Source organism: Thamnophis elegans, chromosome Z (genome assembly GCF_009769535.1).
Source record: "Thamnophis elegans isolate rThaEle1 chromosome Z, rThaEle1.pri, whole genome shotgun sequence".
NCBI classification, from domain to species: domain Eukaryota; kingdom Metazoa; phylum Chordata; class Lepidosauria; order Squamata; family Colubridae; genus Thamnophis; species Thamnophis elegans.
In genome coordinates, this window is record NC_045558.1 from 128,881,527 (window position 1) to 128,953,615 (window position 72,089).

At 38.6% G+C, this 72,089-nt stretch overlaps 2 protein-coding genes and 1 pseudogene across 2 annotated transcripts; all 3 read right to left on the reverse strand.

Annotated features, from left to right (window-relative positions):
• Positions 1–6,242: 6,242 nt before the first annotated feature.
• LOC116521756 (vomeronasal type-2 receptor 26-like) lies at positions 6,243–34,975 on the reverse strand. The gene is made up of 9 exons (XM_032236416.1): positions 34,596–34,975; positions 31,785–31,840; positions 31,396–31,628; positions 23,585–23,883; positions 22,771–23,056; positions 21,513–22,364; positions 7,845–8,072; positions 7,227–7,353; positions 6,243–7,141 (listed from the first exon to the last, which is right to left on the reverse strand). Exons 1-9 carry the CDS (start codon positions 34,973–34,975, stop codon positions 6,243–6,245), a joined length of 3,360 nt encoding a protein of 1,119 aa, XP_032092307.1.
• Positions 34,976–47,509: 12,534 nt separating this feature from the next.
• Positions 47,510–50,737, reverse strand: LOC116521757. Its single transcript, XM_032236417.1, has 2 exons — positions 48,317–50,737; positions 47,510–48,076 (listed from the first exon to the last, which is right to left on the reverse strand). The coding sequence occupies exons 1-2, from the start codon at positions 50,735–50,737 to the stop codon at positions 47,510–47,512; spliced, it is 2,988 nt and encodes a 995-aa protein (XP_032092308.1).
• A 16,633-nt stretch (positions 50,738–67,370) lies between these two features.
• Positions 67,371–72,089, reverse strand: part of LOC116521758 — a 16,261-nt pseudogene continuing 11,542 nt past the window's right edge.

A 72,089-nucleotide genomic window follows, 5' to 3' on the forward strand; every position in this document is an offset into this window, starting at 1 on the left:
AAGTTTATTTGTGATCGACTGATACACTTTCTATAGCATGTAAAGAAGGATGTTGTACTTGTTTTAAATTAAAATTTTAAAAAAAATTAATAATAATAAAAAAGATGTCCTTGACTCACAGAGAAAGAAATGTTATTTTGACTATATCTACCCCACTCCATTCAATCCACACTCCCATTTTCCCACAGCAATAAATTTCCCAGGTCTGAAGGCCTAATGCAAAAGATGGCTTCCAAACCTGACAACTGGCTTGTAAGACCATCTGGGCCTGGGGCTCTGCCTGGCTTCATTTTTTTAAAGGCTTCTGATACCTCAACAACAGTTATCGAGTCATTGATGCCATTCCCAGCCTCGCTGAGACTCCCACTTAAGCAGTGGACAAAGAGGACGTGGGTGGGGAGCTTGCTCCGCACCTTCCTCCAATCGACATTAACTCCCTATCGCTCCAGACTTTTGGACTTTGCCCTCTCTGCGGGACTCCCCAGAGGAGAAGACCAGGAATACTAGGACTCCTTCTTCCATATTAGCATAAGCTTTCTACGAACTTCTTGCACCACTGGGCAATTTTTAACTTGTATGGGGAGTGCATGTGATATGGGTGTTATTGTATGATTGCATGAATGAGCCCACTTTTTATTAATCCATTATTGTTGTATTTTTGTGTTTTTAATTGCTACGTGGGGATTGCTTGGGTGAATGGATGTATTGTGTGTCTGAGTAGGCTGGGACCACAACTGGGTAGCTTCTGCACTGAGTGCACTGCAGAAGTATCAGAGGGGCCTAGGCCCAATCTCAGCCTAGGATATTTGATTCGAAGGGCCTGTCGAAGAATGCGGTAGCCAGAGGGAGGGATGGGGTGACCACGGACCCGGGAGTGGGCCGGAACATTACGGTCATAACAGGGAGGGGCAGATATGGTGGGAACTTTAGGGCGAGCCATTACCAGGGAAGGAGGGTTCGCTACATTTTAGAGATCCCTCCTTCTGGCCCTATTAGTTCCACTCCAAGGCCAGATGGCGTGAGTAGTCAGGGCCCTGGTCTCAGGCTGCTGTAGCTAAATGCCAGGTCTGTGGTTCACAAGGCTCCCCTCGTCCGGAACCTAATTTTAGATGAGGGGGAAGACCTGGCATGTATTACTGAAACCTGGCTGGGCCCGGAGGGAGGAGTCCCCCTGAGATGTGCCCAGAGGGTTTTCATCAGCCGCGACCCCAGTAAGGGGTGGGGGAGTGGCTATTGTTGTCCGAAGGTCTCTAGTTCCTGGTAGGATCCCTGTTCTGGAGCTTGTTGGGTGTCAGTCCTTACTGGTAAAGTTGGACCTTGGGGGTCAAGTGGGCTTGTTGTTAACGTACCTGCCTCCCAACAGTGTTACAACAGCCCTCCCCTCGCTCCTCGAGTCAGTAGCCAAGCTGGCAGTTGAGTTCCCCAGGCTTATGGTGCTAGGGGATTTCATTTTGCCTTCGCTCGGCGAGCACTCTGATGGGGTGCAGGGGTTCATGGCTACCATGACAGCCTTGGACTTGACCCAAGTAATTCAGGGTCCGACTCACTCAGCGGGTCACACACTCGACCTCGTATTTCTCTCGGAGCAGTGGAGTCGTGATCTTGGTTTGAGGGGTATTGAGATCCTGCCCCTGTCATGGTCAGACCACTTCCTACTGAGGCTCGACTTTCGGAGGCCAATCCCCCACTGTCAGGAGGAGGAACCGATTAGGTGGTTCCACCCCAGGCTCCTAATGGACCCTCTGGGTTTTCAGACAGCTCTTGGTGTTATACCTGATACTCTCGTCCACAGTCCGGTGGAGACCTTGATCACTGCTTGGAACTCAGCGGCGGTGAAGGCTCTTAACCGGATTGCGCCTTTATGGCCTCTCCGAGGTAGCAGATCCAGGAGGGCCCCTTGGTTTACCGAGGAACTCCGGGAGATGAAATGCCAAAAGAGATGCCTAGAGCGCCGCTGGAGGGCCAGTAAGTCTGAGTCAGACCGAGCACTAATGAGAGCTTGCACCAGAGCCTACCTCCTGGCAATACAGGCATCAAAAAGAACATATTTTGCCGCTCTGATTGCATCTGCTGAATCGCGCCCAGCTGCCTTGTTTAGAATAACCCGCTCCCTCCTGAAAGGGAGGGATGCGGTTGACGCTTTACAAGGCAGAGCTGAGGAATTTGCCCAGTTCTTAGCGGATAAAGTTGCTCGGATTCGGACAGACCTGGATTCCAATTGCTCAGAGCCAGTCGAGGTACCGGGGGAGGGTCTTGAGTGGAATTTATGGATTGATTTTCAACTGGTCACGCCTGAGGAAGTGGACAAGGCCATCGGAGGGGTGAGTGCCTCCACTTGTGTGCTGGACCCGTGCCCCTCCTGGCTGGTTGTGAACAGCAGGGAGGTGATACATAGCTGGATCCAGACGATAGTTGCCACCTCTCTTCAGGAGGGATCCTTCCCGCCCCTCCTAAAGGCGGCGATGGTGAGACCCCTCCTGACGAAGTCGTCTTTGGATCCAGCCATTTTGAGTAACTACCGTCCAGTCTCCAACCTCCCTTTCGTTGGGAAGGTTGTTGAGAAAGTGGTGGCCTCTCAGCTCCGGTGGTCCTTGGATGAAACTGATTATCTGGATTCCTTTCAGTCTGGATTCAGGCCTGGCTACAGCATGGAAACTGCTTTTGTCGCACTGATCGATGATCTCTGGAGATCCAGGGATGGGGGTCATGCCTCCATCCTATTTCTCCTTGACCTCTCAGTGGCCTTCGATACCATCAACCATGGTATCCTTCTGCGGTGGTTGCGGGAGGTGGGAGTGGGAGGCACTGTTCTTTGGTGGTTCTCCTCCTACCTCTCGGACAGGTCGCAGTCGGTGTTGGTGGGAGGGCAGAGGTCGACCCCTAGGCCCCTTAAGTATGGGGTGCCGCTGGGTTCGGTCCTGTCCCCCCTCCTGTTTAACATCTACATGAAGCCACTGGGCGAGATCATTTGGCGGCAAGGGATAAAATACCATCAATATGCGGACGATACACAGTTGTATCTGTCTGCCCCGTGCCAACTCAGTGAAGCGGTTGACGTGATGTGTCAGTGCCTGGAGGCTGTTAGGGTCTGGATGGGTGTGAACAAGCTTGCACTCAATCCCGACAAGACCGAGTGGCTTGTGTTTTTCCCTCCCAGAGATTGGCCTTGTTTTCCACTTCTCAGGCTGGGGGTGAAATTATATGCCCCTCAGACAGGGTTCGCAATTTGGGAGTCCTCCTGGACCCACAGCTGACTCTAGAACACCATTTGTTGGCTGTGACCAGGGGGACATTTGCCCAGGTTCGCCTTGTGCACCAATTGCGGCCCTTCCTTAACTGGGAGGCTCTCAGGACAGTCACTCACACCCTTGTGACCTCAAGACTGGACTACTGTAATGCACTCTACATGGGGCAGCCCTTGAAGAGCATTCGGAGACTTCAGCTTGTCCAGAATGCAGCCGCGTGAGTGATTGTGGGTGCACCTCGGTACACCTACGTTACACCTATCCTCTGTGAGCTGCACTGGCTGCCTATTGGACTCCAGATGCGTTTCAAGGTGCTAGTTGTTACTTTTAAAGCCCTACATGGTATCAGACCTGGGTACTTGAGAGACCGCCTCCTTCCAATTACCTCCCTATGACCAATTAGATCCCATAGATTAGGCCTCCTCCGGATACCATCAACTAGCCAGTGTCGACTGTCGACCACCCAGCCTTCTTTGTGGCTGCTCCAGCCCTCTGGAACAATCTCCCCGTGGAGATTCGGACCCTCACCACCCTTCAGGCTTTCCGCATAGCCGTCAAGACCTGGCTGTTCCGGCAGGCCTGGGGCTGTTGAGTTCCCGGCCCCACTTGAATTGCTGCATTTATTGTAGTTTTAATCTGCCTCTGTATTCTGTTTGTCTTGTTTGTTTTTGTATTGCTTCTTCCCCATGTGTTTGTTCGCCGCCCTGAGTCCCCCTTGGAATAGGGCGGCATACAACTTTAATAAATACTAATACTAATCAGTTTAGGCAGCTGTTGCCTTCAAAGATATTCATCTATTTTTGACATATCTATCTCCTGTGTTTTGTATAAATTTGAATAGAAATTATGAAAGGGCTTTTTAATAAATTCATTGTATCTTATTACATTACAGCCTTCAAATTTTTTTCCAAACATTGTCTTTTGCTTTTCCTTTCTTAATTTATATGCCAACCATCTCCCTAGTTTATTTGCAAACTTGAAGTTTCTTTGTTATGCCTAGTTCAATTTTGTTTCTATTTCCTGTACTGTTAACATAGACAATAGTTTTTGTAAGAATTTGATATAGTGTAAAACTATAAGATCCATGGGTGTCTTTTGCAGTTGAATTTATTTTGGTCTCATTGGATCCAATATCCTTTGTGTCATTTCCTGAGATTTTTTGTTTCCTAAATGATTGTGCTGTATAAAATGGCCCTTCATAACCTCTTTATTGGCATCCCATACTGTCATTAAGCTTCTCCTTTTACCTAAATTATTCTCAAAGGCCTTTTGCAGTTTCCTTTTGGTCTTTTATAATCCTTTTGTAGAATAGCTTCATTTAATCTCCATCTAAAAATCGAGCTCTTTCCTCTTAAAACCAGAAGCACAGGATAATGATCAGAAAAAGATTTAGGCAGAATGTCCACTTTCAGAATTTTATTTGAGAGATTTTTAGATATCCATATCATGTCAATCCTTGAAAAAGATTAATGTCTTTCAGAAAAAAAGGTATATTCTCTGGTGTCTCCATTTTTATTTCTCCATGATTCTATTAATATTCGATTTTCCATCATCTCAAAGGAAGACTTTTATAATTTACTGTGAGGGTTTAATCCCGTTGATCGATACCCAAAGCTTGTGTAGTCATTCCATTCCAATCCCCCAGTTTCCACATGAAAAGTGCAGTAACTGGTCCATTAATTTTTTTAAAAAAATGCTTCTATCGTCATTTGGCCTATACACATTTTTTATTTTATTCCATTGAGTTCAATTTCAACTACTGCAAATTTACCATATTCATCTGCTATAGGTAGCTTGGGTTTAAATTGAGGTTTATATATAAAATAATTCAATTGATCTTTTTTATACCAGCTGATAAAATGGCAATCCAGAACCTGATCCCTTGTTATTCTTCTTACAAAATGAATTATAACATCCCATGGTAACTTTATCATGATGACAAATCTGGAATTTATTTTGGAAATCTTGCACAAATCATCTCCTATTTCTTTTTCCTCTTTATTTATTAACTGAGCCAAGGCCTTCACTGTCCTTAATCTGATATGTTCTCCTGGTTGGTCAGGTATTCCACAAAATCTTAATTGGAATTCTTTAATCTGAACTTCCAGAATTATTATCTCTTTCAATTCAGCTTCACATAAAGAATTTGTCTTCCCCAATTTATGCTCCATACAATCTACTCGGGCTTTCACCTGTTTCCTATATCATTTCAGACATTAGATTTCTTCCCAGAGTTCCCTTGCTAGTGAATCAAACTTTGCCTCAAACTTCTTCTGACATTTTTAATTTGGTTATGTGTTTTTAACATATACTCAGCCATAAAAGACTGCTGATCATCTGCCTAATTTTTCTGTCTTCTTTTGCATAATTATGCAAAAGCTATGTTTTGCATAGTTATGTTGGGTTTAAAATGACAATATTTAATTTTAAAGTTTCAGATTTATAAATTATATTCCAGTGCGTTTAAGACTAATGGAACCTTAAAGAGAGTTGGCAATACTATAGTCTTTGGCTTCCTCTATTGATGAATCAGCACTATTATATAAAAGCCTCTAAACTTAGGCTTTGCCACAAATAGCGATTCAGGAGATGTTAAAAATGAAATTGTTCACCCCCACCTCATAGCAGTCTCAGAAGTTTGTACAGAGAGTTTTTATTTATACTCCCCCCCCCAAAAAAAACCAGATCTATAGAGTCAGATAATTATATAAAGTTCTCTGAAAGATTTAAGCCAAAAATTGCAAAAGTATTTTCAGGATTAATTTCCACAATGCTTTAGTTTCATGTTATTTCCAGCTTCTTTGTTTGGCTTGGATATCTCAGCTCCTACCTAACATCACCATAACATACTAAAATATGTCAATAAATCAATAATGTCAATAAATACGTCAATCTATTAATTTGTGCTGCAATTTATGTTTTTATAGACCCCTGTTATTTGTTCTCCAACATGCAGATATGCAGATATAAAACATATCAGTCAAAGATAAAGATTTCTTAAAACTTTCTCTTCATGAGCTGGTGTTTATCGTTCAGTTCAGGTCTCATCACAATAATAAAACACTTGGGAAGAAAGATGCAAACCAATAAGCCAGCACTGGAGGAGATCATGGAGAAGATCTCCACAGCCAATGTATATTTTCCCCTTGTGCTTAGATAGGTTGGAATAAAACACAACCAAACACTGCAGAAGACCAACATGCTGAAGGTGATGAATTTGGCTTCATTGAAACTGTCAGGTAAATTCCTAGCTAGAAAAGCAGCAGAGAAACTAAGGAGAGCAAGAAAACCCATAAAGCCCAAAACGCAGTAGAACATGACAGAGTCTTCATTGCACTCCAAGATGACTTCTTCAGACATTGTCTCTGCATCAATATCTGGATATGGTGGGGATGTTATCAGCCATGCAGCACAAATACATATTTGAACAAGGGAACAGGATAATAGAATGAAACTGACCATCTTTCCCCCCACCCATTTCCTCAGTCTGGAACCAGGTTTGGTAGCCATGAATGCTAGAACCACAAGAAAGGTTTTGGCCAATACACATGAAACTGCCACAGAAAAAATGAGGCCAAAAGCTGGTTGTCGAAAGAGACACACAATCGTATTGGGCCTCCCAACAAATAGAAAGACACAAAGGAAAGAGAGGAGAAGACAAACTAGGAGTGTGTAAGTGAGATTCCGGTTATTGGCTTTGACGATGGGAGTTTCTTTGTGTTTCATGAAGATTGTGATTACCAATGTTGTCATTAATGAAAAGCAAAGAGAAAGAACAGTCAGACTGATCCCCAAAGGTTCTTCATAGGATAAAAAGATGATCCGCTTTGGAATGCACATATTTTTCCCAGGATTTGGATATTGATCTTGTGGACATGGAGAGCAGTCATCTATGTCTGAAATAAGAATGCAGGTGAATTAATAGGAATTATAGTGCTGTGCCATCATGGCTTAGTCCTATTATTTTTGGAATTTTCCTACCTTTCTCCCTTGATATTTTCCCCTCTGGACACCGATGGCAATCATAGCAACAAAACAGCTTTCCTTCTTTCTTGGCCTTGCTGTATCCTGTCTCACAAGGATCATTACACAAAGATATAGGTAACTCCTATCAATGAATGTAGAATAATATTTTAAGATACGGAGAGGAAAGGAAGTGCTTGGAGAGTTACTGGGGAATCAACAGATTAAAAATGAAGTAGCAGCATGACATAATTTTAAATATAATTGCCCTGAAATTATAATTAAATAAATATATGTAGCCTTCATTAGCCATCATCTCTTTTCAAATACAGTTTCTGTACTAGTTAGTTAAAATTGGTTTTCTCAATTTCTGAATTTTGATGTCAGCAAACTTATGAGATCTAAAGTGCTGGCCTTCAGCTTTTACTTCAAAACTCTGAAAACCATTGCCCATAACTAACAGGGAGCCAGGATAGTATATTTCCTAATTAGCAAGAAGTTTTTAAAAAAAGTCTTACTGGTATCATTCCTTTTCCAGGAAATTTGTACCTAGGTTAGTCAGAGATGATACTGTGAGACTTTCTTCAATAAAGTTATTTAAATGAAGGCAGAGAAATCTAGATTCAAAAAACTAACCTCGTTAAAGCTTACTGGCCATGTGATGGAATTTACAGAAATATTGAAGAACTTGTCTGCTGGCGCTGTGGGATCTACCGTTCCAACTTTGACCCTAGCAAAGGATTGGTTTGGGAATGTGATCCAGTTGATAATATCAAATCCACCAATGAACTCTCCATTTTTATCAAAGGAGATCTTTTCACCAACACTGTTGTTGAATCTGACACTTCTCAGAAAAGAATGAACCTAAAATGCAATCAGAGAGCAATAAACAGAGGGAGGGAGAAATAATTCATATATTCAAAGCATGCATATGTTAATTAAAGATTTTTCTTTAAACAATTACAATTAAAAACTTTTTTGTAGGCCACTATCAAATAAATAACATAACAATCATTCTAATATGGTGGTAGAGATTACATATCTGATTTCTAAAATAAAATAACAACTAGCAAAAAATAAAATTAAGCTGTGTACTTTAATTGCAAAAGATACTTAAGCCAGATCACTTCTAGTAAATATATGATAAATACTAGGATGTATAAAAGTACCATATAATTGCACTCATTTCACATGCTAGCAAGGTAATATTCAAAGTTCTACAAGTTAGGCTTCAGCATTACATGAACCAAGAACTAAAACTACAAATGATTTTTTGAAAAGGCAGAGGAACCGGAGATTAAATTTCCTGCATTTGCTAGATTATGAGAAAACAACATAGTTCCAGAAAGCCATCTACTCCTGCTTCATTGACCATGCTAAAGTATTTGATTATGTGGATCACAACAAACTGTGGCAAGTTCTTAAAGTGTTGGGAGTACCCGACCACCATAACTGTGACCTGAGAAGTCTAATGTCACCACTGCCTTATTCAGCTTGGAACATCAAAGGCTTCCTGGTGTCAAAAGCAGGAAGAGGTGGAGAGTATGAAAGGGCAATAAAGCTGTGTTTGTAGTTGATTGGAAATTGGGAGGGGGAATGACAGGTGATAAAGGCCAGAGCAGCCAGATCTTGTTTGTACCAGCATCCCAAGGTGAAGTCTGCGAAATATGTGTATTATCTGCAAATAATTCAGCATTATCAAAACATCTTGGTGAGATCTGTTTGGCTAGAAACAGACTGGTCACAGAGATGGAGGAAGAATGGGCTGTGGGTGCACCTTTTTTGTACCTTGCAAGCACAGAAGAATTCAGAGCTGGCTTCACACTTCTGCAACCAATACCTTTAATAAAAGAACCCTTTGCTTTAACAAAATGGAGTGGACGGTCATTCTTTCCTAAAGGTTCAGATTAGGGCAGGTCTGGCACCTGCCAGAAAAGGTGCAACAGTTAGAACCTGACATGGAAGAATTGATTGCTTCTAAATAGAAAAAGTGCAAAAAGGCTAAACATTGTCACCTTGCTTATTTAAATTACATGGAAAGAACATCTTGTGAAATGCCAAACTGGATGAATTACAACCCAGAACTAGGATTGCTCGGAGAAGTATCATCAACCTCAGATATGCAGACGATACCACTCTAAGGGCAGAAAGGGAAAAGGAAGTAAAGAACCTCTTGATGAATTAAAAGAATAGAGTGCAAAAATTGGCTTGAAATGCAATATTTTTTTAAAAAAAACTAAGAATATGTTATCCCATCACTTCATACCAAATAAAAGTGGAAGAAATTAAAACAGGAATATATTTTATTTTCTTTTTTTTTTGGAAAAGTTTTTTTTATTTTAATTGAACAAAAATACACACAAAAAAAGAATCATCCTTCATTACATCTTGTAGAAAGTGTGTTGATTGGTTACAGATAACTTTCGTGCATTTCTTCCACAGTCATTACTTCTAGTTCATATTAGATTATACACTTTAAATCAAAAAATTTTGTATTTCTTACTATCAATGTACCACAATTCTCATTTCACTACAATTATTTGAACATGCTTTTACCTCAAATCATTCATACTTAAAGACACAACCACATAATGGCATTCATTAGCTATTTCAAAAAAATCCTCCAATAACATTACACCTTTATGACATGTTTTAAGTAAAAGTCAATTAATAAAGTTTCTAAACCTTCCCCCCTTTTCCCCCCAACTCACTGTTTAGAATTTATATCCAAGTTACTTTTGCCAATACCATAGCATGTATATATTGTTAAACAATGTCCATTGACATTTCCTTCTTGTTATTATAATTGGCTAAAAATCATTTACTAGCCAAAATATTTTGGAATTTTAAGGTTTCCTCATCTGAATATTGATTCATGTCTCCAAAACAGAAGAAAGAAGGGGAAAAAAACTAATAGCTACTGCCACTCTAGCCTTCCAGATCTCTTTTATTTTTCTATTTTAGTTTGACTTGAACAGAAGTTCTTTTATGCTCTTCAAAGGAGAAGGGTTCTGTTCCCTCCCTTTCTTTCCCCTGCCAAAATAGTTCTCAAAGGCACCTGTGAAAACAATTCATGCCCTTGGCTCTTTATTAGTTTCTGTAAACAAGTTGCAAACCCTTCAGCTACAAAGTCAGTGAAGTCAAAGAAGAAAAGAAAAGAGAAACATTGTTTCAAAAACCCCAGCCTCTGAACTCCAAGTGGCAGTGTGCTACTTTTCACTTTCTAATATTTATCTCTGGCTTATAGGAAACAAAGTTCTTTAGATTTCTTTTAGTGAAATTTAATTATAAGTAATAGGAAGAATTGTTAAAATAAGAAAGAAGGTTTTAATCCAGAAATCAAAAAATAAAGCAACAAAAAGCAGAAGAAAAAACCCCCAGTCTGTTCACTTTAAGAGGACAAACGTTACAAGCACTTCAAACCACAAAGAATAGTTACAAAAAAAAAACTTTCCACAGCAATCCAATTAGGGTTAATTTTGCTGATCAATTCTTTTGCTTAAGGATCTAATTTGGCTTTAAAGAAAAAATTCTTTGCACAGTCTTTTGCAAAATAGAAAAAATACCTCACCAGATGGACTCACTTTCTCTTTTCACTTCCTTCCTTTTGGAGCATCCTGATTTCATCAGCCTGGGGGCTGCCTGTTTAATGACAGCTTGAAGCGCTTCCCTTGGGTCAATCAGGGACTTTGTGATGTCCCTGAGACCAGCAAGGCTTCGTCTTCCTGGTCACTGTCTCTACAGGACAGTTTAGGTAACAATGGATCATCCAGCAGCAGAAGTGTCAATGGTGGTCTCGGCGTATCGAGACTGCACGTTGTGACATCGTGACTTGGCTCCTCCTTCCTGAGGAACAGAAATTATTTTCTTTTTTTCCCCCGAAAAAGGTTTTTATTTTCCATTTTTTCATTTTCATACACTCACATATATACTGTGCATAGCCGGAGCCATACAACATTAAACAATAATCGCAGAAATTCCTCTTGTCAACAATACCCCAAAAAATAGAAACCCAATATATCTTCCACTCTCCGTAAACCTCTTTCTTCCACCCCCCTCCAACTTTCTATCTTCCCTCCATCATCCCCCTCTACCCTACTTCCCCTCCCCCTCTACCACTCCTCTCTCCCGATCCACTCCCTCCCTTCCTTCTCACCCTCCCTCCCATCCTCTCTCCCGCCCTCTCTACCCATCTTTCTTCTATCCCACTCCTCCTCCCCTTGGTGTATTTCCACTATATGTCAATGTACTTAACTTATTCTATTTTTACAGAGAAATTAAAGAAAAACAGTATACATGTGAAGTCGCATTACATTGAAATCTAACACATCGTATCTAACCTAGTATATATCCCTCCCTCCCCCACCCTCCCCCCAACACCCCACCTCCCTCCCCCCCAACTTCCCAGAGCCCATACATGGTATAGATTTTTAACAAACACAGTCTAAAATATATTGAGAAAAAAGAAATAAAAAAGGGGGTTAATAACATCTCTACATTGATCTTAGCTTCTTCTTGCTACGCTAACTTTGAACAGTTTAAATCATTCCTGATCAAGGAGGGAAGGAGAGAAGGAGAGAAGAAAGGAGGGAGGCAAGGGGGAAGGAGGGAGGGAAGGAAGGAGGGAAGGAAGGAGAGTAGGAGAGAAGAAATGAGGGAAGGAAAGAGGGAGGGAGGGAAGAAGAAGTAGGACCGTTGTAAGATCAGATGGATCTATGGGATGGTAAGAAAGCAAATTCTTGAGTTGTAGGCAAGTCTTCCTTCTTCCAGTATTGCGCCACCAACAGTCTTGCCGCCGTTATTAGGTGCAGAATCAAGTTAGTCTCTACCATTGTAAAGTCAGTACTTATACCTAGTAAAAATAACTGAGGAGTAAACTTTATCCTTCTTTTAAAGATATTTTGCATAATCCACCATATTTTTATCCAAAATGCCTTAACCTTTTGGCAGGTCCACCATATATGAAAATATGTAGCATCGAGAGAGCCACATCTCCAACATTTAGGCTGTAAATTCAGATACATAGAAGCCAGCTTTTTAGGATCTAAATGCCATCTATAGAACATCTTATAAAAATTTTCTCTCAGGTTTTGAGCTTGTGTACATTTCACATTTCTTACCCAGATTCTTTCCCATGTATCCAACATTATTGGTTCTTCAATATTTTGAGCCCACTTAATCATACAATCTTTAACTAATTCTGTTTCCGAATCCATCTGTATTAATACATTATATATCCTCTTTATATGCATTAAGCTTTGAGCTCTTATTTGTTTAAACAGATTATCCTCAACTTGGATAAAACCAATTTTTTGATCTATTTTCCACCTGGCCTGTAATTGCCCATACTGGAACCATGTTTGAACTACCTTCTCCTCTTTTAATACCTCTAAAGATTTTAGTTGTAGTACCCCCCTTTCCAAAATGAGAAGTTGTCTGTAGGTAATTGTATCCTGTTTTTGTGCTATATTCATATTTTCTTTTTTTAAATGTTTTTTAATTTTTAATTTAAAACAAATACAACATCCTTCTTTACATCCTATAGAAAATGTATCAGTTGGTTACAAAAAGACTTTTGTGCATCTCTTCCACAGTCAACAAACATAATTCAAGTTAACTCGAGAATTTTAACTCAAATATTCATACATGTAACCATCATCATATATCCATTTTCATTTGACTACAATTATTATTTAAAAAATAATAATAATAATTTTTGTTACTTAAACAACACATGCCCACACCAGTGGGAAAGGAAAAAATCAAAACACAGAGAAGACAAAAAGAACAAAAAACAAGGCAGGGGGGGGGAGAAAAACAAAAGAAAAACAAACAAACAAACAAAAAACAGGTATATATTATAAAAAAGTATATCAGCTGGTTACAACATGTTTTGGTGCATCTCTTCCATTAATTCATATTAATTCAAATATCTTAACTCAAATGTTTACCATATTGACATCATTATACCTCCACTTTTAGTTGACTACAGTTATTTAAACATCCTTCATCCTTAACTATACCAAAGATTTAATCCATAACCACATGCTAGCATTTCATTTACTTGTTTATAAAATCCTCTATTAACATCAAATCCTCATATCCTGTTTTAGCTGAACATCCATAATATTTAATACCAAAAATTCCATCTTCCATGCATATAGTTTATTATCATTCTACCTTCTTTATGTAATTATATCGTATATTGTAACATTTTCCCCATATTAGTTAACATTTAACTGTATATAGTTTTATTTTGTTTTTTAATAGTGATAATTATTGTGATTAATAACCTTTGTATATGGTCCAAAAATATTTCCAACCTTCCCTTCTCATATCCAATTATTATTTATCATATCAACTCCACATTATATACATTACTATCAATATTAATTATTATTCAGCTATGTCTATTACAAATAAGAGTAATTAGGTTTAGCTAATTTTGAATTGTATTCTCCCATCTATCAGCCAGTGTCTCTCCAATAACAGAACCTCCTTAGTGCTATTGCCATTTGTGGAACAAGTTCACCAAACGTCTTTATAAGCAAGTCCAAACAGGAATATCTTCGCACCGTTTTGCTTAGGATGCCTCTGATATAATAACGTTGTCCTACGCTTGTCTTTAATTCTCAAGGGTGGTATCGGAAATTCTGCAAGTGATGTTTCATAAAGTATAGATTCTTTAATGCTTGTCATTCCTCCTGCACTCTGTCTTTTGAAATAAATCTTCTGTATGGCTGCCCCCCTTTCAAGTGTTGCATCTCTTTCTCCCTCCGAAATAAACCAGACGCCCGGCGTGTCAGCAAGTTGAGAATCTTCATTTCTGACATTCTTCATTTGTATTTCAGGAACATTCAAACATTCAATGTTCTCACTTTTTTCTTCATATTTTGATGTTAAAAACAACAAATAGTCCAGCTTTTTTTCAAATCTGTCATATGTATCAGACAACTTTTGAAATGCGGAGAAAATCATTTGAAATGAATCATTTGAAGCTTGTATAGACGCCATATTCATGACGCAGCTAATATTCCTTTAGAGGCTTTAAGGTATTCGCAAGTAAAAACAATCTGGGAACTGTGCAATCTTATCTGATCTTAGACCAACACAGCCAAGCAATAAAAGTGTCAAATTGTGAGGAGCCAAATTATAGTAAATTGGTTTACAGCCCATTTAAAGAGAGTCAGAGGAGATGTTGAAGTAAACTTTCCTTTATCCATGTAAATAGCGTTTAAAGCATTTAAGAAATAGGGTAACCACCGGCCATAAACCCATAAAAAAAACCAATTAGCCGCTAGATTCTTCTGTTCTTTGGTTTCAATTAGCTTAAATTTTTATGTGGATCATATCTCGTAATAAAATCAGCTTATCAGATGAAAACACTCACACCATTCTTAGGGACAACATGCAGTTTCGGTTAGCTTACAGCTAATCCAGAAGGAACTGGCAAAGGAGGTTAAATTCCAAGCCCCCAGGGACTTTGCAAACGTCTCTGGGATCACTGGATCTCCTCCTACCTTTCACTGTCTCTCTGGGACAGCTTGGGTCCAAAACAAACCGTCCAATTTCCTTCGGAATAGGGGAATTTCAGGAATAGCCTGAAACTCTGTCTTCTCACTGCTAAGCCCCGCCTTCTTTCCTTATATTCATATTTTCAATTTCATGTCTAGGAATTGCCCACATGGGTATCTTGTCATTTAATTTATATTGGTATTTTTTCCAGACCCGCAATAAAGCATTTCTTAAAATATGACTTTTAAAATTCTTGTCCAATTTTTTGTTGAATAACAGGTAAGCATGCCAACCATATACCAGATCGTGTCCCTCAATATTCAATATTCTATCATTAGTTAAATGAGTCCAATCACTAATTACAGATAGTGCCATTGCATCATAATATAGTTTTAGATTAGGTAATTTCAAGCCTCTTCTCTTGCATACATCTTGCATAATTTTCATCTTTCCCCTCGGCTTCTTTCCTGCCCATACAAATTTATTGATACTCTTCTGCCATTCTAAAAGATTCGCATCTTTTTAAAGTATAGGTAACATTTGGAAGAGAAATAAAAATTTTGGTAAGATGTTCATTTTCACTGCCGCTATCCTACCCAGCAAAGATAAGTGCAATTTCTCCCATTTTTTCATCTCTATCTGTATACTATGCCAAAGTGGTTTAATTATGCTTATATAGTTTCCCATTTGAGGTTAAAATATTAACTCCAAGATATTTGACTTTTTTGATTACCTCACATCCTAGCATCCCTCCTAGTTCTTCCTTTTGTTTAGTATTCATATTTATAGCTAATATTTTGGTATTTCCTAAATTTATTTTAAAGCCAGACACTTGACCATATTGATTAATCGTATTCATTAAAACCATACTGGATTCCTGCGGTTGTTCCAATATTATGACCAAATCATGCGCAAAAGCATGCACTCTGTATTTTTGCTGCCTAATCTTGATCCATCCAAGCCCCGTATTTTATTCAACAATACTTCCAGAGTTATAATAAACAATAGTGGGGACAAAGGACAGCCCTGTCTTCTACCTTTTCCAATTTGAAAAGAGTCTGTTAAACTTCCATTGACTATGATTTGTCCTGTTTGCTGTTGGTATATTGCTTTAATTGACTGTAAAAAATTATCTCCTATCTGCATTTTTTGCAATATTTTCAACAGAAATTCCCCAACCAGAAATTATTTTCATGGGTTCCAAGTACACTTCGGATCATGATTGCAGCCATGAAATTAAGATGCTTGCTCTTGGAAAACCTAGATGGCATATTAAAAAGCAGAGGTCTGTATAGCTATGTCCTGTAAAGTACAACCAAAGGGCAAGAAACCTGGTGAAAAAAGGATAAGGATAACACTTATGGACATGGAGGAAAGGGATAAACTTTCAAGGCAGGGATTAGAGAGTGAAGAGGTGGATTAAACACAAGAAAACCTTTGAAGATGAGTACAAAAATAACAACTGTTGGCTCCACAACAGCAACTCCCTCCTCTTCACCTGCAGGAGGACAAAGATCAATACAGACAATGCTTCAACAGAAAAAAGACAAGGGAGTAACATTAAAGGCGATTATGCAAGGTATACAAAAACTACAAGTAAGAGGAGAAAGCATTGAAAAGAGAACAGAAACCATTGAAAAAAGAACATGGAAAAGAGAATTGTGTCAATAGAACAATAAACATAAAATATAGAACAAAAGACAGGTAAAACAGGAAAAAATTGAAAATATTCAACAATTGATGATGAAATATGAGGACAGACTACAAAAAAATTGAAGAAAAGGATGAACAAAGAGAGAAGAAAATTGAGGACATTGACAGCAGATTGAGTACGGTGGAAAAAGATAACAGCGGAATATTGGGATGTGAGATGGATCGGTCAGAATTCTTAAGATTTCAAAATATAGAAGAAAAAGGAGAGAACTTGGCACAAATAATATCAGACATTCTGACAGATGTGTTAGAGATAATCCGAGAGAGGATGATGGATGCTATAGACGAGACGTTTTGAGTCTACACAAGATATGCAGTGAGAAATGCTCTCCCAAGGGAAGTCCATGTAAGATTTATTAAGAAAATAATGTAGTCACAAATACTACAGAGAACAAGCGATAGAAAATTGGAATATGAAGGTAAGGAGATTGTTGTTCTGAAACAAATTTCAAGAAGTGAGAGAGATGAGAAGAGAATATCAATTCCTAAATAAGATTTTACTTAAAAAATGTGTTAATTATAATTGGCTTATACCAAAAGGCTTAAAATTTGCATGGCAAGAACAAAGATACAGAATAGATACAATTGAAAAAGCAGAAGCATTCTTCATAAAACATCTGAGAGTTAAAGCTGAGTAGGCTGCAAAAGAAGAATTGTTGATAGAACTCTAAGAGGCATCCACAGCCGAGACTGAGAAAGTAGAAGGTGCTGTAGGCAGATTTGAAATAAACGAAAGTGCTGTAGGCGGCATTGATATTAGAGAACGACGAGAACCGAAATCAACTAGAACTATAAATCCTACTTATAAAACATAAACATGGAAAAGAAAAAATGATTACAACAAATATAAATGGACTTAACTGAGCAATTAAAAGAAGAAGATTATTTCACAAATTAGAAAAATTAAAATTGGACATAATCTGTATACAAGAAGTGCATATTCAAAAACAATATGAATACTTATTGGCACAGCCAAAACTTGGGAAAATATTTACTGTATTGGCAAGCTGTAAGAAAAGAGGAGTGATCTTTTACATTAAAGATACAATTCCAGCGAAACCAATTTATACAGATGAAGATGGAAGAATGCTGATGGTGGAAATTATGGACAACACTAAGAAAATACATTTAATTGCAATTTATGCTCCTAATGATAAATAAGATGAATTCTATAGAAAACTACACAGGAAAATAATTGATTTGGACTATGCTGATATTTGTATGATCAAAGATTTTAATGAAATTGTAGATCAGAATATGGACTATAAAACACAAAAAATAACAAAGCTAAATAGAAAACCATTCCCAAAATCCTTTTTTAAAAATGATAGATGAAATAAATCTAAAAGATGTCTGGAAAGAAAGAAACCCTACAAAATATATATATACTTTCTATTCAAATAGACATTTATCATGTTCCAGAATTGATATGATATGGGCCACAATGGAACTGACTTGTAATGTGCAGGAAATTGAGATTGAAATAAGTACCTGTGCAGATCACAATCCAATTAAAATTAAATGGAAAGGACAAAGGAAAAGATCTAGATGGACATTAAATAACACTATATTAAAAGAGAAGGATTTTGTACAGAAAATGGAAAAAGAACTGGCCTTCCTTTTCAAAGAAAACAGAAAAGAAGATACATCGATGCAGAACCTTTGGGATACAATGAAGGCCTATATCAGAGGCTTGATAATAGACTACACAAGAAAGAGAAATATAAAGAAAAGACAATTTTTTTAAAGGTTTAGAAAATGACTATAAAGCTCTTGAAAAAGAGTTACAGAAATCCCCACAAAAAAGGACATTAAAATAAAAATGGACATAAATAAGCACAAAATGGACCTGCTGGAAAAGGAGGAACTAGCACAAAAAATTAGAGGTGCTAAACAGAATTACTTCGAAATTGCAAACAAACCAGGTAGATGGTTGGCATATAAATTGAAATAAGAGAGAATCAAAGAAAATATTGCAATTAAGAGATGATCAAGGGAAAATTTGTTATGGAAATGCAGAAAAGAAGAAAATTATACAAGACTACTATGGTAAGTTGTATGAACAAGAGAATATAGAAGAGGGGGGAGTTAAACAATATTTACAAGAAGCCAACCTCCCCCAGATACCTGAAGAAATTGAGATAATACTAGAAGGCAAAATAACCATGATGGAGTTAACCGAAGCACTTAAAAAACAAAACAGTGGAAAGGCCCCAGGCCCTGATGCGTTGCCAGTGGAATTTTACAAGTCACTCCAGGAATCATTGTCTCTTCCACTATTAGAAGTTATGAACGAGGTGAGGTCAGAGAGCAGGATGCCCAAATCATGGTCAGAAGCATATATTACACTTCTGTCAAAAGAATACAATACAATACAATACAATACAATACAATACAATACAATACAATACAATACAATACAATACAATACAATACAATACAATACAATACAATACAGAGTTGGAAGGGATCTTGGCGGTCTTCTAGTCCAACCCCCTGCCTAGGCAGAAAACCCTATACCATTTCAGACAAATGGCTATCCAACATCTTCTTAAAGATTTCCAGTGTTGGGGTATTCACAACTTCTGGAGGCAAGCTGTTTCACTGATTAATTGTTCTAACTGTCAGAAAATTTCTCCTCAGTTCTAAGTTGCTTCTCTCCTTGATGCAGAGGAGGTGGCTGATCTATCACAAAATAAGAACTATACACCATCTCCTTGTTAAACTCAGACTATAAGTTATCTGCTTCAATATTAGCAGGAAGACTCAAAAAATACTTAAATAGTTTTATCCACCCAGATCAAAATGGGTTTCTATCAGGGGTGGGTTGCTAATCCCGTTCCAACTGGTTCGGTCGGAATGGGGCCGGCGGCGTCCTCGTGCACGCGTGCAGTTCATGCATGCGTTTTAGCATCTGCGCAATGCTCCAGCTGCTCGCGGAGACTCACACAGGCGCTGTATGTGCCATCCAGCTGCTCACGGAGAATCGTGCAGGTGCTGTATGTGCTATGCGCCTGCGTGGAAGCGCAGAAGCCTTCAAAGACCGGTAAGGAGCGTGGGCGGGCAGGTGGGCCCTTCGCCGTTCCCGGAAGTTACTTACTTCCGGTTTCTCCGACCAACCAGTTCACGGAGACCGCCGCGAACCGGTTGAAACCCACACCTGGTTTCTATCAAAGAGGAAGAAATTTTGTTTTCATGGGCTCCAAGAACACTGCAGATCCTGATTGCAGCCATGAAACCCGGTGAAAAAAGGATAAGGATAACACTTGTGGACATGGAGGAAAGGGGAAAACTTTCAAGGTGGGGAGTAGATGGTGAAGAGCAAAGCATCTCCTAGAAAAAAGCTTTGGATTTCCAAGAAAAAGGAAGTTGCATATTAGTTCAGAAAGGGCCCAAAACTCTTCTAAATTCTTAATTTTTAAAAAATCTCTGAAATTTTGTTTTTTTTTTTTAACGAAAAAGTCCTTTTCAATTTTTTATTTTTCTTCCAATTTTAAAATTCTTCTTCCAATTTTTAAATCTTTTTTCAATTAAACATTGGATGAGATGGTTGAAGAGGTGGAATTCAGTTGGTTCTCTCCAGTTCAGGGGAACTGGTATCGGTGGCAGTAGGAGATTGCTGCCACCTGCCCGGACAAAATGTGAGAGCAGTGCACATACGCAGAAGATAGTGAACATGCACTGACATGGCACACTTGTTCATATTTGTGAACCGGTAGGGAAGGTAATTGAATCCCATCGCTGGATGATTGGATAATGTCATCAGCACAATGACCTTTAATTCTGGAAGACAGTGGAGGACAGCGGGGTCTGGGCTGCTATGGTTCATAAGATTGCAAAACTCAGACAGGACTTAGCAACTGAGTACAGCAGTTCATTATTTAATAACTGCTTGTTCAGCAACCCTCTGAAACTGCAACAGTGCAGAACAAGCAATACTTATGACTCACTTAATGTGGTTGCATGATCCCAATCCCGGAAGTCAGTAATTGGTCAAGTGATGTCTCAACTTCTAACTGCATCACTTAACAATAGAAATTCAGGTCCCAATGACCATCATTAAGTTAGGACTCTCCATAAAATGTACAATATAATGGAAGATAGATACTTTTAGAAAGTTAAATCTAAAATTAATTTAGAAAATAATTTTAGGAAACTATTCTACTTAAGAAACAAAGTCCCAGTAGAAGATGGGAATTGAGGACTGAAGGGCAATGACGTTTCTTTTATTGGGATGCATTAAAGTAGAGCCAGAGTCAACCTCTCCAGGAGCTGCTGGAATTTGAAATCCTGCATTAAGTTGATGCTAAATTTGATGGCTTACACATCCATCATTTGAAATCTATTATTATTTCATCCTAAAGGAGTACATACGTCTCAAAAAGAAGGTTCAAAAATCCAATCTTAGTCCTCTTTTACCGCCCTGAGATACTAAAAACCACATCCAGCCATTACCTTCATCTCTCAGAACCATGTTCTTGGAAGCATGTAAGGCTGCTCTCATTCATCTCCATCCATTTGCTCTAAAATTATTCATGTGTTGTTGATAATAACTGTGTTTAGAAATAGTCTATGGAAAGGTCAGAACCCTATGCCTCATAGAAAAAGAACATGAGCTGTGGTGGCACAGTGGTTAGAATGCAGTAGTGCGGGCTACTTCTGGTAAATTGCCAGCTGCCTGCAGTCCGACAGTTCTATTTTCACCTGTTCAAGGGTGACTTAGACTTCCATTCTACCAAGGTTGGTAAAATGAGAACCTGGATTGTTGGGGCAATATGCAACATGCTGACTCCGTAAACTGCTTAGAGTGGGCTGTAAAACACTGTGAAGTGGTATATAAGTTTAAGGGCTAAGTTAATTTCATCAAAAGAAGCATCTTCTAAGGAATTTTGTAGAATGCCATTTACAATTTTAATATCAGCATATGAATGTTATCATTAGTTAATCCATTATTACATCTCAATTTTGGATTTTCAGACATCAATAACCCTGGGGAATAATCTTTGCTAGAATTTATAGACACCTGTTGTAGCTAAAGATATGATGGCTTCTGTACCACTCTGCTAACAGACTTACCTGCCACCACACTTGATTGTGAAAATGTTTCCTTCTTTCTTTTATCACTGTTGTTCCTCTGGCTTTGTATATATGCAGAGATTGCAAAGCATGTGCCACAGCATAGACTGCATTGTAAATATTGTAACTTTGGCCACTCATTAATGTTTCAAACACAGATGTGGGAAGAGTCTCAAGCCTCTCCTGTCCAGTACATTTCTTCTCAGAGGTCTCGGTTTTTGAGTTTGAAAAGGAGCAATCAAATGCCTGTTCCCAAAACTCTTTTCGAAAATAATCATGCTGGTTGTTGTTTGGATTTAAGTTTTGAAGAAATTCTTGGAAATCTTGGACCTCCCTTGTGTGAACTGCAAAGGATAAAGCACCATGTAGAAAATGGATATCCCAAAATTTATGAACGGCAACTGAAGTGTAATCGGTCTGGGCAGTTATAAGCCAGATCTTATTCTTCTTTGGTACATCCTCCACTTCTGAAAACTGAAGGAAACTTCTCAGAACTGATATGGACTGAGTTTCACCATATAGGATTATCACATTGGCTGTGCTGTTCATGAGAACGTGGTATATATGTAATCCTTCATCTATGGTGTCAGTAAAATCACTGTAAAAAGCTACATTTGGTAACTCTGTTATGAATTCAATGCAGATGCTATGTTCAGAAAATATGGGGAGCACCTCCTGTAGGAATTTCTCTCCCTTCTCATCTTTTACTATAAGAATTCCGATCCAGATCCATCTAAAATACAGCAATAACTGCAGGAGGCCCTTGCGTTGATGGGATTCATTCGGAAACATTTGTTGGAAGAAAACTGCTTGACTCTGTTTATCCATGACTGGAGCAGAGCCATAGGTCAACTACAGAAAGATAAACATATACAATTGCAAATATCTATGTGAGCCACTGAAAATGTGTACATTGATTTGAGTGTTTTGTTATTTTTATATACTGAAACATTATGCAATTATTTGTAGTGATTAGGAAATAACAACAAAGATGTCACTCTTGAAGTATCAGTAAATACATTTTTGTGGAATCTATTATGAATATTTCATACCTTAGTTCAGTATCTGGAATTTGCTATGTCAAATAGCTTCACCATCTATTCAGACTTATGATTACTCATCTTATTATGCCAACTTTATCATGCATGCAAAAATAATATCTACTTATCCGAAAGGTCTCTCCTTTTTACAGAGTGAAGCATTCAGATGTTTATGGAGTTATGACAGAATGAGAGTGTATATCTACATCAAATCTTACCTGAGGAACTTTGTAGATGCACAGCACACTTGCCATGTGAAGAGAGATGTCAGGTGCCCCAATGACTGCAGCCAAAGTATTTGTGATCCCACACTTGTAGTTAGGGATGAATTTTCTCTGAGTTAAAGGTAGAACCATTGAGGCAAAGTAAGTCCAGCTTGGACTAAAATTGCTGTTAAAAATGTGGAAGCCCAGCGTGATGTTGGTTAGGATCTGGGGATTTTCATTAATCTGTTTTATAGTAAATGCTAAGGCCAGGATATGCTGGTAATTCTGAAAAACTATTCTGTAAAACAATTTTTAAAAATACATTAAGAGAGTTCTGTTTCACATTATGTGCCTTGCAATCTTTCAGTTCAGCATATTTTGTTGAATGTGTTCAATAATTCTTATTTTTGTGTTATATTATGTGAGAATGGCCCACTACCAAAGCACAGCTTTTAAGAATAGTTTATAAACAGAATGAAATTGCCCCATTTTGGTAGCAGAAATATCAATGAGAAAAATTATCATGGGAAATATGTGCTTTCCCTTTCTTAACTGCAGTGACAGCTTAATTAATCTAGCCATACATACCTGTAAAATAATAGATATTTATATGTGATTTATTATAAATGGAAATTTGATCTCTCTTTGAAGCATTTCAACTTTACCTGAAACTGAAGTGAAATATCACTTTACTTAATTATAAACCTAGACATCCTGTTTTAGACATTCCTTTCTGGAGTTTTAGCCACCGGAAGAAAATATTTCAAGCATCCTGTGATTTACCAGCAAAGTTAAGAGCTTGACAATAAATTAATGATATACTTACATAGTTCCATCATGAAATCCCTTAGAAGGATCTTGAATGAAATCAATGGAATTAGAAGATGCAAAGAAGGCAGAAATAATGCCAGCAATATTAATGTCTCCAAGCTGATGATAGGTGTGCTGAATAGGAAGAGGCTCCTGCAAGTCACATTGAAGGCTAGGATTCTTGCACACCACTTCAGGCAATACTATTAACAGCAACTCCACAAATACTAACATCTTCCATGAGTGTCTTCTTTCTGTGTACAAATGCTTTTGTCTGCAACAAGATCTTTGAAGTAGATCAGACTGATATGCCTTCTGGAGATGTTTTTCAGACGAAATTAGAGAGAGCAACATACTATCAAATCAACTAACAGAGCTTTGGGGCTCCCAGCCATGGGTTGGAATAGGATGGGGACAATAAATACCATTATTCAGTGTTAGTTGCTCCTATTTTCATGGAGTCCCATAGGATTTGCAAGACTCAAACTGATTAAATTCATAATGATAACAACACAGTCACATATGTGAACAACTTCAAAACATGTGAGTACTTTCAGAGGCAGAAACACATGAGCCACAAGACAAAAAAATAAAATAATTATATCCATAAAGAGAAATAGAGATATAAATATATGTACACTATATTGCCAAAAGTATTCGCTCACAACTGCTTCTGTTTATATGGATGGGTGAGAGAATAGTTTTGGCAATATAATGTATGTGTAAGGGCATCGTTGTTCTATTCTGTTCTGTTCTGTTCTATTGTATTCTATTCTATTCTTCTCCTGTCCAATTCATAATGATAATAAGACTTGTGAGGACTTGCAGAGGCAGGAAAACACGAGCTACAAGAAAAAAAATAAAATCATTAGATCCATAAAGCAAAATAGAGATTTAAATATGTCTATGTGTAAGGGTATTACAGTAATTCTATTGTATGGTATGGTATGGTATGGTATGGTATGGTATGGTATGGTATGGTATGGTATGGTATGGTGTGGTGTGGTGTGGTGTGGTATTCTATTCTATTCTATTCTATTTTATTCTATTCCATTCCATTATATTACTTTACATTCCAAAAACATTAAGGCTGTCTGTTTCTTATTATGATATTATAAGCATTCAATAATGTTTAAGACAGTTTTCACAATATCTCTTAGCTGTCTTTTTGGCAGAAATCCCATTTGGTCTTCATGCATATATGTCTTCTTTAATCTTTCTGCCAAAATGGTAGCAAAGAGTTTGTAATCCTTGTTTAATAATTATTGTTTAATTATTAAATAATTAAACATTTTTGTTTCATAATAAAATTGGTCTACAATTCTTTGTCTTTGTAACATCTTGACCCTCCTTGGGTAGCAACACAATGTTATCTTTCTTTCCATGTCTGCAGTATCTTCCCCCCCTGTAGTGTATCATTTATTGTGTCCTTTAGTGATCGGAGAAGTTCATCCTCAAAGCACTTATAATGTTGGTGTCAGGATTCCAAGTAACACCCCCAATGACAGAAGACTCCAAGGCTTGAGTTTCCTCAAAGTTCCATTTTATTAGAGATGTCTTATTGGAACATCTTGGAAAACCCAAATCTGAAAGTTTCCAGATTTTCCCCACCCAAGCAAAAGTCCAAGTTCATGCCCAGCATCCACATGTCCATCCCATGGTCCAATCAAGCACTGTCCCAACTGGAGATGCCTCCCAGTCACGCCACTCCAGGTGCAGAACAATATGTCCTTGACTCACAGAGAAAGAAAGACTGTTTTGATGATATCTTCACCACCCTGTACAATACCCCCCCCCCCACACACACACTTTCTCATAGCAATAAATGTGCCAGGCCTGACAATTGGCCTGTAAGACCATCTTGGCCTGGGGCTTTGCCTGGCTTCATTTTTTTATTGGCTTATGATATTTCAAAAACAGTTATCAGTTCATTGATGCCTCTGGGTTTAGACAGCAGTTGCCTTCAAAGATATTCATCTATTTTTGACATATCAATCTCCTGTCTTTTGTATAAATGTGAATAGAAATTATGAAAGGACTTTTTACTGTTCAATGTCTGTTATTATATTACTGCCTACATAAATGTTTACAATCATTGTCTTTTGCTTTTCCTTTCTTAATATATATGCCAACCATCTCCCTGGTTTATTTTCAAACTTGAAGTGTCTTTGTTGTGCTTAGTTCAATTTTGTTTCTATTTCCTGTACTGTTAACATAGACAATAGTTGTAAGAATTTGATTATGGTATAAAACTTTAAGATCCATGGGTGTCTTTTGCAATTGAATTTCTTTCTGTCTCATTGCATCCAATATCTTTTGTGCCTTTTTCCTGTTATTTTTTTCTTCTCTAAATGATTGTGTTGTATAAAATAGCCCCTTCTAACCTCTTTATTAGCATTCAATACTGTTGTTAAGCTTGTCCTTTTACCTAAGTTATTCTCAAATTACTCTTGCAGTTTCTTTTTGGTCTTTTACAATCCTTTCCTTTTGTAGAATAGCTTCATTGAATCTCCATCTAAAACTCGAGTTCTTTCCTCTTAAAACCAGAAGCACATGATTATGATCAGAAAAAGATTTAGGCAGAATGTCCACTTTCAGAATTTTATTTGAGAGATTTTTAGATATCCATATCATGTCAATCCTTGAAAAAGATTAATGTCTTTCAGAAAAAAAAGGATATTCTCTGATATGTCCATTGTCCATCTTCTCAAAGGAAGTCTTCGATAATTTACCCTGTCAGGGTTTAATCCCCTTGATGGATGCTCTACCCAAAGCTGGTGTAGTCACTTCATTCCAATTCCCCATCTTAAGCCAGTTTCCACATGAAAAGGGCAGTAACTGGTCCATTAAACATTTTATAAATGATTCTATCAACATTTGACCTATATACACCCACCATTAATGATTTTATTCCACTGCCTTCAACTTCCACTACTACAAATCTATCATATTCATCTGGTAGCTTGGGTTTAAATTGGGATTTTATATATAAGACAACTCCATTGCTCTTTTTTACACCAGCTGATATAAATTCATCTCCTAGTTGTTTATTTGTCAAATATTTCTTACCTAGTTTCTTGATATGTGTTTCTTGGATACAGACTATATCAACATTAAGTTTCCTCAGATAATGAAAAGTTTTCTACACTTAAAAATGGGGTATTTCCTCCACTAATATGCCATGTGATAAACTTAACCTCCATCTTTAAGCAACATAGTAGATTATTGTACAACTATCTTGGCCACATCTTCTTCTTTCCCTCTTTTTCTCTCTGCCATGCTGTCTTCTTCAATACCATCCTTTTAAGCTTGCTCAACCATTGATTTATTTTCTATACCCATTTCTCCATGTCGAGCTGAAATTAATTTATGTTTGATCAAAAAGTCTTACGCTGTGGAATTCAGTCTAAATCTTTGTTCATGGTAGGTGAGTATCACCCTTTCCAACTCATCCTAGTGGAATATTTTTTTATCTGTTTCATGATGTAAGTAAGGAATTCAAAATGGAATTTCCTTCTGAACAATAAAATCTATATTTTCTATTCTCAACCTGTGTTTAATATGGCAATCCAGAACATGATCCCTTATTATTCTTCTTACAAAATGAACTAGAACATCCCTTGGTAACTTTCCTCTGAAGGCAAATCAGGATTTTATTCTGTAAATCTTGTCCAAATCGATTCCCATTTCTTTTTTCTCCTTTATTAATTAACTGGGCCAAGGCCTTCACCATCCTTCATCTTTGTCTTCTCCTGGTTGTTCAGGTATTCCACAAAATCTCAATTGGGATTCTTCAATCTGAGCTTCCAGTTCAGCTTCACATAAGGGCTTTGTCTTTTCCAATTTATACTCCATATAATCTACTCTGGCTTTCACTTTTTCATGTCTCCTTTCAGACATTGGATTTCTTCCCAGAGTTCCCTTGCTGATGAATCAAACCTTGCCTCAAACTTTCTTGTGTCATTTTTAATTTGGTTACGTGTTTTTAACATATTCTCAGCCATAAAAGGCTTTAAGAGTTCTATATCTGCTGATATTTGCCCCCCACCCTTTCCTGTCCTATATTTCCTTCTTTCTGGCTCAGCTGATTCAAGTCAAATATTGTCCAATATCAAAAGAAAACTAAGACAAGATGCTAATTAAGAACTATAGGCCCATGTCCTTGTTAAATGCAGACTACAAGGTATTCACTTCAATAATAGCAAAACATATAAAAGGTTCCTAGACAAGTTTATACACATGGGCCAAAATTGTTTACTACTTAAAGGACAAATAAAAAATAATATAAGAATAATTCTAGATATCTTAGAATACTAGGAGAAACATAGTGGAAACACTGTTATTTCCAGAATGGCAAAAACATTCAACAACGTTAATTGGGAATTCATGTTATAACAATTGAAATATATGGAATTTGGTGATAAATTTTTAAACATGTTTTGGGCGATATACTCCAACCAAAAAGCAAAAGTAATAGTGAACAGAGAAGTGGCCAAAAAGTTTAAAATTCAGAAAGGTGCAAGGCAAGGGTGTCCTTTATCTTCTTTGTTATTCATATTATCTTTAGAAGTGCTAACAAGGGTAATTCGGAAAGAATCTTAAATTAAAGGTCTAGAAATTAGGAAAGAAGTCTATAAACTGCAACCATTTGCAGACAATTCAGTTTTTATCTTTGAAGATCCACTAGAATTGGGTAAGAGGCTGATGGAGGTATTAGAGGACTATGGGAAGGTAGCAGGATTGAAAATCAATAAAGATAAAACAAAAATGATAGTCAAAAATATGATGGAGCAGCAGAGGGAGGAATTGGCTAAGGAAATAAACATTCAGATTGAAAAGAAAATGAAATATTAGGAATTTATATAATGGCAAGGTGCACATCAATCAAAAAGGACAACTATGTTAAATTATTAAATCATATAAAACAAGAATTGGAGAGGTGGAAAAATCTGAGACTCTTTCATGGGAAGGATTGGAGTGATCAAAATTAACATTCTTCTGAAATTATTATTCCTGTTTCAAAACATCCCCATAAAATTAGTTTAAAAGTACCTTGGAAATCTGAATAAAATAACATGAGAATACATTTGGCAAGGGAAGAAACCCAGGATTAAATTTTAACTTTTGCAAGATGTAAAAGAAAGAGGAAGATTCAGTGTACCAGAATGGGAATTATACCATGAAGCAGCAACACTAACCTGGGTAAAAGAATGGATTGATTTAAAAAATAATAGATTGTTAACACTTGAGAGCTGTGATTTGCATTTAGGATAGCAGGCCTTCCTGTGATATGAGAACCAGATAGCACATCAATATTTCCAAAGACCCTTCATCAGACAGGCGTTATTAAAAACATGGAATAAATTTAAGAGGAAAATTTACAGTAAGGTACCCCTTTGGCTATCAAAGCAGTAGTTCATCCCAATCTTATTAATGAGGAAAAACAGTTTACCTATAAAGATATACTAGCTAAAGAAGGGATATTAAAATCGGGGCAAGATTTAAGAGAACAGGGGATAGAACTGGAATGCTGGTCTTATCTCCAAATCTAATCATGGTACTCGAAAGATATGAGAAAGTGAATTATTAGTGGGGAGTTAAGGGCAATAGACAAGATCCTTTTGGGGACAAATGATAAATTGTTAAGGAAGATTTACAAATTCTTATTGGAATACAAGATGGAAGAAGACCAGGTCAAGGAGGCAATGGCTGCATGGGTGATAAACTTTGATTATAATATACATTTGCACAGATGGCAAGAACTATGGGAAAGGAACAGGAAAATAACATTGTCAATACCATATAAGGAAAACCTATAAAAGATGTTTTATAGGTGGCACCTTCTGCCCGCAAGAATCGCCAAAATGTTTAGAAATTCATCGTCAAACTTCTGGAAATGTGACCAAGAACCAGGCACATGATAACATATGTGGTAGTCATGCCAAAAAGCCAAAATATAGGACAGAATATCCAAAAGTGATTGTTAGAGATAACCGAAGAGGAAATAGATTTCACACTAGAACTATTTCTCCTGGGAATTATAAACTAGAAATACAACAAAAGGGTTATCTTTTTAACTATAACACATTATGATGGCAGCAAGAATGGTCTTTGACCAAAATTGGAAAAACAGGGAAACTCTACATGAATATGAAATAATTAGGAAAATCTTGATCTGCGCTGAAATGGATAAATTGACGTGGGATTATGTATGAAATAATAAATGTGAGAATATACAAGAGAAATATAAACCAATACAGCTGGAAATAGGTTACTTATTTTCTTTTATGTAAATACGGTATGGATCAAATGTTAAAAAACCAGGGTGGTTACAATGTATAACCCTTTGGAACGAGCTCCCCGTGGAGATTCGTACCCTCACCACCGTCCAGGCCTTCCGCACAGCCCTTAAGAACTGGCTAGCCCGTCAGGCCTGGGGACAAGGATAGCCGCCCCTCCCGAATGATGAATGTATGTTGCTTATTACTTTTATTATATGTGTCTACGTCATTGTTTGTATTCCCCCTTCCTGATTTTATGTGAGCCGCCCTGAGTCCCCTCAGGGAAAAGGGCGGCCTACAAATGTTAATAAACATCTAAACATCTAAACATCTAAACTGAATATTTTAGCATGCATGGCATAGATTCTGCCAGGACGGTTACACTGTGTCCAACGTTTTAATTCATGTTTAATAAAAAACTGTTTAATTAAAAAAGAAGTAAAGAAATAATGATTTATTATCACAGATCAAGTCCAGGAATTAAAATACATTTGAAGCGAACACACTCTATTGAGTAAAAGGCATATGGCCAGCTTTTGAATTTGCCCCAAGCTTTCAAAGTGATGACTACAAGTGAATTCCGTCTGTCCAATTTTTTCAGAAAAAAATCATAGACCTTCCATGTTTAAACAAATTCTTATTTGTATTTGACTACACTTCTTCTTACACATTCTGCTGCATATAAATTAAGATGACCAGGAAAGAGAAATTGACAATTCACATTGAATCGATACATTTAATCAGAGCTTACCATAACATACTAAAATATGTCAATAAATGTCAATCGATTAATTTGGGCTGCAATTTATGTTTTTATAGACCCCAGTTATTTATTCTCCAACATGCAGATATAAAACATATCAGTCAAAGATAAGATTTCTTAAAACTTTCACTTCATGAGCTGGTGTTTATCGTTCAGTTCAGGTCTCATCACAATGATAAAACACTTGGGAAGAAGGATGCAAACCAATAAGCCAGCACTGGAGGAGATCATGGAGAAGATCTCCACAGCCAAGGTATATTTTCCCCTTGTGATTAGATAGGTTGGAATAAAACACAACCAAACACTGCAGAAGACCAACATGCTGAAGGTGATGAATTTGGCTTCATTGAAACTGTCAGGTAAATTCCTAGCAAGAAAAGCAGCAGAGAAACTAAGGAGAGCAAGAAAACCCATAAAGCCCAAAACACAGTAGAACATGACAGAGTCTTCATTGCACTCAAGGATGACTTCTTCAGACATTATCTCTGCATCAATATCTGGATATAGTGGGGATGTTATCAGCCATGCAGCACAAATACATATTTGAACAAGAGAACAGGATAATAGAATGAAACTGACCATCTTTCCCCCCCACCCATTTCCTCAGTCTGGAACCAAGTTTGGTAGCCATGAATGCTAGAACCACAAGAAAGGTTTTGGCCAATACACATGAAACCGCCACAGAAAAGATGAGGCCAAAAGCTGGTTGTCGAAAGAGACACACAATTGTATTGGGCTCCCAACAAATAGAAAGACACAAAGGAAACATAGGAGAAGACAAACTAGGAGTGTATAAGTGAGATTCCGGTTGTTGGCTTTGACGATGGGAGTTTCTTTGTGTTTCATGAAGATTGTGATTACCATAGTTATCATTAAAGAAAAGCAAAGAGAAAGACCAGTCAGACTGATCCCCAAACGTTCTTCATAGGACAAAAAGGTGATCCGCTTTGGAATGCACATATTTTTGCCAGGATTTGGATATTGATCTTCTGGGCATGGAGAGCAGTCATCTATGTCTGAAATAAGAATGCAGGTGAATTAGTAGGAATTATAGTGCTGTGCCATCATGGCTTAGTCCTATTATTTTTGGAATTTTCCTACCTTTCTCCTGTGATATTTTCCCCTCTGCACATCGATGGCAATCATAGCAACGAAACAACTTTCCTTCTTACTTGGCCTTGCTGTGTCCGGTCTCACAAGGATCATTACACAAAGATAAAGGTAACTCCTACCAATGAATGAAGAAGAATATTTTAAAATATGGATAGGAAAGGAAGTGCTTGGAGAGTTACTGGGGAATCAACAGACTAAAAATGAAGTAGCAGCATGACATAATTTTACAAATAATTGCCCTGAAATTATAATTAAATAAATATATGTAGCGTTCATTAATCACCATCTCCCTTCAAAGATAATTTGTATGCTAGTTAGTTAAAATTGGTTTTCTCAACTTCTGAATTTTGATGTCAGCAAACTTTTGAGATCTAAAGTGCTGGTCTTCAGCTTTTATTTCAAAACCCTGAAAACCATTGCCCATAACTAACAGGGAGCCAAGAAAGTATATTTCCTAATATACAATACCAAGAAGTTTTTTTTAAAAAAAAGTCTTACTGGTATCATTCCTTTTCCAGGAAATTTGTACCTAGGTTAGTAAGAGATGGTACTGTGAGACTTCAGTCAATAAGATATTTAAATAAAGGCAGAGAAATCTAGATTCAGAAAACTAACCTGATTAAAGCCTACTGGCCATGTGATGGAATTTACAGAAATATTGAAGAACTTGTCTGCTGGAGCTGTGGGATCTACCACTGCAACTTTGACCCTAGCAAAGGATTGGTTTGGGAATGTGATCCAGTTGATAATATGAAATCCACCAATGAACTCTCCATTTTTATCAAAGGAGATCTGTTCACCAACACTGTTGTTGAATCTGACATTTCTCAGAAAAGAATGAACCTGAAACGCAGAGGCAATCAGAGAGGAACAAATCGAAGGAGGGAGAAATAATTCATTTATTCAAAGCATGCATATGTTAATTAAAGAATTTTTCTTTAAACAAAGACAAGATAAAAAACTTTTTTGTAGTCCAGTATCATATAAATAACATCACAAACTTTCTAAAATACTGATAGAGATTACATATCAGATTTCTAAAATAAAAATAACATAGAATTGCACAATAAATAACTAGCAAAAAATAAAATTAAGCTCTGTGGTTTAATTGCAAAAGCTATTTAAGCCAGATCACATCTGATAAATATATAATGAATACTAGGATTTATAAAAGTGCCATAGAATTGCACTTATTTCACACGCTAGCCAGGTTATATTCAAAATGGTACAAGTTAGGCTTCAGATTTAAATGAACCCAGAGCTAAGAAGTACTTTTTTTTTGAAAAAGAAGAGGAACTGGAGATCAAATTTCCTGCATTTGCTGGAATAAGAGAAAGCAATGTAATTCCAGAAAACCATCTACTTCTGCTTCATTGACCATGCTAACACCTTCGATTATGTGGATCACAACAATCTGTGGCAAGTTCTTAAAGTGTTGGGAGTACCTGACCACCATAACTGTGACCTGAGAAGGCTAATGTCACCTCTGCCAGATTCAGCTTGGAACCTCAAAGGCTTCCTACTGTGAAAATCAGGCAGAGGTGGGGAGTGTGAAAGGGCAATAAAGCTGTATTTCTAGGTGATGGGAAATTGGGAGGGGGAATGACAGGTAATAAAGACAGAACAGCCAGCTCTTATTTGTACCAGCATCCCAAGGTGAAGCCTGAGAAATATGTGGATTATCTGCAAATATTTCAGCATTATCTGGTTGGCTGGAAACAGACTGGTCACAGAGATGGAGGAAGAATGGGCTATGCATGAAGCTTTTTTGTATCTTGCAAGCACAGAAGAATTCAGAGCTGGCTTCACATTACTGCAACCAACATCTTTAATAAAAGAACCATTTGCTTTAACAAAATGGAGTAGAGGGTCTTTCTTTCCTCTAGGGATCAGATAGGGGCAGGTCTAGCACCTGCATGCCAGCCAAGATGCAACCATTAGAACCTGACATGGAATAGTTGATTGCTTCTAAATAGGGTAAGTACAACAAGGCTATATATTGTCACCTTAGTTATTTAAATTACATGGAAAGTACATTTTCCAATTTCTTTTTTCAAGTAAACATTCAATGAGATGGTTGCAGAGGTGGAATTCAGCTGGTTCTCTCCAGTTCAGGCGAACCAGTAGCAATGGCAGGTTGTGGCCACCCACCAGTACAAAATGCGAGAGCACTGCACATGCAAAGAAGGTGGTGAACATGCTCTGACATGGCACATTTGCTCATATTTGTGAACTGAAAGGGAAGGGAAGGGAATCCCACCACAGGATGGTTGGATAATGTCACCATCACAATGAATTTTAATCTTGGAAGACAGTGGAGAACATCTCGCTTTTGGATTTTCAGACATCAATATCCCTGGAGAATAATCTTTGCAAGAGTTTATACACCCCTATTGAAGCTACAGCTAAGGTGGTTTCTGTACCACTCTGCCACCACACTTGATTGTGAAAATATTTCCTTCTTTCTTTCATCATTGTTGATTTTCTAGATTTGTATAGAGAGAGAGATTGCAAAGCATGTGCCACAGCATAGACCGCATTGTAAATATTGTAACTCTGACCACTCATTAGTGTTTCAAATACAGATGTGGGAAGAGTCTCAAGCCTCTCCTGTCCAGTACATTTATTCTCAGAGGTTTCAGTTTTTGAGTTTGAAAAGAAACAATTGAAGGCTTGTTTCCAAAAATCTTTTAGAAAATAATCATGCTGGTTATTGTTGGGATTCGAGTTCTGAAGAAATTCCTGGAATTCTGGGACCTCCTTTGTGTGAACTGCAAAGGATAAAACACCATGCAGAAAATTGATATCCCAAGATTTATGAACGGCAATTGATGTGTAATCTGTCTGAGCAGTTATAAACCAGATCTTACTCTTCTTTGGTACATCCTCCTGAAAACTGGAGGAAAGTTCTCAGAACTGATAAGGACTGAGTTTCACCATATAAGATTATCACATTGGCTGTGCTGTTCATGAGAACATGGTATATATGTAATCCTTCATCTATGGTATCAGTAAAATCACTGTAAAAAGCTATGTTTGGTAACTCTGCTATGAATTCAATGCAGATGCCATATTCCAAATATGTGGGGATCATCTCCTGGAGGAATTTTTCTCCTTTGTCATCTTTTACTATAAGAATTCCAATCCAGATCCATCTAAAATACAGCAATAACTGCAGGAGGCCCTTGCGTTGGTGGGATTCATTTGGAAACATTTGTTGGAAGAAAACTGCTTGAGTCTCTTTATCCATGACTGGAGCAGAGCCATAGGTCAACTACAGAAAGGTAAACATATGCAATTGCAAAGGTCTATGTGAGCCTCTGAAAATGGGTACATTTGATTTGAGTATTTTGCTATTTTTATATACTGAAACATTACGTAACTCTTTGTGTTGATTAGGAAATATCAACCAAGATGTCACTCTTGAAGTATCAGTAAATACATTTTTGTGGAATCTATTGTGAATATTTCAAATTTGAGCCTTAGTTCAGTACCTGGAATTTGCTATGTCAAATAGCTTCACCATCTATTTAGACTTAGATTACTCATGCTATTATGCCAATTTTTCAAGCAAAAATAATATCTACTTATCCGAAAGGTCTCTCCTTTTTACAGAGCGATTCATGTAGATGTTTAGTTAGTTATGATAGAATGATAGTGTATATCTACATCAAATCTTACCTGAGGAACTTTTAGATGCACAGCACACTTCCCATGTGAAGGGAGATGTCAGGTGCCCCAATGACTGCAGCCAAAGTATTTGTAATCCCACACTTGTAGTTAGAGATGAATTTTCTCTGAGTTAAAGGTAGAACCATTGAGGCAAAGTAAGTCCAACTTGGATTAAAAATGCTGTTAAAAATGTGGAAGCCCAGCCCAGTTGATTAGAATATGAGGATTTTCATTAATCTGTTTTATTGTAAGGATATGCTGGTAATTCTGAAAAACTATTCTATAAAACAATTTTTAAAAATACATTAAGAGAGCTCTGTTTCACATTACGTTCCTTGCAATCCTTTAGAACAGTATATTTTGTGGAATGTGTTTAATAATTCTAATTTCTGTGTTATAGTATGTGAGAATGGTCACTATCAAAGCACAGCTTTTAAGAATAGCTTATATTCCGAAGGAAATTGCTACATTTTGGTTCCAGAAATATCGATGAGAAAAATCATCATGGGAAATAGCCATACATGCCCATTTATTAATAGATATTTAGATGTGATTTGTTAAAAGTGGAGGTTTGATCTCTATTTCAACTATTTTGGAAACTGAATTGAAATATAATTTTACATAAAATAAATCTAAATAAATTCAGGCAATGCTATTAACAGCAACTCCACAAATACTAACATCTTCCATGAGTGCCTTTTTTCTGTGTAAAATACCTCTGTCTGCAACAAGATTGGAAGTATATCAGACTGATATGCCTTCTGGAGATGTTTTTCAGACAAAACTAGAGAGAGCAACATACTATCAAACCAACTCACAGAGTTTTGGAGCTCCCAGCCATTGATTGGAATAGGATGAGGACAATAAATACATTATGCAGTGTCAGTTGCTCATATTTTCATGGTCCTATAGGATTTTGAAGACAAAACTGACTAATTTAATAATGATAGTATAACAGTCACATATTTTAACAACTTCAAAATTTGTGGATTTGCAGACGCAGGAACACATGAGCCACACAACAAAAATAAAATCACTACATCTAGAAAGCGAAACGAAGATGGAATTATGTACATGTTTAAGGGCATTTTTTCAATTCTATTCTGTTCTGTTTTGTTCTGTTCCATTCCTTTCCGTTCCATTCCATTCTATTCTAAAAAATATTAAGGCTGTCTGTTTTTCATTATGATATTTTACGTGTTCAGTAATGTTTAAGACAGTCTTCACAATATCTCTTAGCTGCCTTTTTGGCAGAAAGCCCACTTGGTCTTCATGTGTAGACTGAATCTTTTTTTGTCTTTCTGCCAAATGGCAGCAAAGAGTTTGGTCCTTATTTAATAATGAAATTGGTCTACCATTCTATGTCTTTTTAACATCTTGACCCTCCTTCAGTAACAACACAATTTTGGCTTCTTTTCATGTCTGGTGTATCTTTCCCCACTGTAATATATCATTTATTATGTCCTTTGGTGGTTGGAGAAGTTTATCCTCAAAACACTTACAATGTTGGTGTCAGGATTCCAAGTAATACCCCCAACAAAAGAAGACTGTGAGGCTTGAGTTTCCTCAAAGTTCCATTTTATTAGATGTTTTCCCCAACCAAACCAAAGTACAAGTCCATTTATTTTGACTATATCTTTCCCACCCCAAACAATCCTCCTTCCCAGTTTCCCACAGCAACAAATGTGCCAGGTCTGAAGGCCTAATGCAAAAGATGGCTTCTAGAGCTGACAATTGGCTTGTAAGACCATCTGGGCTTGGCTTCATTTTTTAAATGTCTTCTGATATCTCAAAAACAGTTATTGGGTCATGGATGCCTCTCAGTTTAGGCAGCTGTTGCCTTCAAAGATATTCATCTGTTTTTGACATATCAATCTCCTGTCTTTTGTACCAATTTGAATAGAAATTATGAAAGGAATTTTTAATGTTCAATGTCTGTTATTACATTACTGCCTACATAAATGTTTACAAACATTGTCTTTTGCTTTTCCTTTCTTAAGTTATATGCCAACCATCTCCCTGGTTTATTTTCAAGCTTGAAGTGTCTTTGTTGTGCCTAGTTCAATTTTGTTTCTATTTCTTGTGAGGCAGGTGGGAGAAAAAGAGCCAAAGTATTACATGGGTATATAAGCCCCCCAGGCTCTCATTCTTTCTAGCTTTTGAATATCAATACAGGCTTGATATACACTTTCATTAACTTTTATTTTATTTCTTCAGTGTGTTGTAACAAGTACAACTGGAACAAGTGTGGCAAGATGCTAGAAAGGAAGGGCACAGGAAAGCCAAGGGTGGGTGTAAGATAAGACAGAGGTCAAGCCGCCTATAGCTTAAGATATTATAGAAACTTCTCTTTTTGTATTTTTCTATGTACTTCTCTTTTGAAATGTCATGTTTATCACATGTATGGAAACGCCTTACTACAGCTGTTTATCTCTTGTATGGAAACGCCAGCCTCAAGCCTAGTTTGTAGCAAGATATAAAACAGTTCAGACTTTGGTGTGTTAGCATGCATCAATAAACCTATATCTCTTTTACCTTCGTGGTCTTATGTCCCGTTTCTATAATTGATATGTGGTAAAAGCCACGGGCTGCTGCTACACCTGTACTGTTAACATAGGCAATAGTTGTCATGAGAATTTGATATGGTGTAAAAATTTAAGATCCATAGGAGTCTTTTACAGTTGAATTGCTTTCTGTCTCATTATATACATTATCCTTTTCCTGGGATTTTTTTTCTCTAAATGATTGTGCTGTATAAAACAGCCCCTTCCAACCACTTTATTAGCCTTCAGTACTGTCACTAAGCTTGTCCTTTTACCTAAATTATTCTCAAAGTACTCTTGCAGTTTATTTTTGGTCTATTATAATCCTTTTCTTTTGTAGAATAGCTTCATTTTATCTCTATCTAAAACTCAAGCTCTTTCCTCTTAAAACCAGAAGCACAGGATTATGATCAGAACAAGATTTAGGCAAAGTGTCCACTTTCAGAATTTTATTTGAGAGATTTTTATTTTTTATTATCATTTTATTTTTGAATAGACACAAACAAACAAGGCACAACAAACACCATAAAAACATATTCCATTACAAATTATAAAAAGTGTGTCAATTGGTTACAAAGAACTTTTGTGCATCCCTTCCACAGTCATCACCCATAATTCATATCAAATTATATATTTTACATCCAATATATTTGTATATATTACGATCATCACACCTTCATATAACTATAGTTGTTGTAACATCCCTTTATAACAAATATTCCAAAATTCAAAGCAAAACCACATAATGGCATTCCATTGTCTAATTTCAATATCATCCAACAACATTCTATCTTTGTGAAACATTCTAAATGAAAATTAAGTATGTTTGATAACAAAGTTTCCAAACTTCCTTTCTTAATCACTGTTTATATCCATTTCAATATTATAGGTTTTCATATATAACTAAGTTTGAAAACTTCCTTTCATGGTCATCATTTAAAATTTATACCAAATTTCCACTTGTCAAACCAATACATATTTATACATTATATCATTATCAATTATCTATCTAGCTATATCCATTATCACTTCCTTTTTAACATAATGCTCTAATTTTAACGATTTAGCTAGTATTTTGTTAATAGTTTCTATATCTCAACCTGTGTCTTTCCAGTAGTAGTACAGTCTTATTTCTTTTGCCTTATGTGGGACTAATCTTCTGGTTATTTCCTTAATCAACTTTGTGTGGGCTTCTCTTTGCACTTTATTGCTTATTGCTTGTCTTATAAATTCTCGAAACCCTCCATCAGCTTCTTTAATCTACTTATCTTTGGTTATCAGTAGTGCTTTTGTCAAAGATTCTCTCCTTAAATCCATCAATTCTTCTTTTTTTTCTTCTTCTATACCTTGAAATCTGAGGTAGAACTCCTTTCCATCTCTCATCCCTTTCCATGTTCCATTCTTTCCATTTCCAAAGGGCACCTGCATAAACAACCCATTTTATCTGTTTGCAAGCTAAAACCTTTGAAGTGGAAGGTCAAAAGGATCAAAGAAAAGAGAGAGAGCAGTATTTCCAGAACTCAGCCTCCAACCTCCAAGTGGCAGTATAACTTCTTTTCCCTCTGACGTTATTGATCTCTTTATATTCTTTTTATATCTTCTTTATATTCCAAGCTTAAAAGAAACAAGGCTCTTAAATGGAACAAAATAAAAAGAAAAATAAATCCCATCCAAGCCAGTATTGTGAAAATAAAAAAAGATTTAATCCATAGATAAAAAAAGAAGTAGTAGAAGAAAAGCCAATACTTTCGCTTTAAAAAGTAGGAAGTGTTTGCAAAACTTCCATCCATAAAAAAAGAATAACACACTATCAAAAATAGCTTCAATTCACTGCTTATTTTATTTTATTTTATTTACAAGTTTAATTTGATTTTAATCTTTTTTGGGCAGTCTCTTTTGTAAAAATAAAATTTCCTCACCAGATGGACACACTTTCTCTTTCTGCTTTCCTCCAGTTGTGGAGCTGTCCTGACTTCAGCAGCTTTGGGGCTGCGCTTCTATCGCCAGCTAGAAGAGATTCTCTTGGATCAATCAGGGACTTTGCAATGTCCCTGAGATCAGCAAGACATACACTTCCCTGTCTTCGCGATAGTTTTGGTCCAGATGGACCACCCAGCGTTAAAGTATCGGTTGCGATCTTGGAGCTCTGAGATCGCACGTCGGATATCTTTGCGATGTCAGCTCTTTCTCCGAGAGATTTTTATATATCCATATCATGTCAATCCTTGAAAAAGATTAATGTCTTACAGAAAAAAGGTATATTCTCTGGTGTCTCAATTTTTATTTCTCCATGAATCTATTAATATTAGATTGTCCATCATTTCAAAGAAAGTATTTGATAATTTACCCCGTGAGGGTTTAATCCCCTTGATGTGGTGTTCTACACAAAGCAAGTGTAGTCATTCTTTCCAATCTGCCATCATAAGCCAGTTTCCACATGAAAAGGGCTGTAACTGGTCCATTATTTTTTTTAAAAAAATGCTTCTATCATCATTTGCCTTATACAAACCTACCACTATTGATTTTATTCTGTTGAGTTCAATTAAAACTACTGCAAATCTACCATATTCATCTGCTATAGGTATACACAATACAATAGCAGACTTGGAAGGGACATTGAAGGTCTTCTAGTCCAACCCACTGCCTAGGAAGGAAACCCTATACTGTTTCAGGCAAATGGCTATTCATCATTTGTATTTGTATTTGTATTTTATTATTTGTATGCCGCCCTTCTCCGGGAGGACTTAGGGCGGCAAACAATTCAAGGGAAAAAAGGGGGGGAACATAAAAGACAAAATACAAATAATAAAAGTAGACAACAGTCGCACAACCATACATGTCGAGAGGGGAGGGAACTCATCACCCCCAGGCCTGCCGTCAAAGCCAGGTTTGACGGCTTTTTGGAAGGCCTGGAGAGAGGTGAGGGTCCGAATCCCTGCGGGGAGTTCGTTCCAGAGGGCCAGAGCTGCCACAGAGAAGGCCCTCCCCCCGGGTAATAGCTAGGTGGCATTGGCTGGTAGATGGCACCCGGAGAAGGCCAACCCTGTGAGATCTAATGGGTCTGTGGGAGGTAATTGGTAGCAGGTGGTCTCTCAAGTACCCAGATCCAATACCATGAAGGGCTTTATAAGTTACGACTAGCACCTTGAAGCGTATCTGGAGACTGATCGGTAAAGACTTCCAGACTTCCAGTGGAGACAGAAGCTGACATTGCAACAGTACGACTTGCAATCACAGAGCTCCGAGATACCAGTCAATACTTTTGCCACTGGACAGTCCTTTTGGACCTAAACCGTCCCGAAGAGAGGGTGATAGGGAAGAGAACGTCTTGCTGATCTCAGGGACATCGCAAAGTCCCTGATTGATCCAAGAGAATCTCTTCTTGCCGGCGATAGAAGTGCAGCCAAAAGCTGCTGAAGTTGGGACAGTTCCGCAATGGGAGGAAAGTGGAAAGAGAAAGTGTGTCCACCTGGTGAGGAATTTTTATTGTTATAAAAGAGACTGCCCAAAAAAGTCAAAGCTAAATTAAACTTGCAAAGAAAAGAAAATAAGCAGCAAAATTAAATCTTGTCCAAATCAATTTTCATTTCTTTTTCCTCTTTATTAATTAACTGGGCCAAGGCCTTCACCATCCTTAATCTGATATCTTGTCCTGGTTGGTCAGGTATTCCACAAAATCTTAATTGGGAATCTTTAATCTGAACTTTCAGAATTATTATCTCTTCCAATTCAGCTTCACATAAAGAGTTTGTCTTCTCCAATTTATGCTCCATACAATCTACTCTATCTTTCACCTGTTTCATATATCCTTTCAGACATTGGATTTCTTCCCAGAGTTCCCTTGCTGGTCACTGAAACTTTGCCTCAAGCTTTCTTCTTTAATTTGGTTTTGTGTTTTTCCATATACACAGTCTTAAAAGGCTTTAAGAATTCTATATCTGCTGATCATCTGTCTAATTTTTGTGTCTTCTTTTGCATAGCCATGTCTTTGGGTTTAAAATGACAAAATTTAATTTTAAAGTTAAAAGTTTCAGAGTTATGGACTTATAAAATATATTCCACTGGGTTTAAGACTAACAGAACCTTAAAGAGCGGTGGCAATACTATAGTCTTTGGCTCCCTCTATTGTTGAGTCAGCACCATTATATAAAAAAAGCCTCTAAACTTATTCTTTGCCACAAATGGCCATTCAGGAGATGTCAAAAATGAAACTGTTCACCCCCACCTCATAGCAGTCTCAGACGTTTGTACTGAGAGTTCTTATTTAAACTCCAAAAAACAAATCTATTGAGCTAATTATATGAAGTTCTCTGAAAGCTTTAAGCCAAAAATTGCAAAAATATTTTCAGGATTAGTGTCCACAATGCTTTAGTTTCAAGCTGTTTTCAGCTTCTTTGTTTGGTTCGGATATCTCATCTCCTCTTTCTTACTATCTTTCAATCACAAAGCCTCATAAATGTTGATAGATCCATAAAAATGGAAACGGCAGGGTGCAACTGGAGAAAGTCTCTTTTTGTATGAAAAGTAAACATGCCAAAAAAAAAAAAAACTAGTGTCTAAGAAGCAGTGAAACTCTGATTGTCCATTGAGAATGGCTGATTCTTCTACAATGAACTTTTTGATTGCCCTGCCCCACCCAGGGATTCATCTGACTACTTCTTTTTCTTCAAGAAGCAATCTGAAAGTGTTTGGCTACCCAAGGAAGCTAAAGCAGTGGTTGGCTGCTGCGGGATCAGGCAGGTTCAAGCAAACTGGTACTTCTGACAATCAGCTGACCACACCCAACCACCCCCGCCCTATCCTGTCCTATATTTCTTTCTTTCTAGCTCAGTCGATTCACATGGCACAGCTGATTTCTGTACCTCCGCTATTCTGCTTACAGGAGCTGCCTTAGAGCTGAGCTTTAAATTGCTGTTTGAATGCTCACCAAACTGAGTGTAAAACTAGTTGCAGCCCCTGAGCAAAAGGGTCAATTTCCAAAGCCTCCCCCTATCCTGGGGTTTGGGATTCTTCTGGCTTAGAAAACACTCTAAGCCTAAAACTGTAGAGGATCTGTATCAGAGCTAATAACTCCACTGACTTCAAAGGTGGAAGATTCCAACAGAAGAGTTTTTGGGAAGGATTTCATATGCAGATTAAAAAATATCAAATCCATTCTGAACATATGGTGAATGTGAGGCAGTTCTTTGAGTGTCAGTGAAGGTAAACCTTGATGTAGTATGTTCTGAAAAACCCATACATGTCAAGACAGACCAATCTAAGGTTTTGGAGTTACTGTACATCTGGTGAAAAAATGGGCTACAGGAGTGTTTGTTATGCATCCAAGTGTCAGGGTTCCAAATGACATCCAAAATTAAATCAGAGTCCAAGGCAAAGTATTGCTTAAAGTTCCAATTTATTAAGAGAGTCATGTTGGCACATCTGGGAAAACCCAAATCTGAGTCAACTTTGAGTCAGTCAGGATCAAACTACTGGCAGTTGGTAGAATTAGACTCCAGTACTGCATTCTAATCGCTGTGCCACCACAGTTCTATTGTAATGGCAAAATCAGGGTCTGCCTTTCTACTTACATAAGAATAGGAGACGACACCTTTTCCAGAGGAGAAAGGTTTTTATTATTATTGAATGCATTCAAGAGACCAGTAGATTTCCACCTAACTGATCTGACTTAGGTACATTTTGACAGAGGTTTTATACCTTTGAAATGGTTATTACAAATCATATAGACGTCATATAGGCGTGCACTAGTCCAGGTCACAATTTCTCACCTAAGTCAGCACAAGGTTATTTCGGGTAAATTACAAATATTTAAGGAAAATTACAATACATGATTCCCAAACCACAATAGGGAAGTAAAGTGAAACTAAAAGAGAAGTGAATCTTAGTTACTCATGCAGAAAGAGGAAAAGTCAGAACGCCACTCAGATATATTGCTAAAAATATGGTTAACCTATAGCTTGTTTACAAGTTGAACTTTGATTATCATAAACTGCGCTCTATGACTAAGATAATGTGGTTAACTGCCCACCCAGTTTTTTCCTACTTGCGAAAAAACTATTTTCCTGTGTTTCAAGCAGAAAAGAAATATGTTCCTTATTTCTTTTCTTTAGGTGAAAGAGCATAAGCAGAGCTTTAATTTTGAAGTTTTGAGTTAGAAGAAGACAAGTAGCCTGATTAAGTATTGAGGGGTTCAATGGTGGACCCCATGCTGTTTCATTCCCCCCTGTTGAAACTTCACCCAATCCTAAGATTATTGTGGAGTTTCATAAGTATCAGGCTCCCTATTGCCTATGAGCCCCACATACTCATGTTCCTCTCCTGTGTGTCCCATAAGTGTCAGGACCTTGGCAGTGGCCCGTTTTTCCACCAGGAGAGATAAAGAACTGCTGATAGCACGGACAAAAAGTGGCATAATGCAGGGGATGATTATACATCCTGCTGCAATCAGGCCAATAAAAGTAATGATAGCCTGCCATCCGGGCAATTTTGACAACCAAGAGCTAAAATATGAGGCGAGATTCAACCCTTTCCATTCTTGTCCTGGGAAATGAGTGAGCTGTCTCATTTCCGTGGTAAGCTGTTTAATGACACTCCCAGTTTCATCAATTTGAAGGCAACAATTTGATAAGTTGAACTTCCCACATACTCCTCCTTCTCTTGCGAGGAGGTAATCGAGAGCCAATCGATTTTGGTATACTGCAGTACGAAGTTTGTCCGTGGCAGTGGAGAGAATATTCAAGGATTTGTCAATTCTCTCCCCAGCCAGGTCCAACACTGCCTGTAATTGCATGATTCTGTTTATCATGTAAATCGGGGTGCGGTAACCCCACGACCCATCTTCAGCCCATGTGGCTCTTCCATACGTACATACAATTCTCTCTGAACTCCATGTATCTGATTTCTCATATTCAGTAAGTTCCTTGCAAGGAAAGTTAGAGAAGGCTGTGTTCACCTCTCTTTTCTGACGAATGGGATCGACTGAGTCATACACTGGAATTCCCAGCACCTGTCGTGATTGGATGGGTAATAAAAAGAAAGAAGGTTTTATCCACCCAAGAACACAGGAGCCCGCCCAGTCTGCAGGAAGAATTTCATAGGCAAGTGTGCCACAAATCCAATACATGTTCTCAGGGGCTTCCCATGGGCCGGATGAATACTGTGGCTCCTTTAGGTATGGTAAGAGTGAGAGATCAAACTTGGGGGGTTGAGAGAGATTAGATGGTGATGACCACTTGGTATAAGTATCATCCCATTCCCCTAAACAAATTAAATGACCCACAGGATATGATCCATTTCGAGAGAAACAGCTGTGGCCCACCAAATTTGTAGTTAGGGTCCAAACAATACCCGTATGCTGTGTTCGTTGAGTGAGGTTGCCTTTGAGGGTCATATTGTTATATACCTCTGGGGTTGCTTCGAGGGCTTCCCATGGCCATTTTTCTCCCATGTTTGTTCCTCCACAAACAAAGCAATTCTTAACAGTTAAGGCTTTTGCTACTTCTTCAGCCATTTCTACAAACAGATTCACAGCCTTAGGGCTAAGAGGAAGGGGTTCCTCTAACTTTCGAAGGTTATCATATACAGACCATCCTAATGACTTTTCCTCCCCTTCCTTCAAAGTTTCCACCCTTATTGTAATGTATGCCAGTGGGTCAGCCCCATTTCCATCAATGCCTATCCCATAGCTTTCTTCCTCTGGGTGATTGCGGGACACTTCAAAAGCGACTGAGTTTGAATTTGGGAGGCTGCGAAAATTGGAAATATAGGGACATCCCAGATGAGGAGAAGTAGGATAACCTCCTCCAGTATGTTGACAGACACAATCCCAACCTCTGCACGGGTTTCTTTTGTCCATGCGATCTGCACAAGGAGAATACAAATCCCGACTTGGATTCTGACATCCTTGGCAGTAGACATGGGATCGGGGACAGAGATACTTATGATTGTGGTAATAAGTTTGTCTCCATCCCTGACTTCCACAGCTTCTGTAAGCCACCCTATCCATTGCAGCACATACACCAAATGTTACGGTGATGGGCTTCTGTCCTTGTTTTAAAGCAGTAACTGTGGTGAGGTGGTAAAGCTGAGATTCCTTGGGGTTGTCAAGTAGGGCCAGGCCGGCCCATACACTGACTTTGATGCGAACTGGAGTGGTTGGTTGATAACAAATAAGGTGGTTTTTCTGGATGCAATAGTTATACATGGTACCGTTAGATACACATGTCTTTTTCTGAGGGGTGCAGTCCACTGGGGCCTGAGTGTGGTAGATCATTGTAACAATGGTACGAGGCCCCACCTTAGCTTTGGTAAGACATGGGCCACACTCATCCAGCCCTGGTGTTGCAGGCAGATAACATACCACCCCTTCAGATCCCTCACATTGGCTATAGAGACGGGGTTGCTTTCTTCCAAAAGTACAATTCGGAAGATTGAAGTTCTGACAGGATTTAGGTTTTCCCATTTTGAACTTTAAAGTATTCCCTCTTGTTCCCATTAGGCATGCAGTGCATTCCAATGGGGCAGGGGTTATAGGTCCCTTTCCATTTAATCCATCCTTCCCACCTTTGGGAAGAATGGGTGTGGGATGGAGGTTCCTACCTGGTTGCAAGAGCGGCTCCAGAACCACCATCCCTTTTCCTTCTGCATTCAATGTGACTGTTGCCGTTCTGCTTATGATCTTACCAAGTGTTACAGCTCGGCACTGGTATGATTCCGAGTAATTAGAATGAGTGATCCAGACCTTTAAACAACTAGATTTCTCATCATAATTACGTATTACGCCTAGGTGCCGAGTCTTGCTCAGTACCTGAGGTTTCATACTTGACAGATTCTCTTCATCTGACCACCATTGCAGCAACCACACATTCCTCACATTACCCATGATTTGACAATATATCCTCACCATGATCGGAAGCTGATCATTCGTTATGTCATATTTCATGTCCAAACTAAAATCAAGGGGTGTCCGCTTACCCCGAGTCCTTGTCCTTTCCGGATAGGGCTCTGGGTATGGTCTCTGAATGGGCCTCAAAGTATGGCACATTATGGTTGAATTATAGTATTCACTTGGTGCCCAAGTAACATTGGGGTCCAATCTACATTGCCAATAGTTCCTGGATCCCTTGGAACAGGGGGATAACCCTTCCTCTGGATGGCAATCTACTACCCAGCGTTTTACATAGGCAAAACCGAGTCCCTGTGTACTCGGGACCTTATAGAAGCAATGCTTACAAGGAGGAAAAGGCCCTGGTCCCATTTCTTCTAGCAGTGGTTCAGAAGTTACCTTTACAGGGGAGTCATTTGTCACGGTGAGGGCCCTGACATCTGGTGTTTGTTGGGTGCCCTTTTTCCCATCCCTCACATATGGTGGCTGCGAGGTACTCCCACTAATCACATTCCCCCCTTCTGGAAATGGGTCCTCATAATCAGGGGGAACCTCCCATATCTGTACCGGCGGCGCCCCTCGGGCGATCTTATTTGTCATGGTGGCATAGAAATAGAGAAAGTTAAGGAGAACAGAAACAGATAAGAGAAAAATCACGACTAAGATCGCTGGGATCAGACCATTCCTAATGCACGCAGTCTGGCGTAGACGGTGGTTGGAATCCATGGTTGGTTCTCCGCGTTGGACGGGGACGAAGGTTCCACGGGAGACGCGATGCGTTGCCTGTGTGATGGGTGTCGGCGGTACCTGGAGCAACACCTGCAGAAGGGTCTTCACCACCTGGCCGTAGAGCGATTGCTTCCCGTGAATCAGCAGGCGAGGTGGCGTCCTTCCTTCGTCTTCTCCTTTTGGTAGGGTGTAGAGGCTGGACAGAGTCCTTGGAAACAGTCTCACACGGGGTTGCAGCCAATTTCAGGCGTGTCCAATGGATCCAAGGCTTAATTTCAGCTACCTTAACAGCAAGGGGAGAACAAATAACAACAGTATATGGCCCACACCATTTGGGTTCCAAAGGCACCTTTTTCCAGTCCTTTACCCAGACCTCCTGTCCTGGGTGGAAATTATGTACTGGAGTTACAATCACATGAGGACGACATGACAGCACATATTTTTGTAATTGATGGACAACAGTATTCAAGGCTTGTAACTGTTTGATTTTCACTGTGTCTGCCACTTGAGGAGTGGGCAACACCTGTGGACCAACCAAATTAGGAACCCTTCCATACATTAACTCATATGGTGAGACACCCAGCCCCCCTGTGGGTGCGCACCTCACGGCCAGCAACGCCATGCTGAGGGCATCTGGCCATTTCAGATGAGTTTCCTGACAAATTTTAGCCAATTTATTCTTTATAGTTCTATTAACTCTTTCAACGACACCCGCCGATTGAGCGTGGAACGAACAGTGTAACTTCCAGGTAATCCCCAATACCTGGGCAACCTTCTGAGTGGCTGCATGAATGAACTCAGGCCCATTATCTGAAGAGATACGTGAGGGCAACCCATATCGTGGAATAACTATATTTAACAGAGTTTGGGTTACCTCCAAAGCTTTTTTCGTTCTAGTGGGAACACATTCAGGCCACCCTGTGTATGTGCAAACAACAACTAACATAGCAGTGTACGATCCCACTTTCGGCATGTCCGTAAAGTCGATCATTAAATAATCAAAAGGATAAGCCCCCCTAGGTTGGTGCCCAGGGGGAAGACTTGGGCCCTGACGTGGGTTATTAGCAGCACACACCTGACATCGAGAGCAAACAGCAGCTGCTAGACTAGACAAATTGTTAATATAGACTTCCCTTGTTAAAGCCTTTCCCAAAGCTGTCTTTCCTAAATGTAAATGCCTATGCAGGGAAGAAACAACTTCCCATGCTAACTGCTGAGGTACAAACACCCGGTTGTCCGGCAGAGTCCACCACCCATTTACTAGTTCTGCCCCTATAGCTTCAGCTTGCTGGACTTCCGAGTGGCTATATGAGGGGGGTTCATCCTCTTGGTTCGGGATCCACAAAGTAAGGCAGTTAGCTTGCAGGGAGAATGGATCCAAAGCTGCTGCCCTTGCCACCTGATCAGCCTTGTGGTTTCCTCTTTCAGCTGTTGAAATCCCCTTCTGATGACCCCGTACATGCATAATGGCAACTTGTTTGGGGGACCACACACTGTCCAATAGACGCAAAATTTGGGGTCCATATTTAATGTCCTTTCCTCCTGCTGTAATAAGACCCCTTTCTTTGTACAAAGCTCCATGCACTTGAACTGTAAGAAAGGCATATTTGGAGTCTGTGTAAATGTTGACACGTAGACCTTTTGCTAATTCCAATGCCCTAGTGAGTGCATGTAATTCTGCCAACTGGGCACTAGTTCCTGCAGGTAAGGGCTTGGCTTCCCATACATCATCAAGAGTAACTACAGCATAAGCTGCTTTCCTTACACCTTCATGGATAAAACTGGTTCCATCGGTAAAAAGGGTTGCATCCGGGTCGGAAAAGGGTTCATCTTTCAAATCTGGGCGACTAGCATAGGTTTCCTCGATGGTTTGCAGACAATCATGAGTGATCTCAGAGTCTGGTTCAGGTAACAGAGTGGCAGGATTCAAAGCATATGACTGAACAAGTTTGATGAGGGGGTTATGTGTAATAAGCCCCTGATACTTCAACATACGTGGATTGGTAAGCCACAAATGGCCCTTCTGATCCAGAACAGCCCGAAGAGCATGGGGGGTGTAGATATTCAACTGCTGTCCAAAAGTAAGTTTATTTGCTTCCTGAGTAAGTAAAGCTGTGCCTGCTACAGCCTTAAGACAAGAGGGCCACCCTTTTGCTACCTGATCCAATTGTTTTGACAAATATGCAACTGGTCGATACCACGTTCCCATCTTCTGAGTTAACACCCCCACAGCCATATTCTGTTTAGTGTCCACAAATAAACGAAAAGGTTTGTCTAAATTAGGCAGTCCCAGACTCGGGGCTTGAGTCAAAGCATGTTTTAAGTTCAAAAAACTTTTCTGTTCCTCTTTTTCCCACCGCAAAGGTGCCGTTTCATTCCCTTTTGTAGCTTCATAAAGTGGCTTTGCTAACAATGCGAAGTTAGGAATCCAAATGCGGCAAAATCCTGCTGCTCCTAAAAAGCCTCTCAATTCCTTCCTATTTCTTGGGGCTGGTAATTGACAAATGGCTTCCTTCCTTTCATGTCCCAAAGTTCTTTGCCCCTGCTGGATATCATATCCCAAATACCTAACATTCAATTGGACCAATTGTGCTTTGGCCCTAGAAGCTTTATAGCCTTTTTCTTGTAACAGAAGTAACAGGGCTGCTGTATTGGCATGACAGTCCTCTTCTGTTTGCCCTGTCACCAAAAGATCATCCACATATTGCAACACAACATCAGGAGGGGGTAAATCTAGAATTTCCAAGTCCGTAGCTAACGCCGCGCTAAAATGCGTTGGGGAATTTTTATATCCCTGTGGAAGGCGTGTCCAAGTATACTGCTGTTTCCTTCCTGTTGTCGGATTTTCCCATTCAAAGGCAAACAAGTGCTGGCTTTTTTTATGAATGGGTATAGAAAAGAAGGCATCTTTTAAATCAATAACTGAAAACCATTTGGCTTCTGGTGGAATTAACCCAAGTAACACATAAGGATTTGGCAACGTGGGATAAATTGTGACTGTTGAACTGTTGACCCGACGAAGATCCTGAGCCATTCGATATTTCCCTTCCCCTTTTGGTATAGGCAGAATCGGTGAATTCCATGGGGAGTCAGTGGGCACTAGAATCTTATAAGTCAGATACAGTTGTATAACTTCCTGAATAGCCTGCACAATTTCTCTTGGGTACCCCTCTGGCGGATGCATACAGGAAGGCTCATTGGTAGTTCCTCAACAATGATAGGGGTGTGGTGAGCAGCAAAACCAGGGGGGTTATCTTCCGCCCACAGCCCAGGAACCCGGAACTCCCTCCATTTGTCTCCTGAGACTTCCTGCACCACCATGATTCTCCAAGCCTCTTCCTTAGGCATCTCTAAATTCACATTGCCATATTTCACTCCTACGGATCTCTTTTCATCAAAAAATATCTGTGCTCTAAGTTTGCAAAGTAAATCTCTACCCATGAGTGGAAGCGGACAGCTGGGCAGATAAACAAACTGGTGAGTCAACGTTTTTCCTCCCGTTGTGCATAATAGAGGCTCTAAAAGTGGCTGGGTTTGTGGTTTTCCTGTTGCCCCTTGAATGTTGATAGATTGAGAAGAAATATATCCCAAAGGTTGGGTTAATACAGAGCGAGTCGCTCCTGTATCTACAAGGAAAGAAACTTCTTTGCCCCCCACATTCAGACAGACCATAGGTTCAGGGAGGCTAATCGAATCTACACTGCCCCGTCAATCCCACTCCTCAGCTTCTGCCAATCCAATCAAAGGAGTGTTGGGGGAAAATCCCTTGGCTTCTCTCTTTCGCAGGCCATTAAAGGGCTTCCTGAATGTTCCACGTCCCCTGAAGGTGTTGGGTCGGCTGAGGGAGAGATTTCTTGGCAAAGGGGAAGGATTTCTAGTTACCCTTGGCTGTTCAATCTCCCTTTTCCCAATTCCTTCTCTTCTGGGACAATCTCTTTTCCAGTGCCCATACCTGTGACATATGGCACACTGATTTTGACCCAAGGAGGGGATTATAGTCCTCTCCCTACTTCCTCTATTTCCCCCTGGCACAGTCATTAAAGCGGTGGCTAGCAATTCTGCTTTTTTCTTCATCTGCTTATCTTTTTTCCTCTCCTCCAATAAATCCCTGTTGACAAATGTCTTCCTGGCAACTTCCATGAGTTCACTAAGAGGTTTTCCCAACGCTCCTTCCAACTTTTGAAGCTTATGTCTTGTGTCTGGAGCTGATTGTGAAATAAAAGCCATTGCTAGCATACGAGCATTTTCAGGAAGGGTGGGGTCGATAGGAGTATACATCTGATATGCCTCCACCAATCTAGAATAAAATGCCTCCGGACTTTCAGTAGCTTCTTGGGTTATCAAACTTGGTTTCGACATGTTGGTTGCGGGCTTTCCTGCTATGCGCACAGCTTTTACTACTAACTGTTGATAATTGAGCAACAAGTTTAATTGATGAGAATCGTAAGGACTCCAATTAGGATCCTTTGAGGGGAAACGCTGTTCAATAAAGTCTGCTAAAGTTGTACATGCAGGGACATCTGGTTTTAAAATATTAGACACTGCATTCCTGATCTTTTCCCTTTCTTCAGCATTGAAAAGTGTTGCCATAAGTTGTTGTAAATCTAGCCAAGTTGGGTGATGAGCATCCATAATAGTTTTTACCAATTCTGCCACTTCGTTTGGTTTAGCACTATAAGGCCCATAGTGCATTTTCCAATTAAGCAAATCAGAGGTGGTAAAAGGAACATGCTGAAACAACGACCCTGTTGAAACTTGGGAGGGGTCATCTGGGTTTACTAAGAATTGGTCGACTCGTCTGAGTGGTGCTGTAAAAACAGTCTCTGTCTTTGCTCTAGTTCTGGCTGACACTGGTTCCGCTTCTCCACCCACAGCTCCCATCAATTGGTCCATCTCTTCCTCCTTCTTTTCCCAAAACTCTGGGCCCATTGTGTCGGGTGAGCTTAGAGGGGCCTTTTCTTCTTTTTCTTTATATCTTATTTGTTCCATACTAGTAATTACAGCATCCAATCCCTGCTCGATTCCCTCAATAGGTAACTGGCCTGTAGAATCCCCTGTGCTGGGTGCAGTTCTTCTGGAATAGGTCAGTGACAAGGATTGCGGTGTGGCTGGCAAGCTGACCCCCCTAGGTGCCATGTAAGGAGGGGGCTGTGGCAATTCTTCTGGGGCACTAGCCAAGACTGGTGGTCTCTGCCTAGGACTTTTGGGGTCTGTAACTCTGACAGCCATAAGAATACATTGTTGTTTACATTTCTTTAACCAAGCTGGGGGTTGATTAATCAATTTTTTCCAAACATCTATATATGGAGCCTGAGTTAAACTCCCTAGCTTAGGATCAAACACCAACCTATGGACTTTTAAAACTATGTGGGGGTCAAAAGTACCTGTTTCAGGCCACCCAATGCCATATCTGGGCCATTCTGATTCACAAAACTTCCTAAGCTCATGTTTACTCCACTCAATTCCATAATCCTGACTCATAAATCCTTCCTTAAAATGATTTAACATAGAATTCAGCGGAGTCTGACTACTACTTCCTCCACCCATAATTTTCCCAAATACTGGATAACACAATCTTAACACTTTACCCTTTTAAACACATACATATATTCTGGACAGTCCAATTCCCAAAACCTTTATACCTAGCAAGGTGGATCAGACCTCACTCTCCGGTTTAAAAGAAAATCCGGGCCTTAAATAGAAAACCCACAATTACTTGCCTTCTTATCTGTGGTTTTCCTCCTCCGGTGCTGGCCAGACTTCTCCTTTCTCCTCTGGTTTTCTGAGGTTCTTGAGACCGCCAACCGCCGAGGCCGAGTGCTCCTCGCTGCCGGGAAATTCCCTCGGAACAAAAGGTCCGTTTGGCGCCAGAGAGGTTCCTGACCCGATGAGCCCCCAGCCCCCCGGGTTAGGTGTCCCAGAGGGTCCCCAAAAACCTTATCGTCTCCTGGCTGGCTCGCCAAGAAATGTAATGGCAAAATCAGGGTCTGCCTTTCTACTTACGTAAGAATAGGAGACGACACCTTTTCCAGAGGAGAAAGGTTTTTATTATTATTGAATGCATTCAAGAGACCAGTAGATTTCCACCTAACTGATCTGACTTAGGTACATTTTGACAGAGGTTTTATACCTTTGAAATGGTTATTACAAATCATATAGACGTCATATAGGCGTGCACTAGTCCAGGTCACAATTTCTCACCTAAGTCAGCACAAGGTTATTTCGGGTAAATTACAAATATTTAAGGAAAATTACAATACATGATTCCCAAACCACAATAGGGAAGTAAAGTGAAACTAAAAGAGAAGTGAATCTTAGTTACTCATGCAGAAAGAGGAAAAGTCAGAACGCCACTCAGATATATTGCTAAAAATATGGTTAACCTATAGCTTGTTTACAAGTTGAACTTTGATTATCATAAACTGCGCTCTATGACTAAGATAATGTGGTTAACTGCCCACCCAGTTTTTTCCTACTTGCGAAAAAACTATCTTCCTGTGTTTCAAGCAGAAAAGAAATATGTTCCTTATTTCTTTTCTTTAGGTGAAAGAGCATTAGCAGAGTTTTAATTTTGAAGTTTTGAGTTAGAAGAAGACAAGTAGCCTGATTAAGTATTGAGGGGTTCAATGGTGGACCCCATGCTGTTTCACTATGATGCTTCACTTAATGATTGCACCACTTAATAATGAATGTTGGGGTCTCAACTGTGGTTGTAAGTTGAAGACCACTTGAAGTTTTAGATCATGTTTTAGACATGGCAGTAGATGGAGACAACAAAGTAGAAGAGAATGAACTGAGATGATACAAAATACAAAGATGGCAAATACAGATAGAATGACTGTGGCAAAAAAAAAAAAGCAAAGGTGGTACCAATAGTAATAGGTAACTTGGGTTAAATACCCAAACAATTGGAGCTCCACTTGAACCACATTGGCACTTACAAATTGCAAAAGGCAGCTTTACTTGGAGCAGTTTACATCCGGTGATGATAACTGTAACACATGCAATATCTACATCTGCCTATGCCAGGTCTGATATGTAGATAAAAATGCCAAATCCAATCAGAACGTCTGGTGATTGTGTGACAAAACATAGTAATTCCCAGTGAGGAAGCTACTTTGGGTGCCAGTAAGATACTACCTTGATGTAGTTATGGGTCTATTGTGCTCTGAGGAATGTGAGAGCTGTGACAGAAGTTCAACCATTTTGGACAGGTCTCATCAGATGAGTCAGACAAAAAGTGTCTCTCTCCCATAAAAATATGGTGAGACATAAATTACAGAAACCCATAGTGGCTCAGTCATTGCCCAGGTCAACAAGGACTTTGCCTAGGTTTTGAAGTTACTGGATATCTGGTGAAAAATGGGCTACAGGACTGTTGGCTATGAAACAAGGGCCAGCATCTGAAGAACTACTGGAAGGAAAGGTGTTTACCTGTCACAAATATATATTGATTGTAAATAAAGTCAAGTAATTAGAGTACATTTTAAATGAATGAACCAGTTCTGAAAAATAAAGCAATATTTAAAATTGGAAAAAACAAAACAGAGATTAGCAGATCAGTGATTATAATATGAAATAAAGTATTCACAGAAGCTGAATTGGAATCTATCCTGTGGAAAGATATCTAACACTTAACTAACCGTTGTTTCCTGCAAATGTCCCCTCCCAACACCTCACCCATAATCTCTCTTGGGAGGGGCCAATCAACAACCACCTGTGCTTAATCATCTTCTGTGAGTTGCTGCTTCCATTTCTCAGCCCATCTCAATCTAGCATCAGGGACAAACTGCCTTTGATCCTCCCCACTGCTCCAGGCACCTCCTGGTGGCCAACCAGCTTCTCTGGTCCCTGCTCTGAGTCTGAACCTTGCCCAGAGTCCTCATACAGGGCAGACTCATATGGTTTCTTGCTAACCGAGTCCATCAGCAGCTCAACCAGAACCTTCTGGGCCACAACACTGTAATATAAAATATAAGCCCCAGCTCATTGCCACAAACCAACCAGCTGTTGTATAAAATGAGGAAATTCCTAAAAAAGCAGGCATGGTTGTACTTTCAACAATCAAAGAAATGTATGTGATTAAAAGCAATTATTTTCAAAGTGCTAGTAGTAACTTATAAAGCCCTTCATGGTATTGGATCTGGGTACTTGAGAGACCGCCTGCTGCCAATTACCTCCCACAGACCCATTAGATCTCACAGGGTTGGCCTCCTCCGGGTGCCATCTACCAGCCAATGCCACCTGGCTATTACCTGGGGGAGGGCCTTCTCTGTGGCAGCTCTGGCCCTTTGGAATGAACTCCCCGCAGGGATTCGGACCCTCACCTCTCTCCAGGCCTTCCAAAAAGCCGTCAAAACCTGGCTTTGACGGCAGGCCTGGGGGTGATGAGTTCCCTCCCCTCTCGACATGGTTGTGCGACTGTTGTCTACTTTTATTATTTGTATTTTGTCTTTTATGTTCCCCCCCTTTTTTTCCCTTGAATTGTTTGCCGCCCTAAGTCCTCCCGGAGAAGGGCGGCATACAAATAATAAAATACAAATACAAATACAAATGATGAATAGCCATTTGCCTGAAACAGTATAGGGTTTCCTTCCTAGGCAGTGGGTTGGACTAGAAGACCTTCAATGTCCCTTCCAAGTCTGCTATTGTATTGTGTATACCTATAGCAGATGAATATGGTAGATTTGCAGTAGTTGAGCTGTTGAATTGTTCGCCGCCCTAAGTCCTCCCGGAGAAGGGCGGCATACAAATAATAAAATACGATACGATATTTCAAAAAACCATCTAGAAGAAAAAGTAACTACTGCACATCAGGTGAATGGAATAGATCACCTCATTCTATTTATTAATAGATTGGACTTATGGCAGAGTTATGCAATGTAGTAAGGAGGTTAATTCTCTGAAGGGAGGGGATGCATTTGGGTCTAAGCATCTGCTTTTTATTGTATCAGGAAGCCTAGGTAAGAACACATACAAAATTTAAGTTGGTTAATTTATTACTATATTTTGCATTTAAACCTAGTGTCAAACCCTCAAAAATTATTATTCACTAAATTTTATGGATACATCTTGCAATTGCAGATATGGTGCTTTCTCCACCACAAACCTATCTGCCACCACACTTGATTATGAATCTGTATCCTCCCTTCTTTCACAATTGCTGTTTCTCTGGATTTGTATATATGCAGAGATTGCAAAGCATGTGCCACAGCATAGACTGCATTGTAAATATTATAACTCTGGCTCCTCATTAATGTTTCAAACACAGATGTGGGAAGAGTCTCAAGCCTCTCCTATCCAGTACATTTTTTCTCAGAGGTGTCAGTTTTTGAGTTGGAAAAGAAGCAACTGAATGCCTGTTCCCAAACATCTTTTCGAAAATGATCATGCTGGTTGTTGTTTGGATTCAAGTTCTGAAGAAATTCCTGGAAATCCTAGACCTCCCTTATGTGAACTGCAAAGGATAAAGCGCCATGTAGAAAATAAATATCCCAAGATTTATGAACGGCAATTGATGTGTAATATGTCTGAGCAGTTATAACACAGATCTTATTCTTCTTTGGTATATCCTCCATTTCTGAAAACTGAAGCAAACTTCTCAGAACTGATATGGACTGAGTTTCACCATATAAGATTATAACTTTGGCTATGCTGTTCATGAGAACATGGTGTATATGTAATCCTTAATCTATGAGTTCAGTAAAATCATTTTAAATAGCTACGGTTGGTAACTCTGCTATAAATTCAATGCAGATGCCATGCTCCAAAAATGTGGAGATCATGTCCTGGACAAATTTCTCTCCTTTCTCATCCTTTACTAAAAGAATTCCAATCCAGATTCATCTAAAATACAGCAATAACTTCAGGAGGCCCTTGCATTGGTGGGATTCATTGAGAAACATTTGTTGGAAGAAAACAGCTTGAGTCTCTTTATCCACAACTGAAGCCTAACCATATATCAACTACCGAAAGGTAAACATATGCAATTGCAAAGGACTATGTGAGCCACTGAAAATGTGTACATTCATTTGAGTGTTTTCTTATTTTTATATACTGAAACATTATGCAACTGTTGTATTTTTCGGAGTATTTTTCCCTAAAAAGAGAGGATGAAGAGGATGGGTGTGTGTTATATACTGAATACTGCATTTTTTGCTTCCTGAAACCTTATCCCCTTCAACAAAGTGGCCACACAGAGCCTTATGAAAGCCTTTAGGAGGCTTTCAGAGAGCTCCTGGTGCCCGAAAAGGGCAGAAATGAAATCAGTTTTGCCCCCCCCCCCCCCCGCCATCTGATAACATTTTGGAGTCTATAAGACTCTGACATGTTATCCATGCCCTTTTTTGCTTGTTTTTGGGCCTCCACCCACCCATGAACACTCTACAAGCCTCCTAAAGGCTATCCATGCCCTTTGTTTGAAACAAAATGGGCCCATTTTTCATCTTTGGGAGGTTTGCAGAGTGCAAAAACCTTTTTTAAAAATTTGCCTCTTCAAAACCTTGGTCTTATACTCCGATGCTATACTGAAGCTGATGAAGGGTTTGAGATTTTATAAGATATGTAATAAGCAACAAGTTGCCAAGAAAAGTTGAAACAAATTTGATTAAGGAAGTCACCAGATGATCAATGCCACAAATGGCAAAAGAAATAGGACTACACTATTATTGGAAAGAAACAGGTTGAGATATGAAAACTAATAATAAAATACTAGTCAAATCTAGTTAAAATTAGAGCATTATGTTAAAAATGTAGTGATAATGATAAAGTTAGGTAAATAATTGATAATGACAACAATGCATATATATAGCAATAGCAATAGCAGTTAGACTTATATACCGCTTCATAGGGCTTTCAGCCCTCTCTAAGCGGTTTACAGAGTCAGCATATCGCCCCCACAGTCTGGGTCCTCATTTTACCCACCTCGGAAGGATGGAAGGCTGAGTCAACCTTGAGCCGGTGAGATTAGAACCGCTGAACTGCAGATAACAGTCAGATGAAGTGGCCTGCAGTACTGCACACTAACCATTGTGTCACCTCGGCTCTGGTGACATATGTCATTATGATAAGAGGAAATTTGGTATAAATTTTTAAATGGTGAAATAAGGGGGAAAAGTAAGTTAAACATAGTTAAATTAAAAGACTGATAATGATAATAATGTAATAATTTGTATTGACATGATAAAAGGGAAAATTGGATATAAATTGTAAACAATGATTAAGAAAAAAGGTTTAAAAATTTGTTAAAATTAGAGTATTATGTTAAAAATGTAGTGTTAATGGATAAAGTTAGATAAATAATTAATAAGGATAACAATGTATACATACATAGCAATAGCAATAGCAATAGCAGTAGACTTATATACCGCTTCATAGGCCTTTCAGGCCTCTCTAAGCGGTTTACAGAGAGTCAGCATATTGCCCCCAACAATCTGGGTCCTCATTTTACCCACCTCGGAAGGATGGAAGGCTGAGTCAACCCTGAGCCGGTGAGATTTGAACCGCTGACCTGCTGATCTAGCAGTAGCCTGCAGTGCTGCATTTAACCACTGCGCCACATACATACATACATACATACATACATGGGTTTGATAAGAGGAATTGGTAAAAAAAATTAAATGGTGAAAAAAGGGGAAAAAGCAAGTTAAACTTAGCCAAACTATCGTTAAATAAATGACTGATAATGATGATAATATAAGAATTTGTATTGATGGGATTAAAGGGATTAAAGAATTAAATTTGCCTCTTTAAAACCTTGGTGGTTCTTATACTCCGGTTAGTCTTATATTCCAAAAAAGATGGTATTCGTGTTGATTAGGAAATATCAAACAAGATGTCACTCGTTTTATATATATATTTTTATTTCCATTTTCATAACATACAATCACATGTATACTATACATAGCCAGTATCATATAGTAATAAATAATGATTACATCAGTTCCTCTTGTCATCAACACCCCAAAAAATAAAAACGCATTATTAGCTCTTCTGCTCTCCATACACCTCTTTCTTCTACCTCTCTCCTACTTCCTATCTTCCCTCCATCATCCTTTCATACTCTACTTCCCCTTCCCTTCTCCTTCTCCTCTCTCTACATTCCACTCCTCCTTATCCTCATCCTCCTCATCTTCCCCCCTTACCCTCTCTCCTATCCCTCTCTTCCCATCTTTCTCTCTACATTCCACTCCTCCTTATCCTCCTCATCTTCCCCCTTTACCCTCTCCTCTCCCTCTCTTCCCATCTCCCTTCTGTTTTCCACTCTTCCTCTCATTGGTGTATTTCCGCTTCTGAGCAAACTCCAATCTATGTTGATAGTATTTATACTTCCATAACAATATACAACATATCCTAGTTTTAAAGAAAAAATAAGAGAAAACAGTATACATGTGCAATCATATTACATTAAAAACTAACACCCCTATTCAAACCTCCCTCCCACCCTCCCCCACAACCCCCCCAGCCTTCCCTCCCCCGACTTCCCAGAACCCATACACGGTATAAATCTTTAACAAAAACAGTCTAAAATATATTGGAAAAAAGAATAAAAAATTGATAACTTCTTTACATTGAGCTTAGCTCCTCCTTGGTAAACTAACTTTAAACAATTTATATCAGTCCTGATCTTAATCATAAGCTATCTGGAATTTCTTACTCCCATATTTATTTTGAATATAATCAATCCATTTTTCCCCATCTCATTTATCCATATTTATTTTGTATATAATCAATCCATTTTGCCCAGACTCATTTATATCTCTCATTTAAGTGGTGCTTAACATATGCAGGTATTTTACCCATCTCAGCTAAATTTGTGACTTTCAGTATCCATTCTTGAATTGTAGGCAAGTCTTCTTCCAGTATTGTGCCACCAACAATCTAACTAAAGTTATTAAGTGCAAAGGCAAATTAATCTCTACAGCTGTACATTCAGTAATTATACCTTTCAAAAATAACTGAGGAGTAAACTTTATCCCCCTTTAAAAAATTTTTTTCCATAATCCTAATTTCATCTTCCAGTTCTATTCACTCTCCCCCTTGTTTACGTCTATGTAATCTATTTAAATTTATCAAAGCTCCACTCATATATGCTTTACTTGCATCCCCTACAATTTCCATAGAAGTACCCTTATTCATATTAAAAACAAAGTATTCTGCTAACAATTTTTTACATTCATTAGTATATTTCTCAAGTCTAAATAAATTTACATTCAATCTCCAAGACCTTCTTGCTTGCGTCACCCCTTCCAACTCCATCCAAACTGGATTATGATCTGATAAAACTCTGGCATATATCTTTATCTTCTTCACCCTAGAAGACAAATCATTGGTAATTAGTTGATTGTTGTTTTTTTAATTGTTGATCCATTCGTCTGGTAATCACACGGTTTTGTCTTTGTTCCTTGTACTTCTGAGGGAGAAGGGTGATCCATCCTTGTTGATAGTTGTGTAGTTTGCTGTCTATCTTGTCCTTCTTGATCTCTTTCTCTAGGCCAGGATGGGGCAGGATGTCTGGCATTCAAGTTATTATGGTAAAAATCTCGAGCTTCCCATACTGATTTAAGACGGTATCTTTGCCCTTCAAAGATGAATGATAGCCCAACTGGTGCCTCCCATCTGAACTGTAACTGACGATTTTTAAGTTCTTCGACTAAAAAAGCATAGTCTTTCCTGGATCTTAGCATTTGAGGTGGTATCTCTTTCAGAACAGTCACTTCCTGACCCCCAATTTGAAGCTTGGTTCTATAGGACTCTTGCAATATCATATTCCTTATGCCTCTTGTAGTAAAGTATAATACAATGTCCCGTGGGAGCTGCTTCTGTTTCGCCAGCCAGGAGTTAGCACAATAAATCTTATCAATTTGCCAATCCAAATCTCCCCCTGGCCTTCCCAACAGACTATCGAAAGCTTCTAAAAGAATCTGTTTCAAGTTCTCCTGATTGTTTTCACACAAACCTCTTATTCTTAGTGCAAACTCCATTTGTCTATACTGTAACATAATAATTTCTTTTTCAGCATTTCCAACTTTTTGTTGCACTACGTTGACTTTTGATACCAAATTAGTATTAGCATTATTAAGATCTTCTAATCTGTCTTCAATTTCCAAAACATATTTTCTTAACAAATTAACAACCCCCAACATATCATCCCTGATCTTCTGAACCTGAGTCTCAAGTCTATCAGATAGTTCTTTATGCGCAACAAATATCTCCTCCTTAAGTTTTGTTTCCATCATAGTTACATGATTTTAAATGCTTCAGCCAATTCCTTCTAAAAAAATTGTTTAGTCAGTGGCTCCCCTGTGGGGGGGGAGGAAGTAAAGACTGTGGTTTCGTGCCAGGGGCTAGCAAACTTTTGAAGCTGGGGGGGGGGAGCTTTTGAATAGGGTTTTGCTTAGAAGCCATACTGAGTTTTAACCTTCTTCAACCAATTAATAAATCTGTGCTGGTCAATTGTGTAGCTGTTACTGATTAATATTAAATCACTCCTTCCCTCTGAGGTTTTAAACTCTGTAGAAATTCAAAGCTCGAACAGTGTTACGAAGCGGCTCGGCGCCATTTTGAATATCTCTTTAGCAAGTAAGATATCAGAAGGAGTTCTTGTAAAAACAAAAAAATGAAGCTAAGGCTTAATACAAACAATTAAAAGTCCACATGTACAGGGTCCGCTCGTGTTGGACTCAATAAATCAAGTTTTGTTTTGAGGATTTGAGTGTTGCTTTGTGCTGCTAATGCAACATGAATTCCTGGCACGGAGACAATTCTGCCATCGGCTGGCCTCCCCCCCCCCCTCCCAGAGACAATCTGCGAGAATTGGTTGGCACGTTGCCTGGCAGAAAGCTCACCTTATCTCCTTGGCCCGAAGAATAAGGTAAACAAGCTGTCAGATGGCTGATGGATGGCTCATCTGACAGATAAATGTGTCCAGGATTCTGGAGCTGTAACGACCAGCTCCCCTCAGCAAGCAATCTCAAACTGGAAACAAGATGTCACTCTTGAAGTATCAGTAAATACATTTTTGTGGACTCTATTGTGAATATTTCAAATTTGACCCTTAGTTCAATATCTGGAATTTGCTATGTCAAATAGCTTCACTATCTGTTCGACTTATGATTACTCATGCTATTATGCCAATTTTATCAGGCAAAAACAATATTTACTTATACAAAAGTTCTCTCCTTTTTACAGAGGGAAGCATATTGATGTTTAGGGATTTATGGCAGAATGATAGTGTATATCTACATCAAATCTTACCTGGGGAATTTTGTAAATGCATAATACAGTTGCCATGTGATGGGAGATGTCAGGTGCCCCAATGACTGCAGCCAAAGTATTTGTGATCCCACACTTGTAGTTAGGGATGAATTTTCCCTGAGTGAGAGGTAGAACCATTGAGGCAAAGTAAGTCCAGCTTGGACTAAAATTGCTGTTAAAAATGTGGAAGCCCAACATGATGTTGGTTAGAATATGGGGATTTTCAGTAATCTGTTAAAAGAGGTCTGTTTCACATTATGTGCCTTGCAATCCTTTGGTATAGCATATTTTGTGGAATGTGTTTAATAATTCTTATTTCTGTGTTATAGTATGTGAGAATGGCCACTACCAAAGCACAGCTTTTAACAATAGCTTATATGCAGAAGGAAATGGCTGCACTTTGGAACCAAAAGTATCAATGAGAAAACTTATCATGGGAAATATGTCCTTCCCGTTTCTTAACTGCAAATATACTTTGGGTCCTTTTCATGTTGAAAGATGAAAATCCTCTTCATCCTCATTTGATTTTATGCCAAAATTGACTGATATTTGGAACTGTTCATAATTACCTCTTTAGATGACTCCCCTGGATGCTTCTTCAGATACCTCGCCAGATATAATTTCAGAAGAGGATGAACATGTTCCGGGCACATCAGGAAGGGAGTTGGTCAATGACTCCGAACAGCTGTCAGAGGGGGATTTGGATGAAGCATAGCTGCAGCAGGACATTCCTTAGGCTTTGGTCAGAAAAGCATGCAGCTGTACCTGGTCAGTGATGAGGAAGAGGAACTGCCTTCTGCACTGATCCAAGAACACCTAGGGAAAATTAGTTTAATTACTTGTGATGAGGCAGTCTCACCCCACTTAATAGGCTGTACCGGAAGGTGGCTATTTAGCACAGCAAACAGATGGAGACAATGCTTGGAACAATGTGTTCATTTCCTAGCTGTGTCTCTCCTGGTCGGTATGATCCCTGTCTTGCTTTGGATTGACATGTGCCTTGTAAACCCTCTTGTATTCAGATTTAATTTTGCCTGGTGGGTTTATGTTGTTTGGAAAACTTTTATTTTTTTATTAGTTTATAATATAAAATACAAAAGGAAATAGGAAAAGTAGGGGAATGGAAAGGAAAGAGAAAGGTGTAGAGAAGGGGAGAAGGAAGAAAAGGCATTGACTTCTAACTCACCTTTGGTTAGGTAGAATAAGAATAACATCAAACCTCAACTTTTTTGCGAAACTTTCAATGGATATTTTTTATTGTTTTATATCATAAATTTTCTTTAAATGTTGAGCACTGTTCTCTCTAGGTGTCCAAAGTGTTAATGTACAAGCATACAAACATCATCAGCTCATTATGATCATATATATTTATCTATATAATTATCTATATATTTATCTATATATATATTTATTTATCTATATTTATTTATCAGCACAAATACAACACAAAATGTAATGTCTGGATGGTCTCTTGTGACGAGCCGATGGACAGGGAATGGAAGTAGTGATCTTCCTCCCATATTTGGGCATACCGGGGGTTGTAACTTTCTATCTATCTATCTATCTATCTATCTATCTATCTATCTATCTATCTATCTATCTATCTATCTGTCTGTGTGTTTTATTTGTGCTGATAAATAAATAAAGGGAGACTAGTATAGATCTATTTCAAGCTATTTAGCTCTCATCAGCTAGCCATACCCTTGCTGGGATTCGAACCTGTGCTGTATTGCTTCTTAGGCAAACGTCTTAGCCATTAAGCCTAATATACACTAATATAACAAAGGCAACAGTAAAAATATTGGGTTTCTGTCGTGATGGACTCTCGTGACGAGCCGATTGACAGATAATGGAAGCAGTTAGCTTCCTCCCATAATTGGGGCTTACCAGGGGTTGTGACACTAAATATATATATATATATATATATATATATATATATATATGTGTGTGTGTGTGTGTGTGTGTGTGTGTGTGTGTGTGTGTGTGTGTGTGTGTGTGTGTGTGTGTGTTATTTGTGCTGATAAATAAATAAAGGGAGACTAGTATAGATCTATTTCAAGCTATTTAGCTCTCATCAGCTAGCCATACCCTTACTGGGATTTGAACCTTGGCTATATTACATCCTAGGCAAACTTCTTAGCCATTAGGCCACAGGCTCTTATCTGTTATCAGCGAAGCCAGGGTGAAAGGTATCTATTAGATTTTTTACAACCCCCGGTAAGCCCCAATTATGGGAGGAAGCTAACTGCTTCCATCATTTGTCTATCAGCTCATCACAAGAGTCCATCACGACAGAAACCCAATATTTTTACTGTTGCCTTTGTTATATTTGTGTTTTTTATTTGTGCTGATAAATAAATAAAGGGAGACTAGTATAGATCTATTTCAAGCTATTTAGCTCTCATCAGCTAGCCATACCCTTACTGGGATTTGAACCTGGGCTATATTACATCCTAGGCAAACCTCTTAGCCATTAGGCCACAGGCTCTTATCCGTTATCAGCGAAGCCAGGGTGAAAGGTATCTGGTAAGCAGTTAGCTTCCTCCCATAATTGGGGCTTACCAGGGGTTGTAAAAAATCTAATCTTTCACCCTGGCTTCGCTGATAACGGATAAGAGCCTGTGGCCTAATGGCTAAGAGGTTTGCCTAGGATGTAATAGAGCCAAGGTTCAAATCCCAGTAAGGGTATGGCTAGCTGATGAGAGCTAAATAGCTTGAAATAGATCTATACTAGTCTCCCTTTATTTATTTATCAGCACAAATAAAAAATACACACACACACACACACACACACACACATACATACATATACATACACACACAAACACGCTAATCTGGGTTTAGTCAGCATGTCTTTGGGAAGAAGTCTTAATGATGGCCACCAGTCTTTCTATAAGTTTTGGTATGATAGTCTGTTCTGGTTGCTGCTTGAGATTTTCCCTTTGATATTTTTTTAAGCTGGGGTGCACATCTGTAATCAGCTGTATCATTTTGCACAATTTTATTGGGTTACGTTTCATCCACCAGTGCATTTTTTGGGAATGTTGGCACCTGACATTGGTGATCATGGCAATAAATTACAACATAGGTTGAATCACCATCTCATTCAAGTGTTGCAAAATTCTGCCTACCCAAACAGACTTATGACCCTGGAACATGCTGTCCTACACAATCATCTTAGTTGATTGAATTTCCTGAAGGTGTTGTGGCCTGACAGTGGAGCTGGCAGAAGATTTGGACAAGTGAGGAGGTTGGGGAGGAACACGGGCCAGTCCTGGAGTCTGGGGAAGGCTCTGATGAGGGCTCTGTGTCAAAGGCAGAGAGTGAGCCAGAGCCGTATGCCAGTTATCAGCTGCCTTCAGAGTCAGACATCAGTGAAGCAGATGAAGAGCTGGAGCCTGTTCCCAGTATGAACATGAGCAGAGTTGTAGACGAAGGGAACAGCTAAAGAACAGGGATCAACTTGGGGGGGAAGGCCACAGGTGGACAATGAAGGGCCCCTTCCTAGAGAAATAAAAGAGAAGTGAAAGGGAGTGGAGTTTGCAGGAGACAAACTCCTGCTTAATCACGACTCTCCAAGATGCCTTGTCAGGTTTTGCAGATATCAGCCTGTCAGCTTTCCTTGCCAAATAAGGTCTGTGACTGTAAATCCTTCCTTGAAAGACTTTTTTTTGGATGTGAATGAGCAAAATTTACAGTAAATTAATAAAAGGAGTTTTTGTCAGAGCAAGGAGTATGCTTCATGCTCTTGGGAAGCTAGATCAGAACATAAGGAGACTATTATGTAAATTGGATACTAACATGTATTAGATTTATGATGGAATTTATATGGATTTTCTAGAATTGTTTTTGTGCCAGAGATTCATTGATCTTTGCTATTGTGGAGAAGAAATGTGGCCTGGTGGAAGCTCTTTTAAATGTACCCCATGTTTTGTAGGTGACCACTGCACATGATGTGCACCAGAGGATTCCAAGTATCCAATTGCCGCAGTAATAATTCATAGGTCTTCCTTGTTTAAATGAAAGGCTCGCTGTTGTTTAATCCCCATTTCTTATTACACATTCTAGTCTGCATATAAATTAAGATGACCTGTAAAGATAAATACTCAATTCACATTTAATCTATATATTAAGTCAGTATTGTCTATCACATACTGATATGTCAATATTTCCATTTGTCCTTATTTATACATTTATGGACCCCATTTTAACTAACTTCCAAAAGGAAAACTGTCAAACTGTCCAAAACTTGGGGAACAGAGGATCAAAGAACACCAATCTAATTGCATGATGCTTTCTAGCTTCAAGTGGATAAGTTCTCCAACATCCATCCATCTATCTATCTATCTATCTATCTATCTATCTATCTATCTATCTATCTATCTATCTATCTATCTATCTATCTATCTACCTACCTACCTACCTACCTACCTACCTACCTACCTACCTACCTACCTACCTACCTATCTCTCTTTCTCTCTCTCTCTCTCTGTGTGTGTGTGTGTCTCTGTGTGTGTGTGTCTGTGTGTGTCTCAATCTCTCTCTCGGCAAAGAGAGATTTGTTAAAACTTTCTCTTCATGAGCTGGTGTTTATCATTCAGTTCAGGTCTCATCACGATAATAAAACACTTGGGAAGAAATATACATACCAATAATCCTGCACTGGAGGAGATCATGGAGAAGATCTCCACAGCCAATGTATATTTTCCCCTAGTGCTTAGGTAGGTTGGAATAAAGCACAGCCAAACACTGCAGAAGACCAACATGCTAAAGGTGATGAATTTGGCTTCGTTGAAACTGTCAGGTAAATTCCTAGCTAGAAAAGCAGCAGAGAAGCTAACCAGAGCAAGGAAACTCATAAAGCCCAAAACGCATTAGAACATGACTGAGTCTTCATTGCACTCCAAGATGACTTCTTCAGACATTGACTGCATATCAAAATCTGGATAAGGTGGGAATCTTATCAGCCACACAGCACAAATACATATTTGAACAAAGGAGCAGGAAAGAATAATGTAGCTGACCATTCTTCCAACCACCCATTTCCTCAATTTGGAACCAGGTTTGGTGGCCATAAAAGCTAGAACTACAACAAAAGTTTTGGCCAATATACAAGAAACTGCCACAAAAAAGATGAGGCCAAAAGCTGGTTGTTGAAAGAGACACACAATCGTATTGGACCTCCCAACAAATAGAAAGACACAAAGGAAAGATAGGAGAAGACAAACTAGAAGTGTATAAGTGAGATTCCGGTTGTTGGCTTTGACGATGGGAGTGTCTTTGTGTTTCATGAAGATTGTGATTACCAAAGTTGTCATTAAAGAAAAGTAAAGAGAAAGGTCAGACTGATCCCTAAAGGTTCTCCATAGGACAAAAAGGTGATCCGCTTTGGAATGCACATATTTTTGCCAAGATTTGGATATTGACCTTCTGGACATGGAAAACAATCATCTACGTCTGAAATAAGAATGTAGGTGAATTAATAGAAGTTATAGTGCTGTGCCATCATGTCTTAGTCCTATTATATTTAGACATTTCCTACCCATCTCCTTTGATATTTTCCCCTCTGCACACCGATGGCAATCATAGCAACAAAACAACTTCCCTTCTTTCTTGGTCTTGCTGTATCCCGTCTCACAAGGATCATTACACAAAGATGAAGGTAATTCCTATCGATGAATGAAAAAGAATATTTTTAGATATAGAGAGGAAAGGAAGTGCTTGGAGAGTTAGTGTTACTATCGAATCAAGAGATGAAAAATAATGTGATGACACAATTGTAGTTAAAATTGGTCAGAAATAATAATTACATTTCTACAGTTATTGATATTTATGGTCTTTGATAACCCACATCATCACTGTCCAAAGAAATATTCTGTGCTGGCTAATTAAATTTGGTTTTCTTAACTTTGGAACTTTGAAGTTCGCAATCTAGAATGCTGGTTTGCAGCTCTTACTTCGAAACCTTAAAAACATTGTCCATAATTAATAAGGAGCCAGGAAAGTATACAATATTCAATAGCAATTGCTACAAAAGTAATAGAACTGTATTGATTTTTTCCCCTAACCCAGAACATTTGTATCTGGGTTAGTCAGAGATGATGATCTGAGACTTTCATCAATAATTATATTTAAATGAATACAGACAAATCTAGATTCAAATAGCTAACCTGAATAAAGCCTACTGGCCATGTGATGGCATCTACAGAAATATTGAAGAACTTTTCTTCTGGAACTGTGGGATCTATTATTCCAACTTTGACCCTCGCAAAGGACTGGTTTGGGAATGTGATCCAGTTGATAATATCAAATCCACCAATGAACTCTCCATTTTTATCAAAGGAGATCTTTTCACCAACACTGTTGTTGAATCTGACACTTCTCAGAAAAGAATGAACCTGAAATACATTGATATTCAGATAGGAACAAAGAGAGAAGAGGACAGGGGGAGAGAGAAATAATGCATATATTCAAAATATACATATGAATGTTTGTTTAAACCAGGGGTGTGTTCTGGCAATCTCTACTGCTTAATTCCTCATGGATGGGCTACACATGTGCTTGGTGCAGCTGCTCGCACATGTGCAGAGTGATAAAAATCATTCTGTGCATGCACAGAAGCAAAAACATTAAATATAAGCCAGCTGTGTGCAGCAGATCTCAAAAAGGTCAACACAGTTCTAGGCTTCCTAAACAGAGAGATAGAATCAAGAACATGTGAAGTGTTAATACCACCTTATAATTCCTTGGTAAGGCCACACCTGAAGTACTGCAATCAGTTTTGGTTACCACAAGGTAAAAAAGATGTGGAGACTCTAGAAAGAGTGCAGAGAAGGGCAACAAAGATGATTAGGGGACTGGAGGCTGAAACATATGAAGAATCATTGCAGGAACTGGGTATATCTAGTATAATGAAAAGAAAGACTAGCAGAGACATGATAACAGTGTTCCAATATCTCAGGGCCTGCCACCAAGAAGTGGGAGTCAAACTATTCTGCAAAGCAGCTAAGGGTAGAACAAAAAGCAATTGGTGGAAACGAATCAAGGAGAGAAGCAACTTAGAACTGAAAACAAATTTCATGACAGTTAGAACAACTTGCCTCCAGAAGCTGTGAATGTTGCAACACTGGAGGTTTTTAAGACATTGTTGGATAACACTTTGTCTGTAATGTTATAGGGTTTCCTTCTAGGTAGATGGTTCAACTAGAAGACCTCCAAGGTCCCTTCCAACTCTGTTAATTTTATTCTATTCTATTCTATTCTAAGTTGGCAGCTCCTATGGCGCTGCCGGGAGAACCGGTTTGGAGGCATGGTAGGCTGCCAAACCAGTGTTGGGTTCCTACCAGTTTGGACCGGTTCGGCTGAACCAGTAGGAACCCACCACTGGTTTAAACATAGATAATATAAACACTTTTTTATTTAAGCTGTAGGCCAGTATCGAACAAATAACATAACAATCATTCTAACAAAGAGGTAGAGATAACTTTTTGGATTACTGAAATAAAACTAACACTAAACACCAAAAATAAATAAAATTAAAGAGAGGAGAGCTGACGTCACAATGACACTTTTGCTGCTGGATGGTCCATTTGGACCTAAACCATCCTGAAGGGATGGTGACAGGGAAGAGTACGTCTTGCTGATCTCAGGGACACCACAAAGTCCCTGATTGGTTCAAGAGAATCTCTTCTTGCCGGCAACATAAGCACAGCCCCAAGTTACTGAAGTTGGGACAGCTCTGCAATGAGAGGAAAGCGGAAAGAGAAAGTGTGTCCATCTGGTGAGGAAATTTTATTTTTATAAGAGTGCCCAAAAAAGATTGAAAAATTAAATTGGTAAAGAAAAGGGGAAAAGTTGCAGAATTAAGCATTCTTGGACAGTGTGTTATCTTTTTTTCTATTGATGGAAGTTTTGTGAATATTTTTTTACTTTTTAAAGTGAAAGTTTCGGATTTTCTTCTTGTATTTCCTTTTTTATCTATGGATTAATTTTTTTCCCTTTACTTCTACAATATTGGTTGGGATGGATGTCTTCTTTTTATTTGGTTTCATTTCATTCATTTCTTCTAAGCCTGAAACATAAAGAAAATTTAAAAGTTATATAAAGAGGATAGCAACTTTAGAAGGAAAAGAAGTTACACTGCCACTTGGAGTTTGGAGATTGAGACCTGGAAACATTGCTTTTTCTTTGTTCCCTTTGATCATTTTGATCTTGCACTTCAAAGGCTTCAGAGTGTTTATAACGAAGGGCATGGATTGTTTACACAGGTGCTCTCTGGTTGCTTGTTGCTAGCTGGAAAGAAGTGAAAACAAGAGTGGCAGTGTTTATTAATTGCAAGGATGACACTACTTCAAAAAGAAACCATAACACTACAACAGTTTATATCAGGAATTCAAAAATTATTACAAACAACAAAGAGAATTGAGAAGAGATTGGAAAGTTTTGGAAATATAAATTTTAATGTGGCAAAACCTGATGGAAAAATGGAAGATACTCAGCAAAAAAAGATATTCAGCAAATGGAAAAAGTTGAGGCTGCATTTCTAAAAACCCAGTGGAAAAATGAACAAAGAGGAAAGATAACCGTGCATATTGATAGTGAACTCAGTGTGGATGGAGATGGAAAGAGTGGAACAAGGAAAGGGAAGATAGATGGAAAGGTGCTTTACTACAGATTTCATCGTATAGAAGAAGGAAAAACAGAAGAATGGAGGGACTTAAGGAGAGAAATTTTGATCAAAACACTAGTGATAACCAAAGATAAATTGATTAAGAAAGCTGATAGAGGGTTTCAAAATTTTATAAGATATGTAATAAGCAAAAACTTGTGAAGAGATGTCCAAACAAATTTGATTAAGGAAATAACCAGAAGATCAATGGCACAAATAGCAAAAGAAATAAGATTACACTATTATTAGAAAGACACAGGTTGAGATATGAAAACTAATAATAAAATACTAGTCAAATTTAGTTAAAATTAGAGCATTATGTTAAAAATGTAGTGATAATGATAAAGTTACGTAAATAATTGATAATGATAACAAGGTATACATATGTATTGGTTTGATAAGAGGAAATTTGGTATAAATTTAAATGGTGAAAAAAGGGGAAAGTAAGTTAAACATAGTTATATTAAATGACTGATAATGATAATAATGTAATAATTTGTATTGACATGATAAAAGGGAAAATTGTTTAGAAATTGTAAACAATGATTATGAAAAAAGTTTTAAAATTTTGCTAAAATTAGGGTATTCTGTTAAAAATGTAGTGTTAATGGAT

Excerpts from the sequence above, each read along its gene's own strand:
- LOC116521756 (XM_032236416.1), bottom strand. The coding sequence starts at position 34,975 with ATGGATAAAGAGACTCAAGCAGTTTTCTTCCAACAAATGTTTCCAAAT. Across the intron at positions 23,884-31,395 it reads ATCTCACTTATACACTCCTA|AAGGCATATCAGTCTGATCT; the intron begins GTTTGTCTTCTC and ends AAACATCTCCAG. Across the intron at positions 8,073-21,512 it reads ACAATCAAGTGTGGTGGCAG|GTTCATTCTTTTCTGAGAAG; the intron begins GTAAGTCTGTTA and ends ATTGCATTTTAG.
- LOC116521757 (XM_032236417.1), bottom strand. The coding sequence starts at position 50,737 with ATGCATCCGCCAGAGGGGTACCCAAGAGAAATTGTGCAGGCTATTCAG. Across the intron at positions 48,077-48,316 it reads CCACTCAGAAGGTTGCCCAG|GTGTTGCCCACTCCTCAAGT; the intron begins GTATTGGGGATT and ends GTTGGTCCACAG.